Source organism: Xiphophorus maculatus, chromosome 21, assembly GCF_002775205.1.
Source record: "Xiphophorus maculatus strain JP 163 A chromosome 21, X_maculatus-5.0-male, whole genome shotgun sequence".
In the NCBI taxonomy this organism is placed as follows: domain Eukaryota; kingdom Metazoa; phylum Chordata; class Actinopteri; order Cyprinodontiformes; family Poeciliidae; genus Xiphophorus; species Xiphophorus maculatus.
This window is the reverse complement of record NC_036463.1, coordinates 3,706,911-3,761,327: the sequence shown is the minus strand read 5'-3', so window position 1 is coordinate 3,761,327 and position 54,417 is coordinate 3,706,911. Positions and strand designations below refer to the sequence as shown.

General features: G+C 38.5%; 1 protein-coding gene across 1 annotated transcript; it reads right to left on the bottom strand.

Moving 5' to 3' along the window:
• Positions 1–4,524: 4,524 nt before the first annotated feature.
• On the bottom strand, positions 4,525–34,402 carry LOC102225627 (enhancer of polycomb homolog 1-like). The gene is made up of 14 exons (XM_023326397.1): positions 33,929–34,402; positions 25,846–26,005; positions 24,975–25,120; positions 24,420–24,626; positions 24,176–24,324; positions 22,665–22,818; positions 20,143–20,301; positions 19,888–19,977; positions 19,133–19,281; positions 15,745–16,118; positions 10,119–10,273; positions 9,818–9,959; positions 8,668–9,082; positions 4,525–6,096 (listed from the first exon to the last, which is right to left on the bottom strand). Exons 1-14 carry the CDS (start codon positions 34,079–34,081, stop codon positions 6,024–6,026), a joined length of 2,526 nt encoding a protein of 841 aa, XP_023182165.1. The 5' UTR covers positions 34,082–34,402; the 3' UTR covers positions 4,525–6,023.
• Positions 34,403–54,417: the final 20,015 nt, after the last annotated feature.

Sequence of the window (54,417 nt, the reverse complement as noted above, 5' to 3'; positions counted from 1 at the left end):
AAAACCACCAGCAATTAAATTATATTACACAACAAAGTACTGGTGCAAAAATAAACAAGCAAAACCTAATCAAATGTAAATCAGATGGTCTAAACCTAACAAAAGTCTTCAAGCAAACATTTAACTGGTCCAGTTAAATGGACTGGACATTTGCTTAAGCTACAATATAAGAAAAGTTTCAGAGGTTTTTTTTCAAGCCTACCTTGTATTTTGAATGTTGTCCTCATGTTTTTCCTCCTCTGCATTCATTCAGCTCTGCAGAGGCCTGCTAAACAGTCATTCATTGGATTCAGGTGTGTAGGAAGAAGAACGTGTCTAAAAGTTGCACGACAGCAAATCTGAGAACTTTACTTCTGTTTTAGAGACGCATTTCTGACTGGTTCTATATCTCCTATAACAAAACACAAGAGTTCTGACCCATATTTTCACTATAAAATATTCATAAAGTACATAATTTTACATCATATTCAGACTTCAGTGCAAAAATAAGCAACAACAACAAAAACACCCCCAACCTTTAATCTGTTTCCAACCTGTGTGATTAAATTACAGGCTGCTGTAAGAACGTATTACAGATTTTTCACACCACATAATGAGTATTTTTAACTGTTTTTTTTAATTTCAACAGAAAAGTATTATAAAAAATAATGTGATGGAAATTGAAATGAAATGATATGCAATGTTGACTCTGCCGTGCTGGTTTAGACTGAGAGATGCTGTCAGCTGCACCGTGACGTCCATAATAAAATGAGAATGAGGATAATGGGTGGAGCATCACATGTTTATTTAGCTGATGGAGCTGAATACATTTACCGTGTCACAGCCCTGGGAGGGAGGATGTGACGTGACTGAATTTTCAAAGATCGGAGGCTGGCTTTCTGCTGTCCGAGGCGCTAATTGCCTCGTCAGAAATGATGAACATTGACTGTTTTATACCAGAAATGAATGTCTGCTGATGTTTGTTTTCTGTTAAAGGTCTTTATAACCATCATAAATAAGATTTTGATGTATGTTGTGGATCCCAGACTTCTAATTATTCATGAAAAAACGAGCTATTTGTGATTCAAAGAGCATATCTAAAATATTTTAAAGAAAATCCAGCTTTGGAAGATAAAATATACAGGAGTCATGCTACGTGACAGCCAATCCAGGAGCACTATTTAATTTCCTTGGTGCTGATTGGCTGAACCTCCAAGAAAAGAGACAAGGAGAACTGTACATATTACCCTCTGCGGTATATTATTAAGATATATTTGATGATTGACTTATTAAAGTGGGCAATTATTAGCGTTTTAGTCTCAAGTATTTGCGGATTTTTTTATTTGCTAGAAATACCTAAGATTTTCAGATTGATCTCAGAATTTCTTTGAAAAACATTGACATTTTTGAGTTTCAAAAGTTGAAAATGTTCAACTTTTGAACATTTTCAGCAATTCCCAGGTTTTTTTCTAGAATATTTCAGTGATTAATCTCAAAATTTCTGATTTTTTTTTGGCAGAAATGTACTTTTTTTTTCTATCTACAATGGCCCTAATACAGTGTCGTACAAATGTGCAAATCTTTTTGACAGTTAAAGTTTGGCACACATAGTTGTGAACATGGCAGAATTTCACACAAAGAGAATTAATTAATGTGTTCATGTGGCCTAGTTAAAGTTTGCACCTCAACATAATTGCCATTTTTGGTTAAACACAAAGGGAGTAGTGCAAGAATAAATCTATTTCCATCCAAATACTTTATGGTGAGACACTGATACTGTTATTGCTGCTGTAGATGAACTTATTATTATTATTATTAGTTACATTTTGCAACATATTTAGTTTTTTCCATGATTGAACTGAGATTCCTAGAAACTATACAAAGTAACTTCCTCAGCTGAGAGATCAAAAAGAAAAGCCAAGGTAAGCTGATCGTTAACGTCATTTTCCTTTTTTCTTCTACTTTTAATACTTGAAATACTTTCCAATATCATATATTTGCATTTACTTTGACTCATTCTGGGATATTTTTAGAGCGTTACAGTGAATCATTTATTCTAGGGACTTCTTCTGCTGTCTAAATATCAAGAACCCTCCAAACTCTCTTTGATGACCAGTTTTAATTTGACCAGCTCACCCTTTGTGCTGTTTCTGCCTCACTGCAAGGCACAGTGGGACTTTAAGGGTGAACATCCGCATGAAGATAAACTTTGAATACAAAGTTTGTCTTTTTGTTGGTAAAAGGTTATTTGATGATACTTTAATCACAGTTATCTGCCACCCCCCATCCTCAGATCCTCTCTCTGTGAAGAACAAAAACAGCCTCCATAGCCAACACCTCCTGATGCATAATAGAGGAGAACTAATAAGCGTGCACCTCATTAGCATTCCCCAACAGTTACATTTGCTCTGCTGCGAGTGGCAGCAGTCAGTGGGGAGACGGACTTCCTCTGTTCTCATGTCAGAATATTTTTTTTGAATGTGTAATCAAAGTGGCAGCTCATTTCTGGCTCAGAGAAACACTAAACCCGAGCAAACACAGGAACCAGAACTTTGCTTGAGGGGTATTAGCATAAACTACCCCTGTGGTTTGATCCAGAAAGCTATTCAGGCTTTATTGACTCTGCTGCTGCGTCAGTGGCGCAGTTATGGTGAAGCAACTGGCACTAAACACAGATAACATCACAGCCTGTGTGTGTTTCATTGTTAGCTTCCTTTCTTTAATTCAAGCAAAACAAAGAGCTTGGTTAGCTTATTCATGGTAGCTTACCAGGCTTTTGTTGCTGGAAATCAATAAGCAAAAGCTAATTTCAGCACATCGGCAAAACAACCTCTGAACTCCTCAAAAACAAAAGAAAAGGAAGGTTTAGATTTTACTGGTAGTTATAACAAATGCTTTATGTCAGTTGTCGCAGGCAAGGATGGCAGAACCAATTATTTAGGACTTTATTGTTAATAGATCCTGATAAAAGGATTTTTTTTGCCTTAGTCTGTTTAATTAAAGAACAATCTTTACAAAAGTTATCGTTCTATGAAAAAACTGTAAAAAAAGTTAGTTTTTCTTTATCAACAATGTTATTGTTTTGGTCGGAACTTTTGTATTTGCACGTTTCTGGTACGCCTATAAATCTGATACACAAGCGGCAAACGCAAACGACGACGGTTTATAAGAAAGCTGCTTTCTTTGTCCACCTGGGTTTATTTTTTGCTTCAAAAAACGATCTTAAGGGACACTGAATAGGACTATTGTTGTGTTCAAGTCATGCTAAAAGGAGTTGGGATATTACTGAAGCCTAAAATACCGTCTCAATGCTAACGTCCACATTATGTATTTAATCAAAAAGGTTTAATGACTGATCAATAGTTTGTAAGCTGTATGAGTACAATAGCACTTTGCACCAATTTTGATGGTTAAATGACCTGAATAAGACTAAAAACAATAAATACGTTATTCAATTTAGCAGTAAAAAGTTTTAAGATTAAAAAACATTTATTTTGCCGATATAGTTTTAGAAAATGTGATTAATTACAAGCTCTGAAATTAAATTAGGAATGTTTTATTTCCTCCTCAGAGCTTCTGTTGCCACCAAGAAGAGCTGATGAGGAAAAACGAGATTCTGTCGGATCTGCAGTGAAAAATGGCTCCGTAACGAGGGTGAGGAGCCCGGGTTAACGCCCACCCTGCAGACTGCTAGGTGGGCCAGCTGTCTCACCGACGACTGATTGCTCTTCTGCAGCATGAATAATGAGACTGAAACAACCTGGGAGTGCTCCGGAAAACACAAAAAGAGAAGTTGAAGCAATTACTGTTGAGAGAACAATGGTGTTGGGCATCAGCAAGGAGCTTGATGCGTTTTATGCATCCGTAAACAATCCTAGAACGAGTATGGAAGTTAGGTTTTGATTTGAACCAAAACTGAAGCAGGCAAAGGTAACAAATACAGAAATGTGTTCAGGTAAATGTCATAAGGCTCTTAATTTTTCATTTTGTTCAACAATATTGTTATAGTTTGGGGTACTTCAAACATATCAAATCTTAAAGGGAAAACAAATGCAACTCAAATCATCCAAGTATCTTCAAAGTTGCTGTGGGCAGGAAGGATTTCCAGTAGCAGTCAGTCTCGCAACATATCTGAAGACGCCTCTGACTGAAGATCATTACATGCCAACATCTCAATACCCAGGCAGCACAGACGATGCTACTCATATTTTAATCTGTCAGAGATATTCCAAATTAAATTCCCCTCCTACATCAATAAAATCTCAAACCTTGTTTTGTGTTCACATGGGTTTTCTTTGATATTAATGTTTTGTTTTTGATCTTAAGTCGCCTGGAGACAATCGGACAACTCTGAGCATCATTTTTAAACTAGAACACAAAAACAAGCCATCTTCAGTCAGAGGCTTCTTCAAAACCGCTGTAACACTGACCACTACAGGAGATCTTGTGTAAAATACAGGAGGCCAACTGAAGTAAATTTGACCAGAAAAACGACAATCTCAACACAAGCAGAGAACCAGGCACATAAAACATGAGTCCAAGCAGTTCACATTTAATGCCCTGGGCTTTATTTTCTTATTTTAGTGAGAGTTCCGTCACATTTTTTTAAGTCTTTTCAGCCTCCAGGTGGGACAAGTAAACCTCAAAGATATATTTTGCCATTGGACTGGGCATTCAGGTTCTGACAAAGACAAGAAGCACTACTAAGTAATGCTGCCTTTGTGCCTCTAACTCTTCACGGAAGAGACAACATACATTTTCCCCAAAAGGAAGGCACCAAATACTTGTGGTTTTTGGCCTCGCAGCCATCTGGAGATTCGTTTTACCAAGAAGAAATAAAAAGAAGAAAAAAATAGAAAGTAAATAGGAAGTGAGAAAAGAAATTCTCACAAACACCCCTCACTGGGTTTTTTTTTCCTCTTTCCGATATTAAAAACTGGAATGATGAAACAGCGATTACTGCCCGTTCACCTCCCTTATCACCTATGCAAGAACAAGTAACAAATGAACAAAAGAATGAAGTCTTAAAAAAATTTTACAATCAATTTAACCACAAGGAGAAAAACAAAATACAAAAATAGCTTTTTTTGTTTGTTTTGTAAAAAAAAAAAAAAAAGAAAAAAAAAAAGTCAGATAAAACAATTAAAGGAGACTCCACTTGCATGAAAATGACAGACGACTCCTTTAAAAAAATACAAAAGCAGCATTGATATTTATATAAAACAACAAAAAGTCACAAAACAATAGTGCTTAAATTAGAAGCAGAAGCTTCTGGGAAGAGACTTCATCCCTGTTTTGTTACTTGTGTTTGGGACATTATAGGAAGAGGAAGAGTTGCTCCTCCTCCTCTGATCTGTATCACAGCTCACTTTAATGTGATCCAGGGGGGAAAACAACGAAGCAAAACATAAATGATATGAGGGTGGTGGTGGTGGTGGGGGGGACCTGCTTTGTGTTCACAAAATACAAAAATACCCAGGAGTCCGTAGCTATCAAACATACACAACAGCACAGGAACCAACAAAGGTACAGTGTACAAATAAAAAAAAAAAACTGAAAGCAACAAACAAAAACAAAACAAATTGTAAACACAGCACAATAAATAGATAAAACCAGCAGGCTCCGCACCATGCACGTGATAAAACTCTTCTCTGTACATCTCCTCTCACACTCGCCACAAGTCAACTTGGCTTATTCTTTTTTTTTTCCTTTAAAGTTTGACTCCCAAGTGCAAAACATCACAAATGGACAGTTCTGTATTCAAGTAATATATATACATGTGAAGAGGGAGGGGGGTTATTACAAATATGTAGTTGCTGTACAGATACTAATTTATGTCATTTATATTTTACATGAGTCAATATTTTCTTGACGGTAACAAAACCAAAAAAAGAAAAAGGGTGTAAAAAGAGATGATTCTCCGCTCCGCCCGCTTCCAGTCCTGCCGTCCCTTTAGCGCCCCCCGATGCTACGATGCACAGCACCTACAGAGTGGAGCCGCCGCCGTCGTCATGCCAACGCCGCGCTGCGTCGACACGCCGACACTACGTCACCTCCATGGCCACTGTGTTGTCTGCTATACTGTTCAGCGCCGGCTTGTCCTCGTCGTGGTTGTCCCTGAGAGAGAAAAACAGAGACGTTACCCCCTGGTCGGGCTTGGGATGGGCAGTAGCCCAGGGCGACAAGTTTTTGGGGATGCCCAAAGATTTTGGATTTCTTTGTAATAAATGTGAGTTTTATAAACATTTTACTTTATAGAAAACTCAGGCTCATATAAATTGTATTTTACTATAGTTACATTTTACTAAGATATACAATTGTCAAATAATTGACATTTTTGGGGCCAACATGGAGCCATTTCACATGGGACGTTTTAACACCTGCTGATGTGTAGACCTATCTATTAATGTTTTGGAAGTTGCATGACTACAGTGTTTACTTTTATTTATTTATGTACATGTTTATTTTCATTTTCGGCACCAAAACTGGCTCTAAACCAGGGGCCCTTATCCTTCTGAACGCTTTTGGTTGTTTTGCTAATGTTAATGAATGTAACTGTATAGGAATCTTTTGTAGATAATAAGCATGGCGTGGACAAAGAGTTGAAATTGTGACATAAAATTTGTAAAATTTAGATGTGCAAATATTTCTTATGTGAGACATTCTAATTTAATGAGATCTGGCTTCTTCCTACTTCTTTTCAAACTGGATATGAAAATTTAGCTTTTTTTATTTTTAACTTTTTAAATGTTCAATCATTTCATCTTCTCAGTACAAAGCTCAACAGATCTGTTTGGGATTTGTTGTGGGTGACCAAGTAGTAAAATTCATTATTTTGACATATTTCCAAGTATATGTGAACACAGCAAAAATACAAAGAAAGTGGGATGTGTGTTGAAAAACTACATTACTACATCAGAGTGCTTTTCAATTGGCAGAAATGAGATGAAAAAACAGCCCACTATAAATTAATTTCAAACATTTTACAAAAAAAAAAAAGTTTAGAAACATCTTACACACTTCTGAGTCAGTGAGAAGAATGATTTATTGACTGCAACTTATATTGTTAACGTATACTGGCATACAGATTTATTTTGCAATTATTAAGGGACAGATTTATACAAGTTGAAACAGACAGCTTCACCTTCCAGAAGGATGACAGCCATAAATATATTGACTCAGAATAGCTGAATAATATTTTGGATTTTCAACTTGCAAAAAACTGATTTAATCATTTTTCTACCTGCTCCCACCTGGATGCAGATATCTGGTTGCCAAAATGTCAAACTTGGTTCTATAAAACCCGTTTTGTTCGTGTTATAAGTTCTTAAAATTTAATCTGGAATAGCTTTAACATTTTTCTTAATGTTTTTATTTTTTTTAAATCTTGTCCTAATGAATATGCCATATTTAAGTCAGTGTGTTTGCATTTTATTGTTTTTAATGTTAAAGAATTTAACATTTTAATTATATTTATTGTGTTTGTGTCAAATTTCCTGTTTGGCACAAAAGATGCCTCACCTCACTGTAACCAAATCTACCTAATGGTATAATTAAAGTTGATTAAAAGATGGCGTCTCTTCTCTGAACATCATTAAACTCTGGATGACCGGTTTACAAGGCTCTTCTTGGCTCGGTTCCTACTTATAAATTAACTTTCTTCAGCAAAATGCAGCCGTTCCTGTTTACGATCAAACAACATTCTTTGTCTCCTTGTTCCACATGTGGGAATGGGAAAGAAAGGTTTCAGTTCCTCTGCTCTTGGAGAGCCTTCCAATAGGAGCTCAAAGTGTCACAACTTGTTTCACTAAAAGCTTTCAGCTCCATCTTAAAGGGACAGTGTTATGTAAAATTGACTTTTTTGAGCTTTACATCATATTGTGTTATTCCTAATCATAAACCTTCCTGGATGCTGCTTTGATTCTTTCATGCATTTTTGAGAAATCCTTTAAATCTCCACGGCAACCATTCAGCTGTGTAAAACGCCTGGGTGGGCCTAACACTCCTCCTTGGAGCTCAGTTCCTTCAGACTAGCCAGCAGCAATTAGCAAACACCTGATGGAACTGCACATCTGCTGAGCTCATTATAGGAGCCACTTCTCAGTGAAATGCTGGTGAAATTGTTAGAGGGTTAACAGTGGAGCTACGTTGTGATGGCATCCTGAAGACGGAGTTTCAGAAAGAGCGGGAGTTTTTAAAGAGACAGAGGTGCAATTTTAAGGTGTTAAAATATAAAGTAAAATTTATTTTAAGTAAGCAGTTTTAAACAACTGAAGTTAACAGTTACTTGATCAATATATAAACCTGCACTGAAAAATACATAATACTGCCCCGTTAAGAAACCAAAAATGGGATTCAATCGAACAATGCCAATGTTTTATAATAACTCCTGTACTTTGCGTATTTTTGATGTTTATTTAGTTCTTATCCATTTGTTTTTTCCACTGTTGTGTGGTGCTGGCTTTCCTGGTCTGTTATAAAAAAAGGTTTTGATCTCAGTGGGTTTTATCTGGTTCAATAAACGTTTAATAATAATAATAATAATAATAAACAATGAGAGCTACTCTTGCAGGTTTATTCGCCTGGTTATGTGGCTTCTTCTGACTAGAACTGATGAGAGGAATTTAATCTGTTCATAAAATATGATTTCTCCAAAATACCCAACTTACTCTTGAGAAGTGTCCTCACCTGGAGCTCATGTCCATGGACGACGCTCCGGAGACTTTGGGTATCTGCAGGTTGGTGGAGGTGGACAGCTTTAAGGCAGAGGCTGGCACGTTGCCCCGGGGGATGTGGCGTCCCGCCAGGCTGGCGGCCGACTGCACGCTCAGGCAGATGTTGTTCCCAATGAGGACCTGAGTGGTTGTGGGGGTGGCCCCAGCGGCACCGCATCCCAGCAGGCCCAGAGCCGCAGCGGTGGCAGCCGTGTGGGTGCTGGGGGTGGCGTTGATGGAGGCGGGGACGACGGTGGCAGGCGCAGGGACGGCGGCGTTGATGGAGGGCTGCAGGAAGGTCGGGGCAGCGACCGTGGTAGTGTGTGTCGACTGGTTGGTGGTGTGGAGAGTGGAGGCGGCGCTGCTGAGGTGCAAGTTTTTATAAACGCCTGGTGAGGAAAAACAGAAGAAACGGTTAAAGATCCACAAGAGAAACACACACTTCCTGTTTATCTGCAAACTACCTCACTGAGTCATTAGCAGAAGAAGAGAAACACCTAAATAATCTAATGCAATCCACCTCCAGCAGTGCTGCAACACATCCAGTGTTTATCTCGCTTATTATTCAGTCTGGTTGACACTAAACGCTGATGTAACGACTAAATGATGAGCTGCCAGCAGTGCTGGAGGTGAAGGAGGATGGGTAGAGCTAGGAGACATCATCTTACATCTGTGGTGTAACCCACTGAAATCCACATTTATATCATGTCAAAAATCCAACATTATATTCCCAGAGCGCTCCATCCTTTTTGCCAACTTTTAAAATATAAAACTAATTATAAACAGCAAAAGAAGATTAGTTTAAATATTGAAATCTAGAAAAAGATGGCTTTAATGGAATAGGTGTAGAGATGATAAATGGATGCATGGGCGGATTGACAAATGAACAGTTGTTTGGCTGGAGAAACTGATAGTCCGGTTGGTTTGATGAATAAATTACTGATTTGATGGATAAACTAATGGATGGATGATCAGTTTGGTGGGTGAATGAATGATTTGGTGAATTTTTTCCCCCACGTTTGATGGATGAATGGTTTAGTTGGATGGGTGGTTGGATTAACAAATGGTTTTGCAGTTGGATGAGGGATGGATAGATGGCATCCTGCAGAAAGCCTGACACCCACCAGAACCGGTCAGAACCCCGTTGACTCCAGTTGCCAGCACCAACTCCTCTTTGGATTTGAAGCCGAGCAGCTGATCTGTGGTGATCAGGGCCGAGGCAGCAAACTGGGCGCTGGCCTGGTCCAGCGTTTTCGACACAAGGGTCTGAAACCAGCGACACACAGAGAGAAAACGTGTGATCAGAAAGAACTGAAACAGCTGCACTCAGAATCTCTGATACCAAACAGGCAATTCCCTCACCACCCCACAGTACAACTTTATCTGCTCAGAGGAGATGAGATCAGGTGGAGGCTTCCTACTGACCTGTGTGTTTGTGGTGGTGGTGGTGGTTGTCGGATTGTTGACCGGTTGTTGCTGCTGCTGCTGCTGCTGCTTCTGCTGCTGGCTCTGCTCCAGCTGCTGCTTCTGCATCAGAGCCAGCTGCTCCTGGTGCTTCTGGTACTGCTCAGCGGTGAACGCTGCAGACACACAGAAGCGGAGATCAGAACCAGATGATGGCAAGACAATGGCTTTACGGGAACATGTCGGTACAACGGATTCTAAAATCAATGCCACTGATTCAGAGAGAGCTGGTTTAGCAACTTAAAAATCAGTGAGCGATCAACAATCCATCTCAGAAGATGTGGTCACTTTCATCTGCATCTTGGAGAATAAATGCTGAAAAATATTCAAACTTTGCAGGTTAAAAATGGAATGAAGAGGCATCTGAGGTGATGCTGCAAATGGAAATTTGTGCTTCCTTTAATTAAAACTGTCTGCTGAAGATTGGTAGATTTTATAATGCATTTGATTCAAACTCTGTGAAAACATCTTTATTTATGAAGGGTAGCTGGGTCGAAATGTGTTTGCAAACAAAAATCCAGAACCAGAGAGAAATGTTTAGCATCTTCCAGAAAACTCCAGCTTTAATTCTAAATATGCAGAGGTAAGAAAAAGTACTGATTCCTGCAGAGGGAACCAAGCTTTGGAGGATCTGTCTGGAATAAGAGATTTGACTGCTTAAGAATCTGTTATGCAGATAAAAAAAACAATCCTGAATATTTTCCAGCAGTCTCCTTTAGCAGAGAGGAAATTAATCAGCTGGTTTTACTATTCAACAAGAAACTTTCAAACTGGAAAAGCTGAATTCAATACGACTCCAGAAAAAGGTCTCAGCTTTCTCTCTCTAACTGCATAAAAAAGCAAAACAGAAGGCACAACAAAGAGCAACGGGAACAGAGTATTCATTTTTGGTATCGATTATTTAAATCAAAATAGGTGAGAAAGCCCCAGGCAGGAATCAATGAAACTCAGAACAAGATTTCTGAAACAAAACTCTCAACTTAGACATTAAACTCTATACTCAAAGCTAATTCAACAGGTCAAAGTTCAACAGAAAAATCTACATTGAAACATTTAAACAAGACAAAAGCATACCTGTCCCATTCAACAATAGCAAAAACATATTTTTTAAATAATTCCACTCAAAACGCCGTCATGTTTTTAGTTGTGGTTTCAAACTTTAAATAAAAGTTTGATGTTTATAACTTGTACTTCAAGATACATGTGAAGCTTCCATCGCAATTGATATTCTTCCATATTTTGAATATTAAACTATAATAATTTTTACTGTGTAAAAATAATGTAAACAAAACACCTAATATATCATTCTGTTCTGCTGTTTTCAATGGTGATAAAGTAAAGCTTCAGTAATTAATGTGACCTTTTGGTTAGGAGTGCACTGATTGCAGTTTTATGGCCGATTACAGATCTTTAAAAAGCTGATTCAGATTTTTCTTGATGCCTATTTTGTCTGGAAAGTCACTAAATATACCAACAAAGTGGCTAAGTTGACTATTGCCAACAGCGCACATGCAGACATTACCTGGACAGGAGGTCAGTCAGTCAGCTCTTGTCAGAAAAAGGGGACAGAGTGATTCTTAGACATTTGCAGAGTTTGATAAGACCGGCTTCACATGCAAATATAGAATGATCACTGAACTCACAAAATTAAGGGAATCAGAGCAGATTTATCAGAACATCCCTACTTTCAGCCGAATAAAAGAATTGTAACAAGATGGCATTAAAAGTTTATTTGTTTATGGAAAAATATATATAAAAGCTTCTGAAGCTCAATATTTCTATGATTTCAGGTCACAATATACCAACAAAACTGTTGAAAACTGATGTGTGACTTCTATATTGAAAATCCATACTGGAAACGCAAGTAATTTTGCATATTATTATAACATACCATCTCAGATTAGGAAACCAGCTGGTTTATAAAACACACCAGAATATTTACTGGATGCTCATCATTCTCCTCCAAAAACAAGTTGGAAACAAAACCCCTAATTCATTTCCACAAAAAAAAAAAAAAAAAAAATAAACAGAGTTGACGCTCTTTAAAGGGTTTGGACATATGGAGGTAAAGCTGGTAGCTTTTGGCAACATCAATATGTTCTCGGCTTTTTAAACTGTTCCAACAGCTGCAAAGCCTTTGTGTTTTTTGTCACATACATCAGTAATATTCCTTGTTGCTTTAATCTGTGGTATGTCAATAAGTTGGTCTAGTCAAAGTTTCTTTAAATGCCACACTGCTCTGTAATTCAGGAAGAATCAAAGCCATTTTAACACAAGATCCACTTAAATAGTCGCATTACATCACTGTAGCTTTGTACATTTGAGAAAATCATTTAGAAAAACTTTAATTTCTCTACAGTTACAATTCTCAGATAAAATAAAGTTGTTTAAATATTTGATTGAACTGCTTTAAGCGTTATATTTTAGTTTAGAGCTGAAATTATGAATGAAATGAGACTGAAATGAATGAAACTTTCTTAACAAGTATGAAGCTCTTTTATGTGATTCAATCATAAGGTGTAAAACAAGCCTGTGAGCTCCATCTGTCCACCTCCAGCAGTTCAGGCTCAGCGCTTTCAAACAGAAACTCCCAAAAGGAAAATCTGGAATTCAGCTCATGAATTCATGTTTCTGCTTACATGTTTGTTATGAAGGACGGTGGAAGATAAAGTGGAGAAAACAGGAGGGAAAAAAAAAATGTTAAAGTTCAGGACAACTACTGCTACACAATTAGTATACAAACTGCAACAATTTTTATTTTTAAGCCTTTGTTTTTGATTGGCAGAAAGTGGATAAAATCTTTTTATCTAGGTGAAACACTTTTCAACACCTTTAAATCATCAAATAACTAAATGACCAGGTTTATGCTGAAATAAACCAGACAATCAACTGGATCCAAAGACATATCTTTGGAGTAAATTTGGATTTGCATGTTAGTGACACTGCTACATTTTAATCCAGAAATTCAAAGTTTCTTGATACATTTCTAACCCTGAAAGTAGAAGTTAGCTCAGCTCAGAGGAGAAGTTTGTCTATTTTCTATTTGACTTGGAAAGACGTTCAGGTTATCACAGAAAAATGTTTCGGAGGTCAAAGAGCTTCAGGTTAGGCTGGCATTCAGCTCTTCTGTAGAAACCTGCAGATGTCTGCACTACGTGATAAAACACAAACATTACAAGAGCAAAATCCTTTCTAAGGGTATATAAAAGATAAAGACTGAATATGTACTAGCAAAAGAATAAATATTTTTACGATGGATCGAGACGCAGATGAGGACGATTCTGACCATTAACCTCAATTATCTTAACAGCATAAAAGTAATCAGTGACCTGGGTCATAACATTTACACATGCAGTTAATAGCAAATATCACATGTGAAGAGAAGAAACACTCACATAAGATCTGTGTCATGCAGGACGTGTGAAAGTAGAAGGAAATCTTTTAAAATGCACGAAACAAGAGATATAATAACACAAAGACATCAATCAGACCATCAGACCATCAAGCTACCAATAAAGATCCCTTCCTGACTAATCTGATAATGAAGTTATTCCAAATTATTAAATAAGAGCACAACTTCTGATTGGCTAGCCATTGATTCCAAATATTAAAATACTAAACAGGACGGAACATGATAAACAAGTTAGTGATTCTGTGGAAACCCTGAATCTATTTGTGAAAACTGAGATAGATCGATGCTGAGAATCTGCAGTAGAAAACTGAATTATTCTACACTGGCAGACAAACACAGACCGGGATCTTAAGACACATTAGCTCTGGTTCTAACAGAAATACTGGTTAAATCTCGTATTTACAAACGCAACATAGCGGAGCTGAATGCATCGCTGGACTCTTAAGCTTATTGGGTTTAGAGTGTAGTGATAATGTCACAGTGTTTTGTCATATGTCAATATATATATATATATATATATATCAAAACTATCCATCTTGCTCTGTGGCTGAAAAACTGGCTTCTGGACGTTTCGTAGTTGGGACTGTTCACTACATAAACAAACACCAAATTCTGACCAATCACACAAAAGTTTCGATTGCAGGTGGAGGGAAAAAGTTCACTAAGGCCGTTGTTGTATGGAGGGTCGGACAACATGAGGCTGAGAAAAACAAGACGTGATTTTCTTCACCTCTGTGACAAAAAGAACTGATTTTAGTTCTTCTGCCCTTCACTCTGCTGCAGAAACAAGACACTTATTACACATCCTTCAGTTTTACCAGGAATGTGCTGCTATAGTTTAATTAATTTCCCTTTTCTTAGTGTATATGAAGCGTAAATTAAACATCCAAACTTTTTTTTAAAATATCTTTTCCCTTCTAAGCAGCAAAACCAATCCAGTTAGGAGCTGAATTATATGATCCAAGACTTTTAAGGTACTTTGTGAACTGATGTCAGGACGATAATACGAAGCAAATCTGCAAAGTCCACCTCTGATTGGCTCAAAAGAATAAACAAACCATTACAAATGGATGCGTTTCTGAGTCACCGCTTCGAAAACAAGATACCAATTCAGATCCTGTGGCCTTAAGTAGGCCGTTAGTGCTAGAAAACCCACCAATGAGGCTCATTAGGAAATGCACGAATATGTACATTACACACCAAAAGTTTGGACACACCTTTTAATTCAATGAGTTACCTTTATTTTCATGACTATTGACATTATAGATTCACACTGAAGGCATCAAAACTATGCACTAAACAAAAAGTGTAAAACAACTGAAAATACCCCTTATATTCTAGTTTCTTCAAAGTAGCAACCTTTTGCTGTGATTACTGCTTTGCACACACTCTGCATTTTCTTGATGAGCTTCAACAGGTTGTCACCTGAAATGGTTTTCACTTCATAGGTCAACCTGCCCTGTCAGGTTAATAAGTGGGATTTCTTGCCTTATAAATAGTCATGAAAATAAAGAAAACCCATTGAATTAGAAAGGTGTGTACAAACTTTTGGTCTGTACTGTATATGTTTGTCTCTTTGATATCAGAATGATACAAGAGTGAAAATAGAAGAAATCTACAGCTTACAATAATGCCACCATTTTTCTACACATTTCAGCAACTCTATAAAAAACAAATAAATTTACCCAAACTCCACACAAACAGTTTCTGACTAAATTACTACACCTTAAAAACCGAAACTGCAATCCTCTCCATCTACACAAAGCCTCCCTCATATTTACATTAAAGTATGAACTCAGAAAATATCCAAAAAAATAAAAAGCATCTTAAAAGCCAGAAACAGAAGAAACAGCAATTATTAAACCCGGCTATGGCAGCAGAAATATGAAATATTTAAAGCATTAACAAACAAAAGATCAGTCTGAAGTGTGAAGGCTGGAGAAACAAAGGATGTCCAAATTAATCCAAATTAACAGTCAATTATTTCTTAATGATCCTCAAACTAAAATCGGTTTTTAATTATCCCAGTAAGAACGAAGCTTTTGCACACAATCAGCAACATTCCTGTGTTCTAAGTGAGATTAAACGAGCTTCTTGTGAGGCCAACAAAACTTTCTTTACCAAAATAAAGTAACAAAATGTATTAAACAGAAAAAGAGGAACAAACAGACTCACCATTAACAGGAGTGGTGGCGGGTGCAGTGCGGTTCTGGGCTCCGGAGCCTCCTGATAGAGTCCGAGTTAATCCCGACACAGTTCGGCCAAAATCCCTAAATCCACTACGGGAAATATCCGCTCCCCCGGCGGGGTGCTGGGATAGCGTCCGTGGTCTGAAGTGCCTCCAGCGGCACGCCTTAATGTTCAAAAGAATCCGGCTGAGGTCCACAGGCGTCGCCGACAAGGGCCGGGGCCCGGTGGGGTCCGAGGTATTAGTTTCTGAGGTACTGGTGTTGGAGCTGCGAAGCGGCGAGGCGAGCGGTTCGGGCTCCGGGTCGGAGTCAGCGCTCTGGAGGATGCCCTGGTCGGTGTGAGCTCGGTCCATCAGAACCCTGGAACAAGACGCAGGAAAGTCAGTGGAAGGACAACCTGGGTGAAATCGCATGTCTACCCCACGAACCCAACAAATAATCCAATAATTGCCATGTGTCTTATTCAAGGTGAGGACAAAAGTTGTTTTAAGCCTCTACTTCTTTCACATGACATGTAACGGTGCATTTGAAAAGTTTTCATACCCCATAAGTATAGTAAAAAGGGGAAACGGCTAACACTGAAGAAGTTCATCTTGTCGATGAAAAATGCAACCTACTGTATGAGGTGGAAACACCAACATTCTCATGGTGAAACACGGTGGTGGCAGCTTCATGCCGTGTAAGGCTTCTCACTACATGCTTATTTAGTAAGGTAAGCATGCTAACATATGAGAGCGTCTATCTGAAGTTTATGTAAATAACAGCTCTCAATAGGAGGTTAGGAACCAGTTAACATCACAGTAGTAACGGCCCAGTCAAAGTCCAGAAATGTCAGTGGCAATCAGTAATGGTTTCACATAAATCGATCCAGTATAGGATTTTTTCTGACGATTAATCGGAAAAAATGCCATATTGTGCACATTTTTCACCATTTTAGCAGTTTTTATAAATTAGAAATATGTTGAGATGCAAATGACTCAATTCCCTTTTTAAATAAGAAAATAAATAGTTAATTGCCTAAAATAAACAACAAAACATTCCCTTAATGGATACTTAAAAAGTACTTCTAACATCAACACTTGAAAAGTTCAGCCTTTTTTGCTCAAATTATCTATTGCTTATTTTTTGATTAACCAAATTAATAATTAAATGGCAAGAAGTGTTTAACAGAACATTTATTTATTTGACAAAATTTGAACTAAAACTGCCACTGCAGGAATTCTGGGTAAACAAAAGCTTTTCTGTAATCTTAAATGAAAAATATATAAATGTTTGTACAGTTTTGATTTATTGCTGTAAATATGAGATCCTTTCAGCAAATGGTATTTTTTTAGTCTGAATACTCTACTGACGATAAATCAATTGCTAAATTAGCTATCATTTCAATAATTGATTAATCACGATTAACGGTTTAATTCCTAATCCAGCATTTCTGACTTGAATGGAGAATTTCATTTCAACTCTCCAAATCAATTAATAAAAAAAATTACTTCTGCACAGTTATGCTTTTTATTGTTTCAACATAAAACTCAAACAACCTACAATAAAGTCTAAGGTTGGATGTGAAAATATGGGACATCTGAAGCACCTGAGTGTATAAGCAAACAGACAGGAAAGAAATGTCAGGATAAAATATTCCATAGACGTTGATGGAGAGATCAGGAACAAAATCGTTCAACAGCTTTGAAAGTTAACGCCAAACACAGCAAGATGGTTATTTTTCTAATAAATCAAGAGCAAATATCTCCTTTCACCAAGAAGAACGTTTTAATTGAGAGACTGCAGGATCACTCAGTCTCTGGGGTCGGCTGATAAGGCCGCTGTAAACAGAAACGGAACCCCGCCTGAGAACAAGATAATAAATAACCCAGATGCTCTCGTTAACAACACCTGGCACCGAGACAGAGCTCACTAAAGCTGCACTAGACCCAAACAGACCAAGCTGCAGCATGCGTCTCAGCTGCAGCTACGATCTGGTACCAGCCCACAGCAGAACCCAGCATTAGGACCATCACCTCAGTTGCAAACGGCCAGCTGGGGCTGCTGGGAGGATGGTAAAGAGATGCTACGCTAAACCTCAGCTCATCTTCCCTGCTGAAAACAGAAAGCGGCTCAATATTTGGTATTCTAATCACAACTTACAGTTCTCTGCTCTACAGTATGCCCTTTTCATATAATGCTGCTTTACAAACAGTCTTCATTCTATTTCAGTTGGTTTTTATGGATAACACCAACACAAAGCAGCGAATTAACTATCAATAGCATCTTATTTCACTGCAACTACAGCTACAAGTTCCCTGTAGCCCCTCTATGGGCTAAAACTGCATCTTTCTTCTACAAAAAAATTGCTCAGTTTGGACCAATATCGTCTGCAAGCACATTTTGTTAAGCATTGCTGCAAATTCCATACATTTAAGTAGGGATGGACAATATATCAGCACTAATACTGGTATCAGTACAATAAATACAACCGGGCTGATATCAACAACCGACATTTGTTTCCATCTTGTGGTTTGTTTCTGGAGGCAGCAGGGAGAAACATATAATCAGTTATTAGCAATCACAGCAGCATTAATATTGGATATTGATTAGGGCTGAAAGGATTAATCAGAAGTATTGTGATTAATCAAATTAAAATAACTGTCAATTGTTTTAGTAATAGTTTATTTGAGAATACAGACTCAGAAAGAGCCAATTGTTGAAAGAGTAGTGATTAAGTCAAAACCGTATAAAAAATATGTATATTTTACATATATATATCTAAACTGACATTTTACAAAAAAAATAAATAATTTGATTTATTTATTTGAAACCTTTAATGTACTTCTAATATTGTATAGAAAGGTTTAAATGAAAAATCTTCAGCATATAATATTATTTTGATCCAATTAATCGATTCATCTTAAGAATAACTGCTAGACTAATTGATTTCTAAAATAAAGCTAAAATTGATAGTTGCTGCCCAAATATTCTTTTCTGTGCATCTGTAGATTTAAGGCATTCTAGCATGAAAATGTTGATGGTCTGCCTCTAATAATCAGATTGTATTTAGCTGAATCTTTTGCTTCTTTGTCTCGGCCAAACAGCATCCCCACAGCATGATTTTGCCACCACCATGTTTACCATGTATTATGACAATGTGCAAAGCGAGTCTTCCACCATATTTGTTTTGGTCTCAATTGAGCAACTTCTTCCACATGTTTAAGGTATATGAATCCCACATTCTGGTCACAGCACCATTTTTCTTATTCTGAATGCAACAAATAAGTTAGAATGCTAAGATTAGCTAATTTCATTTAGGTAAAGGTCATCATATCTGTGTGTTTCTTTGCAGCCATTAAGCAAGGAAGCTCAGGATGGAGTGGTGAACCCACCTGCCCCCTCTGCCCACGCGGCGCCGTGCCAAACCAATGCAGCGCCACGGCGTGTTGAGGGAGGTCAGACAGTAGCGGTAGCGCGGGTCACCGAGCCCACCCTCTGACGGGCTGACCCAGGGCCAGCTGCCAGTCTTATCTGGACGACACTGGAGAAGAAGAAGAACAGAAGATTAAAAATGGGAAGAAATCAAATCTACACTTCTACAGGCGATTAGAATCCACTGGTTTGAAACTTTCTTCACAATCTATAAAGCTGGAGAAACTCGAAATAACCTTTTGGGAATTAATTTAGTCTTTTAGCTAAACAGGCCTTAAATTAGAAGAATTTAAATCAATATGCTTAATGATAGGGTCCTTTAAATGTGAACTACCATTTACAATCAGAAACTTGGATCATTTTAACAAGTAGATTTCCACTGATTTTTGAAATAAACAACAAATATATATATATATATATATATATATATATATATATATATATATATATTTTTTTTTTTTTTTATTTTTTATTCTACAATAAAACGTTTGTGAAGATGGTAAAAATGTGATTATCTCAAGGGCAGAAAAATGTCAAAATATTTTTTAGCCTAACCCTTTATCACCATAGAAGTCAGAAATTAGCTAAAGAATCTCAGTTTGTGCATCTCTAGTTCCGTTCATTCTTGTTTTGTTGTGTGGGAGCCCAGCAAGCGGGCAGTCTGTTGTTAGCGCTATAAATAGAAACAAGCCAGGAGTCACAGGAGGGCACTTACAGCGTAATACTGACAGCCAGCCTTTCTCCTGAACGCGTAGCAGCCATCTGGGTCATTCTCCTCCTCTGCCTCCGAGGAACCTGAATGGATCTATAAAAAATAATAATAATCAAGTCAGTAACGAGAAAAAGACTTCAAATGGTAATATTTCATACCAAAAACAACATGAATAGGAATTGTTTATATGAAAGCAATCACAGCTTCTTATTTATTTTTTAATGCTAAATAGAGACTGTACTTGACTGTCTTAAGTACCTGTGAGAACGGCTCTTCGTCTGAGCTGGGGAAATCATACTGGTTGAGGTCCTTGGGATTGAACACAGAGGGTCCTGAATGTTGAGGCGCCAACATCGGAGCCATTTTGGGTTTCTTCTCATATTTCCTTTTGGTTCGAACTGCCTCTGCCTTCTCAGGCTAGAAAAAAAACAAACACAGACAGACACAGAAATGACTCGTTTATCCTCCGGACTGAGCAAACCCTGTGACATTTTCAAACCAGAATCAATAATAGCTGCTAGCTCAGAGGGGAGAGTCTCTGCACAGCCTATTAATAGTCAGCAGGAACAACAGTGAGCCAAGCAGGCATTGATATGCAGATTGAGGCACGTGGCAGATGCCGCCGCCGAGCCAGATGGCAGCTATTCGCCCCGTGCCACCTTTCACCCAGACTCCCCCAGCGGGAAAACACTTCCCCGTCTGAACAGACTCTACCGTGATTAGTCGGATTCCTGTCAGCCTTCGGAGTTTGGAGACAAAGCAAACAGAGCGGGGAGAGGTTCTGTGATGGAGAACGAATCAACAGAGGGGAGAAAAATTTTTTTTGTAGATATAACTCGAAATGATAGTTGTATCACCAGACGTCAGGCATCTGGTAGAGAGGAAATGTTGCTCTCTGGCAATAATGAGCTCACAGAGGTTCTGACTAACGAGACGGTAAAGAACCAGAGCATTTATCAACAGCGTTTTATGAGAAAACATCTAGAAATTCAGCAAATTTAGAGTTAATTAGCAGAGAAATGTGTTTGTTGTCGTTTATACCATCAGCTCCAATAATAACATATTACTTTGACTCTCTAAGAATGTCAGAGGGCAAATATTTAACCATAATTCACGGTTTCCTCTAAAAGAACCACAAGTTGCTAGTTAAAGTTGCCTTTAACAACATTCTGGGTCTGGTGTTGGACAAAATCTCATCAGAGAAAAGTTTGTGAGTTAAGTCAATCACCAGAGACAAATGCCCTGATGTCTGCACTCTGAAACCATTTTACATGTTTATTTTGGCAAATAAAAGTAGATTTGCTCTCATTTATTTCGTTGCATCTATGGAAAAGGCAGTAATGAACACTAACTTAAAAGCTTCTGTGGAACATCAAAATCATTTCTAGAGGTTTTCATTGAAAGCCTCAAGAACGTGCAAGTGACACATTGACTTACTTTTGTAATAACACTTACAGAAATGAGGCCAAAACTGTTTCAATTAACTACTATAATCGTATATATTTACTAGCAGGTCAAGTTTCAAATGAGGAATAAAGTTAGAAAAATATTTTACTCTCTGATAAGTCTCAAATAGTGTTCAATATCACCAAATGTGTTAATTTTGATTAATTATATTAATTTTAACATGTAAAAAAAATAAATAAATAAAAAAATATATATATATATTTTATACACAAAAGAGACAGGAGCCAGAAATGTTGTTCTGGTATGTGTGTAAATTTGAAGTACAAGTGGCAGTAACAGCGATGGAGGACAAAGCCGCTTCTCTTGTCCCACTGGGGTTAATTTTTGCTTCAAAAATCGATCTGACAGAACAATGGAAAACACTATTGTTGTGTGCAAGTTGTGCTAACAGGAGTTAGCCTATCAGCAAAGAAACTCAAGCCTAAAATAGCATCTCAAAGCTAAAAATGCAGGAGCACAGATGAAGTATTATAATAAACTAATCACATTCAATAAAATGCGGGCATTCACATGCAGCTCGTCCGATCCTGAGGTAAACTGGGGTTAAGTGCTTTGCCCATGGGCGCACTGAGAATTTAACAAGAGGAAACTGAACCCCCAACAGGAGGCCTGCAGTTATTAGGCAGCAAATAATCCCTAGGTACTCATGCTGCTGCTCCACCCTGTTCTATCATCATCGCTCTTCAAGGAGGAATGATGGAACTTGCATCTTTAGAGTAAAAATAAACGGAAACTGAAATGATTGTTCTGAAATAAAGTGTTTACTGAACGCTGATGATTCATACTTGGCTGCCATTTAGAAATGCCAAAATGTGGGACTGAGTCAGCGCAAACCAAAACAGCGACCAGTAGGTACTGTTGTGTGAAGTGATGAGTAAAAACCAAAGAGTTAACATTTGTTATGCAGCGACTTCATGTACTAGAATATGGTGGAAACTACTAGAATATGCCACTTTAGCTCTTTATTTTTTTCCTTAATTATAAGGAAAAAAACAAGTGAAGTTTTTTTCACTTGTTTTTGGCTGACTTCACTTCTCAGTGAAGTCAGCCATCTTTCCTTCTCCCAACAAACTAGGTCTTTACAGAGACGACCAACTACTGACTCAGGTCTGTTGGAACTCTCCTCAGCTCAAATGTAGGTCATAAAAATCATATTTCTGGATTTATTGCTCTAATTTTCTATGACTAATAATCAAAATCAGCTGAAAATAAGCTAAAGATATATAGCTAAAGATAAAGATAAAAGCTAAAGATATACAATTATTCAATTCAGTAGAATTGAAGTTAAGAGCGGTGAAGGTGGACTGGCTTACTTTCTTATAGTCCTTCATGTCCATGTGGTGGTCCTGGTGTCGGTACTGGTTGCTGTTGGACAGGGGGATGATGGGGATGGTGTAGACGGGCTTCACCAGTGCCCGCTGCTGAGCTTCTGCCATCACCTCTGAGCCAAAGTCAGGCATCACATTCCTGACGAGAGAGACAAACCAAGGACATTAGGAGGAGGAGGACTTCCTGTTCCTAGTGGTGCCAACAACAAGAACACGGCGCTCTACAAGCATCCCATAATGAAGTGGTGGGCAGAGCGGGCGTCTAATGGGAGCAGAGTGCTGCGGTCAGGGAGGGAACACTAGCTGTGATGCACAGACAGGAAGCGGATCGGGGGAACAGCAGGAAATTGAAATGTCACTACGAATCAGAGCCACTTCAAGGAGACGGCTCCAATTTACGCTGCGCCTGACAGCTGCTTTCAGAGGACATTCATTCTGGTTTCACGTGTGGACGGATCGCAGCAGAGGGAGGAAAAATATATACGACTTAAATGGAAGTCAGGGGAAGAATATTGTTTTTATACAAAGTAAACATTTTATGATAGAGCCTTGGAGACGAGGGAGAGGAGAAATCTTCCCCAGGAGGAGAGAGGAAATGAGCTCAGAGACCTGAACGTAAGGCTCAATAAACAAACTCTAAATTGATTATACTGAAACAAGATTCCAGAAGTAAACCAACAATTAACAGGAGCAGTGAAGCAGGAGTTAAGAGTCAGCACTGATTCCCAAACTTCCACAAACTTGTAACAGATCCTGATTAAAGCTGCTAATGTAAAACAATTAACCTGTTAGGAGCCATTAGGGCAAAAACCAACAACCTAATCATCCATTAATACACAGCTTCATCCATCTACCACTGGGAATCAAAAATCCTTTGAAAGTAATATTTAGATTCAAGTAGCATTTTTATATGAAATTATGAGAACTTATGAATGTTTCTACATACTGAAGTTCACTGAGAATTTATGGCAGAAACTTCTGCAGTTGGCGGGATTTTAATAAGAAAGCTGCAAAAGTTTTAAAAAATATATAAACATGGATTGAAGGACAAAGACAAACCTACAAATTATAAATCGGATAGACTGATAGATGGGAATACGATGGGAAAACAAATAAATGGATAAACAAATACATGGAAAAATTGATGGATGTAAAGGTTGTGGTACTGATGAACAGAGGTGGAAAAATCAAAAGAAGTTTGGATTGGAAAATGGAAGAAAAGATAAAAACAGACTGATGAGATGATAGATAAATGGACAAACCATGGATGGAAAGATGGAAACAAACTGATTGACAGAAAAACTAATATCTAAAAAAAACATAGCAGCTGAAAGCCAGAAGGAAATAACCTGACTGCTTTCCTGACGGGAAAGATTCCTAAGCCAACTTGTTCTTCTACATTTTTCTCAGAAAAATAAGGTGTTTAGTTTCACATACAACTGACTGAGGGCAGCTATGCGACGTATAAATAAAGCAGGCTCTGATGCCAGTCGGACCTTTTCTCCACCACCTCCAGGGTGAGGTGGAGCAGCTCCCTCTTAACCTTCTCCCTCTTCTTGATCATCTCCAGGATGGTGACGGCGCGGCTCAGATCCCTGCGCAGCTTCAGCATCTTCTCGTACGACGCCTCGTCGTTCTTCCGATTCTGACAACAGAGTAGTCAACAAGCCTATCCGTCAATCCCAGCACGTTACCACAGTAACAAAAACCCAGAAGAGCAACTAGATTCTTTTGTACAACCTTCCTGGTCTGCATCTTCTCAGTCCGTCGGCGGAAGGCCACATAGGGGTCGCTGGTGCTGGAGCCGTCCCTCTTCTCCTGCTTGACGGTGGGGATGAGCGAACCGCTCTTGCAGGTTTTCCTCTTGCGGCTCCAGTAGTCAAACACCTCCTTGATCAGATCGTCGTCCTCCTTCAGCAGCAGCTTGGCCTCCTGCAGACTGACGAGCTGCAGAGGAAGAGGAGAGATCTGCCCTGTTACACTTTTCAGGTAAATTATGTTAAAAACAATCAGATTACAGTCAAATTACCACAAAACATTTTTCTTTTCAGTCACACCGACCAATCAACTGCTCAGGATTGCTATAAGAGGCCACATTGCACCAATAATGCTTGGGTTTAATAATGTTTCATACTCCTGTGCTGCGTTCAATGACTTCCAATTATAACAAAACAAAACTTTTGTCATAATTTTTTGGGTACACTTTTTTGGTACCAGGTTGACACCCCTAATTAACCCGTTAAAGTGATTGTAATAATCCAGGTCAGGGTGCTACCAGCAGTGTTGTGTTTTTACCTGCTGTCCGCTGCCTTTCTCCAGTCGATCGATCATTTCCTCAAACTGCAGCGGCGTGATTTCCATTTTCTTCTTCAGCTTATTCACAAACGTCTCATCCTCTGTGTCCAGGTCGTAGTCCGGAAGCTCCGTATCCAAACTGAAAGCTGGAGAAACACAGGGAACATTATTACCTCCCTTTAGAAACGATTAAGAGCATCTGAAATTAAAAACAGATGTATTAGTCACCTTAAAGAAAAAAAATCTAAATATTTGAAACAGATGGATGTGACTCAACATGTCTGCACTTGCAGTTCTCAAAATGTCAGATTCATGCTGTTAAATTTAAAAACTTTTCCAGGCCTGACGTTCCAAATTTCCCAGTCCGTCTTTTTTTAAATGATATTTTTAAGCACAAAATGCTCATTTTACTGTGAAATTACGGCAGATATTTCTAGTTTCCACAAACTTTAAATATGAAACCAAACAGAAGATGGGTGACAGATGTGTGCAAAGGACGCATGAAAGGATGCACAGACTGGTTAAGGATGAACAGAGGAAAACCAGTGGATGGACCGGAAGACATGAATGAATGGAGGACAGATAGGTGAGGGACAAATGCACACTGGAAGCCAGAGAAAGATTGGAATAAGACGAATGAAGGGCAGACAGTTGAGGGATAAATAGATGAGACAGATGTAACTTCTAAACTATGGTATAAAACCTGGAAATATTAATATTTTCCCACATTTCTGAACTTTACTGGCAGTCTGTCAAACCTTCATAATTACTTAATCAGTCCCCATCTATCAGTAAACAACTACTGAACGTCTGAACCAAAGTCTTGATTCAGAGCTGAACTTTGACCCCGGGCCCTCCTCCTGCTACTCACGCTGTATGTGAATAAGCTGCTTTGGCATTTTGAAGTCCCCGGGGTAGAGCAGCTCGTAGTGCGGGATGTTGCGCTCCGCCTCGGGGACCGGGATGACCATGCTGTCCCGCTTCTCTCCGTAGACCTGCTGCGCAGAGATGGCTCTCTGGAGATGGTGCTCCTGGAAGGGAACAGAGGGTTAAAACACAAACTTCCTGGTTTACTTTCATAATGTTTAACAGACCACCTTTCATAAATATAACTCACATAGATAGATAAACATTGAGAAGGCACTCTTAATGCCTTGGGAAAGTGAAAAGCAGCTTTTTAAGTTGTAGTTTGGAGTCTTTTGGGGCTTTTCTGAGCTTTATGCAACAGATGGCCGACGCAGCCGCCGTGATTTCGGGCCAATCTTGCACCAACAAATCTTCTCGCAAAGCTCCTACTCATTTTACACGTCGCACGCTGTTCACAACCAGTTCCCTGGCTTGATTCGCAAATGTGGGTCAGCATTAAGTAAGTAAATGTGGGTCAGCATTTAGCCAAGTAGTTTTCTATCGATTGGAAAGTGGTTAAAAATCCAATGTTTCACCTCAGCAGCAAAATTAAGCAGCTTCTTGAGTCAAATTGAAAAAGATTAGACGAGAATCATCGAATCCATTAGTAACATGGTAGGAACCTGATGCATATAAGTGTTTAGATGTGACAGAGAGGAAATGTGGCCAAAGTGCAGCGTGGGGGCCGTTTGTGGCCCTCTGAATGGCTTTATTAAACCCCAGTCACAGTTTTAAGAATGGAGCCAATCTGGCCTGCAAACAAAGATGCTGATGGACAGTTTTGTTTTTTAATGAGATTTTTCCCAGACAAATAAAATCTTGATATTAACAAGAAAAAACAGTATGGCACAAGAAGCATCTTATCTTTTAATCTCACCCTGTTCTTGTTGCCAAGAAGAGATGCCCAAAAATGAAAACAATTGACCTCAAAAATGTAAAAAATTATACACTAGACTTTTAATAAAACCATAACTCAAGATCAGCAATTAACAGTTGTCCACAAAAATGTAACTCTGTTTCATCTAATACATTATTGGGAAAATAAAAGAAAAAAAGGCCATTCTTATGTTAAAACTATTGCATTGGCTTTTAGCTTAGGGATTTTGGGCCCTACAACAAAAATGTACATGGCATAGGAATACTTCATAAAACAGCTGATCCATCTTCGTCCACAAACCATCTTTCAGCTTTATAGAGAAAGTGGTTTGGAAGAAATCTAAATAAAACTGAATGAGGGGCAGTTGAGAGGGGAATAGGCAACTGGAACTGGAAATATAATCACCTACTGCATTAAAATGCAATGTCACATGCTACAGTGGTGATTTTAGCGAGTCAATATATTGCAAAGCTCAATCTTGGATCAGCAGAACAATTATAAAAATTAAACTCAAATCATTTGATCCCAAAGTGCAATTTTACACTTCAGGCACTCAGTATGTGTAACATCTGGCTGAGGAACAAGCCAAAGACAGATTCATCTGCTGCTCCATCAGTTTGTCAATATTCACTGCAGTTTCAGAAATACACAAACACATTAACCAAACATGATTATTCAGGCTAAAACTCTAAAAGATCAGGTGGAAAATTACAGGTTAAGACAAACATGTTTGTATCATCCTGATGTGTTAAAGGAGACAAACCATCCAAGTAGTCCCCTGGCCCCCCCAAAAAGCCCACTGTTTTTACTCCCCCAAACCTGTAAGTGGTACTAAACATTGAGTTTGGGACCTGATGTGCATGAAGCCTCCATATCGGGTTACTAGTAAACAACAAGAAACGCAAACAACAAAACTTAGGTAGAGTCTTTGATGTGAAGTGATGAAGTTGAGTTTTTTTGTGTCATATTTGATTCTAAAACTAGTAAACTATTAGTCAAACGTGTGGTACGCCATTGTTGTCACTATTTATGCCGTGTTCGGGGTTATTAGTAAGGGTAGAGATTGGGTTTTCATCTGCATTTTCACAAAACAGGCATGAATACTCTATGATAAACATTTTCCCTCTGGAACCCTAAAACGCTGTTTCCGTTTTAGATAAAGACATCATTTTAGGTTCATTCTACAGAAAAAACACTAAATTTCCCATTTGTCAGACCATAAACACATCAACCAGTACTATGTTCCCTCATGTATTTTACTTTTCTTTCAGATAAAGGTTAGAGATATGGGATTTAACATTTATGTGGAGAAAATCTGGGAAAGGCTTCATTTTCTATTGGAATAAAAAAACAGTACAAACAATAAAAATCAACACAACCAGCTTTAAAGAAATTTAAGAAAATATAAAGGGAAGGAAGAGATGAATAAACCACCAGGTTTCAACCAACACATCTGAGAGTTTGTGTTTTTATCTTTTAATTAAACAACATTTATTCCAACCTCACAAATCAACATGCAGGTAAACCATGTGGTTTCAGACCAGCGTTACCAGCATAAATAGTGCATGTAAAAAGACAATGAAGCTTAAGTTGCCGTGGCGAGTATCAGCCAGGCACTGTAACCTTCCTTTGACCTGAAACACATCCTGATCTTTCTCAGCTTTGATTCTCACCACGCTTCACAGCCCAGGGATTTCCTCTGCCGAGTGTAGATTAGGGGCTTTTGTGAATGGAATACGGAGGAAAACTCAAGTGGTTAATTTTAGTAGCAACAGCTACAGTTTCATCGTTTGGATTTACATCCAAGAGTGACACATCCCAACTGATCTGCACTGCAGTCTGAAAACGGGAGAAAACGAGCGAGACGTTTATAGGCTGCTTCAGTGAAAACAAACGCATTTAAACTAACAGCTCTCATACTTCGGCAGCCGAATTCAAATGCATCTTTTCAAAAAACAACCACAATATTTTGAATTCATGGAAGCTTTCTAGTATAGAGTTGCAATTTAGTAGATGACAAGAATGAAAATTCAGAGATTAAATTGGATCTTCCCTTCAGTTATGCAACAATGTTACCCAGCAGAGCAAGTTATTAGCAACAATGACTACACGACAAGGGAGCTAACAAGGCAAACATGTTTCCATCAATTCATCCAGAGATTTTTAAACTATCAGAAATTAGAGACTCGTCTCAAAACACAGCTGATTAGATTTTCCAATATCCAAACTAACACACCTCTGGCTATATTTTACATGTATTCCAATAATAATGTTGGTTTGAGCGTACATAATATAAAGGTGACCTTGAGAATCTATAAAGGGCACTTACAAATAAACAGCTATTTTTTTTCCCTCCACACATCCCACCTCCCATCTGTGAGCTTTGTCATCTTAGCCTTTAAAGATAAACATCAAGTTTAGCTATGGAGGGAAAATCCATCAAACAGACAAAAACTAGTATTGATATGCAGAACTTGAACTCATAGAAAATGAAATATAACGTATAAAATATTGTGTCCACACTCCTTATGACTGATATTGCAAATACTGATCGCAATTAGCCTTAAAAGTGCAAATTAAGCCAATGCCAATGACTGATTTAGAATATAGCGTTAATGTAAGGCCTTAGAGAAAGTTCTGTGGTTTCAAAGGAAATTTTCCTTTAATCCTTGCATCATGTGAAACTGTTGCTGTGAAAACTCCTTGAAGTTAGTATTGCATCAAGTGTTTCCACTGGAACACAGGCCTGAAAAGCAAACAGCCCAGTTTTTCTAATTATACTGCCTGAAGCAACAATCTACTAGGACAAATACTTTCTTGCATTCTTCAAAAACACGTAAATATCACATGTTTTGGTATCATTGGTCTTTTCACAGATGTACATATTAAACAGAAAAAAGAATATTCAAGGTTTCCCTTGACAGAAGTGTCGCACCAACAGGTTCAATATGTTTTCCACGTAAACATCCTGGAACAGCAGCAGCGACATCATTTTTCTCTTCAGTCATAAATGCAGATAGGCTGGAAGTACAATCTATTTTTCACATCACACCTTCCTAGTAATAAATATACCCAAGAAAAATGGTTGAGGCTTGTAAAGGGTGCCATGGCAACAGAAATGTGGCCTCCTGCCGGTGTTTCCAGTGCATGCCAGCCAGGAGAAGCCAAGGAAGTCTTGGGGACAGTGATATATTTCAGCATTTAAAGTACAGAAAGCTTCATTTATGGAGGTTTGTTGCTTCCTGACTGAAATAAAACAGGCAGCATCACTGGCTGAACACAAACACGGTCCAACTGATACCAGACTCTGTTCCCTCAGGCTGGAGCCGAGTTTCTCTGGTACCAAACAGGAAATACCACGGTTACATAACTCACCATGGAAGCATGCTTCCACTTCATCACCAACTTGCATGAGCAATTTTTCCTTAAGACGTCCAGTTTTGACTGTAACAGGCAAATATCACAGAGCAGGACATAAATGGGAAAATGTTGTATGTAATTTGTGTGCGAAAATGTATTTTAAGGACTAGTTTCATTGTTGGGTTCACGTCCCTTTTCCCTTCATCCATACATGGATAAAATATAAAACTATAAATGGAAACTGGAAACATTAAAATGGGTTGACGGAAAGATGCCTGAATGATGGCCAAACGAATAGATGAAAGATGATGTGATGGACAGAAACTGATGAATGGATGAACGGACACAGATGGATGGGTGAAGGGACAGAAGGATGAATGGATAGATGATAAACGGAGGAGCAGACAGACCAAGGATGGATGGCAGAGTTGGAAATATGGACAAACAGCTGGATTGGTCAATAAATAAGGTAATAGTGACAGGAAAATAGAACATTTTCCATAAAATACACTGAATTTACTTTTGATTCAGTATAACTGGGACCTACAATCTTTAAAAAAATAAAGTCTTAACCCTAGGATATTCTCGTTTAATGCTTCATCATCTAACACCTTTAAATTAGTTGCTGAAGTGCCTAAGAAGTCTAACTAGTATCAAAGTAACTCAGCTCCACGTGCGGTCATTTAGCTGACTGAGAATAGAAACAACCCCGCTGCTGCTGGAGAGGATGTGGGTCAGGGAGCCAAGCCGTGGCTGCCTTGTAGTAAAACTGCCCTCTTTATCTCTTCTGTCACACTGTTATGTAATGACACCGTGTGGATGTGTACAGTAGGTGGGAGAGGGCCAGCGTGGGGGTGAGACGGGGTTTCTGCTGACTTTGCACTGTGTCAGTGTTTTCCTTGTGTTTCTGTCTGCTGTGGCATCCCAAAGGAGAAGTCTCCGAGCTCCGAGCGGAAATGAAACTGAAGAAACAAACGTTTCCCAGCTGTTAAAGTGACAACAAGGTTCCTACAAACCATACTGGATCAAAATGCTGTTATTTTCATGTCAGAAAGTTCCACATTTTTTTCCTTTAACATTTAGCTTGTTAAATTTTCTGTTTTTCCACATCACATAAAACACAGCTGAAGTTGACTAATGAATAGCCTAATAGTAAGAGGGCTGTTTCATTCCTTTTGTGGCATTCGGATGAATTCAATTTAGCCATAAAATGCTATAAGACCTCCAAAATACAGATAAAATTAGATCACAAATGCAGATTCTTGAAAGCAGTTTGGAGTCTACTATTCTTTTCCTGAAAAAATGAATAAACTAAATGTTTGTAACCACAAATCTATCTTGAAAAAAATTGTTTTTTTTTCATTTTTATGCATTTATTCTCTGAATAAAATATATTGGTCTGAAATGACCAATATATTTTGGTCAGTAACCAAAATATATTGACTTGGGGGAAAAACTGAAGTGTGATGCTATGAAATATTTATATAGAAAACATAGGTTATATAAAAACTAGCATAGAGATAAAAACATCTGGAAAACTGCTTTTCCAGTTATTCTAACTTGGAAAAAATAAAATAAAATTTTAATACCAATAAAGACCTCATAAATGGGCAACATGTGGCTATGGGATGTAGTTCAATAATCTCGTTTAAAATTTGACGCCTGTACTAGGGCTGGGCGATGTATCGAGTATACTCGATGTATCGTGACATTTTCTGTTTACAATAATTAAAATGGCTACATCGCAACTATCGAGTATAAATTGTCCTTCAAATAATAAACTTTTGCCATCAAATTCACTGCGAGTATGGTTTATCCTACAACCTATGAATGTATCAATAGTCCCTCCCCACTCCCAACCTGAAAATTTTCTACCAATCACGTTGCACGGAGAAAACAAACATGGTGACAGCGAGAGTTTGAGGCGAGTCGTGAATGAGACGGTAACTGAAGACAAATCAGATGAACTAATCTAGTTCCAAAGAGAAACAGTTTGGATTTTATATGGAGGATGTCAAACAAAATTAGGTAATTTGTAAAACATGTTTTAAAACGATTGCCACGAGAGGTTGTATCACAAATGTATTTCACCACCTAACCAGACTATTCTTTTACTTGCCGTTCATAGCCGCGCTGCAGCGGTAGAACTAGTCCGTTAAAGTGAAACCTGGAGATGTAGATATGATTCATTTAGTGCTATGCAATGGGATAATAACTCAAAACTACTCATTCTTTTGCTCTCTGTAAGCTTTATACTATACGTAGACTCGTTACCATAGCAACTGACAACAACGCAACTTGTATCAGGATTCAGCCCCAAAAGTAATTAAAATAATAATTAAAGTAATTAAATAACTGTAAAGGACTAACATTGCAAAACTGTGACGGTTGTCATGACGACACGTTTTGCCTGGCATTTCAGATTGTCAGTCTGTTTGAGTATCACTTCAATAAATGGCCCTACTTGACACAGATGAAGCAATTATATTTTTAAGTGCCATGTATTCACAGACTGTCTGCCAATAACCTGTTTGGCCAGTTAGATAAACTCCAACTGCTTTCGATTTTCATATCCAGCGTTTGTTTTAGTAGCTGACATGCTAAAACCCAGAGGCTAATTATAACAGTGATGCACATTGTGCAATATTATTGCATTTTTTTAATATACTAATAATCAATCCCAGAACTACCTATTTTTATCCAATTTCCTAACAGTCTACTATCATACATTACACATTTAGAAGAATACCGGTACTATTTTCTTTCCCTTTTACAAATTGTTTTTCATGACATGTAAATCATGTCATGCATATAACCCATTATACTAACTTAATCAGTTATAATTTTGGGTGAAAATTAGTTTAGCCAATAATCGGAGTCAGCCAATACTAGTTTATATGAAAGAATATTCTGCAGGCTTTGACTAAGTTTAAGCATCAAACGTAAATAACTTTCAAAGTTTTACAATAAGAAATTTAGATATATGAAATTAGCAAAATCCCCAAGCATAGATCAACTATTTTACTTGAAGCTGAAAATGGGTAACAGCCAGTTTAAGCCAATATTCCTACCACCACTTAAAAATATATCCATCTATAACCACAATTATAAATATAAATGAAATACATGAATGGAAACTTCAAATAAACGTTTTTAAAAAATATATTGTGCAAAATTACCATCACAAATTACAATCGCTATAAACAACACCCTACACGTTGGTTTTACTAAGTCCAAGACACTATATGTAAGCTTAAATTCCGCTTTTATAAGTCGATAAATAAACGCTGAATAAAGTTTTGCAGCACGTTAACATTAAATGTGAGATTTCAAGACGTTTCTGCCAGCATTTTCCACCAAGTCACCCAGTACAGCACACATGGCACGGCTGCAACTGTCAACACACCAATTCCTAGATGTCAAACCGAGGCGGAGGCCCGCTGTCTCCCCCTGCTGTTCAAGCAGCGGAATTGCACACAAACCAAGGCCTCTGCCCGCCTTTAGCAAAAAGTCAACAAAATGGTGGCGCCGACACAAGTCACGTGACTTCTTTGTGCCTTCGTGCGCCCTTTGCAGCGTAGCAGACCGCTAAAACACTACTTTTAAGTAAAACACCACAATATAGCGATATTATGATTCCCCTGGTGTAGGTAAAGTTTAGTAAATTAAAGCCTTCGTCGAGATCTGTCGTGCGCACAAAACGGCAGCAATGGCGGCCATTTTGCACAAGCTTGCGCAGGTAACATTGTGGCGCCGAAAAACACTGTCAAAGAAATCCAGCGGCGGCAGATCGCCTTTTAGAATAACATACCGATTCCTCCTCCTTTTCCATCCCAGTTGGCATCTGCGGCACCGCCCGGTTGATGGAGGCATATTCGTGCAGGTCGGGCAAATCCTCGCAGCGGAAGACGGGCAGGGGCTTACAAGCATCCAACGCCCGCGCCCGAAACGACAGTTTACTCATTTCTTATAATAAAAGATGCAGCATAAATCTCTGGGAACTGCCTGGAGTAACAACACGTCTGCTTCGAGTTCTCATTGAGGAATCTGTCGCGGTCTCTTTTAGAGTCGGTTCTGAGGGCAGTCGTTCAGGTCCGGTTAGCAGCGCGAACAGAGCCGGGCAGGCCCGGGTCTCAGTCGCCGTCTGTCGGTCTCTCTCGCTCCTGCGCTCCGCTGTTCCTGCCCGGTTCAATACGCCATGGCCAACATGGCGGACATTACAAACTCATGCAGCTCAGTGCTCGCTCCGAGCGGCCCAGCCCCCTCGGTCACACAAACAGCCATTCCCACGCAGCTTCGCACGCGTGCGCGCTCGAGAAACGCTTGGGGTGCGAGGGAAACAGGAGGAGGAGGGGAAATGATGCTGGTGATGGGATCGGAACTTCCAGCTTTCCAGACTTGGGATGTTATGCTGTTATTTACCAGGGTGCTACTAGAGTTTGATTTTAAAAATAAATACATATTTAAAGCAAAACCAGGGTAAATCTCCCACCATATTATTGTACAAAAACTAACAATGATTAAAAACTATACACACGGTCAGAAAAAAATCAAAAATAAACCCATAAAAACCTGGCATAATAAACTACTATATCTATTAGCAATTTTACATTATGAAAGTTAGACAACACCTATATTATTACCCAACTGATTCAAATGTCCATCATATATCGCCACCAAGTGGCACAAAAACAACGGGACACAAACGGATTAAAAGAAAAATGCCTGCTGGAAATTAAAATTCACTAATTCATCATATTCCATATTTAGAAAGAGGAATTTTTAGAAATACATTAAGTCATTCCCACATTTCCAAAACTTGAATTTCTAAAGTTTGTTGTTGTTTTGCCCCATTTTTTAAAAAGAATAAACAAACTTCTCTAGGAATATATGGCCAATATTTCTGCAGTAGCAACACTTTAAATGTGAAATATTATTCAAATACTAAATCAAAAAAGTTACCTGCTGCAGTGCAACTAGTTAATGAAATATTGCAATAAAATTACCTTTCATATTTACCTGGAATTTTCATTGAGGCACAACATTTCTAGGAAAGCAAAGGTTATCAACAACAGAATCCTTACAGAAAGTTATTTAAAATCATGAAGCAAAATCTTACAGAATGCAAACAGGAAGCTACATGGATGGATGAACATAGGTCCCAATGTGTGCCCTTCCCAAAAATGAAAACATTTATTAAAAAGCAACAAACATTACTTAGTATTCTGCTACTGGAGAATTAATCTGGAATACAAACATGTCAATAAGCAAGACAAATGTGTGAATGCTTCTTGAATTGATGTTGCAGCAGCTGAACCATTGAGTGAGGAGTTGAAAGATGTTAGTTGGAACCAGAATGAAGCTCAATTCTAAATCAGCAACCGGTTTTCTATTGTGTATTGTAAACAATTCTGTCATTGGACAGCAACTAAATATTAATTTGGTTGGTAACTTTCAAATTAGTACATTAGTCAAAAGCTTTTCTTTCTGTGTCTGAATTTTCACCTGTACAGTCTCAAAATCTAAATTTTCACTGATGGCAGAACATCATTATCTTACATTCCTGCAGAATATAAAAAACCCCACCTGAACCATAAAATTCAGAGTACTTTCTCTTCTTCAATTCAAAATATCATACTTAGAAAGGTTGAAGCTAAATTAATCAGTCTTCATTAATTACACATTCTTTAAAACCTGCTTTACTTGGCATGGAGATCACGTTAGGTCTGTTTAAACCTGAAAAACTCAGTCCTTTCTTGTGTCCCTTTAATGTTTAGTTTGAATCCAACTCCAGCTCGTTTGCACAGAAAGTCCGGCTCTGATGCGAATGTGCCATCGAACAAAGGTGGAGATCAAAGAAACGACCCGGGTCCGCCTAAAACCACAGGCCACTTAAAGTGAACCAAATACACCGCAGGGTATTGTGGGTCAACACAACCAAGATAAACTCGTACGTAGCAAAATTACCAGGAAAAACAAATCACAGTTATGTGTGGACGAAGAAATGAAACAAAAGCTCTGGTTGGAAGGTCTATCCTACCTGCTGTAAGTACTCACTAGATCGATTTTAAGGTATTTAACAAGAAAATGGAGATCATGCCAACTCTGCAAATACTTTCAGAAAAGATTTAAAGTTGGTGTGAATGGTGGTAAAATGGATCATTGTTCTGTGTAATGCGGTGCAGTCCTGGGTTGAAACTAGGAGCTGGTTAATGATACCGATGATTAAATTTGCAAAGCAGCCAATTCTGGAGAGCCATTCATTCCAATTTTTATCATTACACATTAGCAACTGCTGTAGTGGTAAGATGGTTTCCAATGTGAATATCAAAGCATATTGAGGTAAATTTTGGTGTTTGAACAATTAACATAAGCAGTTATAAGTGTTTCAGATGAGTTTACTGTATTCTTGGATTTAAGCTGCTGGATTTAAGCAAGAGTTAGTGGTCCCTAACTCTTGTGAATGCCAGGGGTTCACTGACAGCTCTTTATTGTCTTCACAATAGTCTGGGTTTTAAGAGGTAAACAAAAATGATGCCCAAACTGGGAATACATTAACCAGTTATTGATTTTTGGAGAGCTTTGTTCAAACATATGTACTTTATGTCAAAAAACATTGATTAAAAATGCAAATAACCTGCAGGAGTGGTTGACGATTGCCATAGAAACCATCATGATCCAGATGTAAGAGGCGACATCATCATCCGTTTGGAAGCAACACGATTTCTTCTAAAGTCCATAGTAGAGGCCTTTTAACAAAAAAAGGATAGGGGTGACTAGACAAAACCACAAAACTGAAAATATAAGATTACAAATTCATTAAAATTAAAATACAAATTTGTTCAGTAGGTCAAGAAATTTTTATTCATTTTCCAAAATCTTATTCAATCCTTGTATATAAGTTTAAACAATCATGATTATAAGTTTTTGAATTGGGCTATGTAATAAGTTTTGCTGCAACAATACAAAGAACATTCCAACACAACGCCATATACGGAGAACTGATGTGAATTTGAGGACAATACAGCAAAAAGTGAACCAACATTCGCATTATCAAATCCATATGTGTGATATGTATCACTAGAAGTTCGATTGAGAGGCATTTATATTGGAATTAGGGACAGTTTGACCAACAAAGATTCCCTACGGCTGTGTTTGCACAAGGAACATCGACACCGCAGTTAGCTGACACACAGCTGCTAGCAGCATTAGCTCACTTACCCTGACCCTGAACTCTAAAATTATTTTATCCACCGTTGAAATACATTACATAAAGCCGACGCACGGCTGAAATCACCCCAAGTGTTAGTTTTAACTTACCCGCTGCAATGAAAATCAGAAGGAAACATACTGACGATGGTAATTCCACTGGTTGTCATGCTAGCCCAAATGCTAACGCTGGTTAGCTCCCACTGGGACGACTAAATACAAGACACTTTCAGCTTCTTTCCATCTCTAAAAGTGCCATTAACTTAGCCTGACAGGGCAATGGAAAAGAAACATTTTGGTAAGTAAAAGTATATCGTGCTTCTAAAGGTAAGTTAGGGTAGTTATTTATGATTTTTGTTTCGAGGAGGTGAAAAAAAAGATCCAAACTGACCAAGAAGCCACTTTCAAGACGAATTGTGATTGGATGACAGCTTCCACCAATCACCTGTGGAGAACTGTAGTGGAACATGAGCTTATTGGTTGTCCCCTGCTTGGTATAGTAATAACAATAACAACAGCAACAACAATAAAGATAAAAATAAAAAATAAAATAATAATAATCATAATAATTATAAAACAAAACTAAGAGAAATATTTGTTAACTAGAAACAAAAATAACAATTACTAATAATAAGCATACAAATATTAGTGAGAACAATGACAATAATATAAATAATAACATTAATTGACAATGTTATTTTTGACAGTTATTTTAATTATGGTGATGATTGTTATATAAAAAAGCAACATAATAATGAAAACATTATTATTATGACCAGCATGGAAGGATGCTGATCAGTATTGTAATTAGAAACAAGAAACTATGGCTAATACAAAATAAATTTATTAATACTAAATAAATTTATATTATTACACAATAATATAAATTTAAATAAAACTACATTGAACAAGGAATTCCAACTGTAAATGCTCATTTTTTGCAACATAGGGTTCAATAAGCAACACTATTCTTGTAAAGAAAAGATGCAGTTTTTGTTATGTAACCCTCACTACCCTTCATGCCTCATTGTGCCCCTTCAGATGAGTCCTGTTGCAGGGCAGGGTTGCCCCTGCTGCCTCCTCTGATGCTGTTCTGACTGCATCACATGATCCTTTTTCCTGTTTTTTTCATGCTCACACACAGTTGAAACAGAATGCTGCATAGTGGAGGCATACAAAAGCTGCAAAGCTTTACCCTCTCCTTCTGTCAGCCCCTTGATGTTAAAGCTGCATGCACACCTCACACAAAGAAAGATTTCTGGATCAGATGTATTATAGAGGGAGATTTGCTCAGCCCTCCCAGCGAGGTCATCAGCAGCCATCTCTTGACTGAAGAAAATATTAATACAACCTTTATGTTGAGGCCACTGCATTGGAAATGTGCCAGTGCACAACCAGGTTGACTATGTTTGGATTTTGCAATGCATTAGTTTTAGAATGAGCAAATGTGTCTAACAGCTTTATGCAAGAGTATCTGTTTCTTGCATTAGTGTCAAAAATAGCAGATTCTGCGGCTGCAGTGAACTGTAAAGGAATAGCAAGATGCTTCATGCTACTAGATATGACACTTCCCTCTGCAAACATCCAGAGGGCAGTGCAGACCCATGGAAAAAACTTGTGCTTCCACTTGAATTACAATGCATAAAGCAGATTGCTCACTTCACTATCTCTTACCTTCTGAGACTGAAGTTACACATCTGAGCCAGCCGGCAGCGTTCAAGCAAGATTTTTCTTAAAACATATCAAACAATATTTAATTAACCTTATTGAATCTTTTTTTAATGTCAAGACATTAACATTGAATGTGTCCCGCAGATAAGTAGCCTTTTATCAGAAGGCAGCTTATGAGGGGTTTGAGTTTGTGCACGTGAGGGGAATGCATTGAGGGGACGAGTTCAAGACTGCCAGTCTGGGCTGAGATCAAAGGAGAGTAAGACAGACATTTGCCCCTTTGCCATACAATTTGGATCCATCTGCTGACAGCATTTCAGATGAAGGATGCTGCTTTAGTGTTCTTCACAACAGGGGTCTCAATTGAAAGGCATGCCTCGTTTCAAGGATGCTATCATCATTCTTTACATTGGGTTGACTGCTGTCAAGATTGTACTCTTCTAGATGGAACTGCAAGAAGAAACAGGTGCCATCCCTTAATGCCGTTAGCGCCCAACCCTACCTCTGTGCACCAGTCTTAATCATTTACTATATACAAACATTTACTAACATATCATGTCTTTCCTTTCATATTGACTCTCTGTCAGCTTGCTTTAATGTCTTAGTTGTCAGTGTGTCCATGTAGAAGTGTCACCAAGACAAATTCCGACATTTATTGCACAGTCTCCTTTGACAGACAGCCCCTGACAGATGGATTTGTTTGGGCTCACCCTGTTCTTGTGTCTCGGCTCCAGCTCTTACTGGAATTACACAGACTCCCTCCGGTCATATTTGCTGTTGAGCAGTTTCCATAGCAGCAACATAAGCCAAACCCAGCATCACAACAGAGCCCGAGACCTGTGCGGCGATCAGGATTACATCTGGACCTGTGAGCATTTTCGACAGACAAAACAAGTCATGGCTCTTTATCAGGCGGTTCTCATCTTTTCAAGACAGTAAATATGTTCTAATTCAGGTGACTGACAGATAGTAGGTTGGGGGAATGTGCAGACCACTTGAAGTGATATGTGTCCACTTTACTATTGTTTTAAAGGGGAACACCTCTTAACCTGTTTCTAGTTCTGGTTGAACTCTGCTAGGGCTGCTCTTCGTGACTCACTATGTTTGCTGTGTTCATGGACAGGATCTCAAATTAGTCACTAAAAGGGGGTGTCTAGTTGAGATCCTCAGGATTTCACTCCTCCATGCTTTTTACAAAAAATGTGGTTCTGTTGAGTGGACTGGCAATGTCTCGAGGGTGTACCCCGCCTCTTATCCGTTGACCGAAGAAGATAGTCACTATCCCACACTAAGTCCCTACAGGGGTAAAGAGGGCACAGGAAATAAATGGATGGATGTGGTTTAGTTGTCACTTTAGTCCATGACCTTCAGTGAGTTTGCAGTCGAGTGTAAAGTGATCGGGATGAGAGTCTGAGCTCAAAGTCTGAGGTCATGGTTCTCAACTGGAAAAAGGTGGGCTGCCCCCTTCAGATTGGGGCCTTGTCTGCAGTAACGGGGGTACTAGTCCAGTCTATCACAGTTAAGAAGGAGCTGAACCAAAAAGCAAAGCTCTCGATTTACCGGTGTGGAGCTCTGTCTTCCCAGGGGATCTTGGAAAAGGGTTGCTGCTCCACTGCATCAAAAAGAGTCAGCTGTGTTGGTTCGGGCATCTGAGCCTGATGCCCCCCTGGGGACCTCTGTAAAAAAGTTTTTCTGTATGATCCACTTGAGACCAAGGACTTGCTGGAGTTCCTTAGTGACTTGTTCATAACTGGGCATAGGATGGATAGATGAACTGGGGCCTGCTGCCGGTCACTGAGAGGAGAGATTTACAGGTCCCCATTACCACAGGCCTTATCAGGAAGCAAAATCAGCTGGGTCCATACTTCTGCAATGACCTAGTGAGGACCATACAGGTTCCCCTCCATGTATGCATCGCTGTAATCAGGAGAAGCCTTTAGCAAAAAAGTTAATGGAACACAACAACATTTAGCAACAATTTAATCATTAAAAACTACAATATGTAGTTGTATATTCTGCTGGAGATTTGTTTAATTCAAATTAAGTCTTTACCCTGTTCTTGCTCAAGCTGAGTGAGTATTTAAGTGAAAATTTAATCCCATACACTATTTTTTTATATGGACAATTTTTCACTAATTTGCCTGATTGTAATTGTTAGGAACTGGATTTTAAATTTGTTTCATTTATTGTTAATATTAATTTTCTGTTCTCTCTTCCTTTCTTTCAGTAGAAGGTGTGCCTGTCCCTCTACATCTGAGTTAGGCTCCGTGAACACTCTGATGGATCTGTTGCTTGTATTAACTCTATATAATTCTTTTGTGGTTTTTTCCATAGAAAATAAACCTGGCGTATCGTTTTCTGAGTTTAACTGTCTCTATTTACAGTAGGGATTCAAATTCCCTGATAGAGCTATTGCTGCCATGTGTGTTTGTGTTTTTCTCCCAGAGAACCTACAGTACTCTTTGTCTTTCAGTATTCACAGATTCACCTATTTGCGGATGTTTTAGTGGAACACATCTAAAAAACAGAAAATGCAGCCTGGGAAGCTGAAATAACTGGGTGTAATGCTACTTTATGTTATTGACTGGTGTCTGCAAAGCAGCCGATCCAGGTGAACCATTCATTTCCCTTGGTACTGATTGGCTGTAACCCCAGAAGCAGAGATAATTAAGACTGTGTATTTATGCATATTAATGTCTAATGGTGTTTAAACTATTAAAATAATTATAAGCACTTTTAGAGTGCTTATAAAAGGTCTGGGGTATTTGTGGATTCCATCTGTTAGTGAGCAGTTGTATTCCCTAAACCCCATGAATACTGGGGTTTTGCTGTATTCTCTAGTGCTTTTCTGCACTTCTTTCCTAGACAAATTAAATGACAGTTGATACTGTCTTTTAGTTTTTTTGTTCTTTTTCATAGAAAGAACTCCTGGTCCAGTGTGCTTGTGTCTTTCTTCTTCTTGTCCTCTCAACCTCCAGCCAGCTACAACAAATGGACATGCATAGTAAACCAGTTTATTCTCATTCCTTTCCACTGTCACCACAAAGACGTTCAAGATGAGGGATTGCTGCAAAGTCAATTTCTCATTGCAAGAAGATGAGATTCCTTAAATGGAAACCTTTTTTTTTTTTTTTTTTTTTACCAATTGCAAGGTGAGGTATATCCTGGACAGGTCACCTGTACACCAATTGGCATTCACATTTGAACCAAATTGGACCTGTACTAGGTGTAGTGCCAAGATATTACTTGGGATTACTGGGAATTTGTGTCATAAAAGAAATAAATTTTGCTGAAGTGAAGAAAGTCACAAAATACACATGACAGAAAAGATCCAGGTTCCAAGAAGAGCTCATAAAGCACATGCCATAACAAGTAGAAGTGCTACAGTCACATCTGTTTTTTCTAAAAAAGAACTAGACTCCATGCTGTGAGGACACTGTTCAGCCACAAAATTCAGAGTCTTAGTCACATCACACACCTTTTCATCAAACCCAGCAGTCCTAGTGTTTACCTATAGCACCACACACCCAGTGCCCCTCAGGATGCTTGGCTTTTATGCTGCTTGTTTGACACAGATACCCTTCACCAGCGTTCCATGTCACCTCCAAGCGTTTTGCACATTATCACAGCAGCATATGTGCAAATTAACCTTCCCGCACATCCTGATGGCATTCACAAAATGTTAAACTCTGCCTTCTTTACATTTGCAACACAGATACAAACATCTGCTGCTTGCTTCCTCTATTTAATAAGCTGAAAATTGAAGTTGTTAGCCAAAACTGGAGCTACTTCACCTGCCTGCATGTGCCCCACTTCAGAAGGCTGTTTCCATAGCTACATGACGGTCTATGTAGGGACCACGTCCTTTTGACACAAGCTCTCACGTATATAAGAGGGCTCAATGAATCCTCAGCCTCCTTTCTGCAGCCTTAGAGCCTAATAATAAACCGGGTTGGTCTTTGTGAAGCAGGCCCACACTGTGAGGCTGCATTGCTTACATGAAAGCTCACCTTGAGGGGAGGTGAGAATTCCTTTGGCAGATTTAGAATGCTCCACTAATGAGCTAATCATAATTAGCATTACCACCGCCTCAGCTGCAAATGGCCGCATGCTAACAGCAGCAGTTACAAAATTTGCCACACGCAGAGCCTTTCACGGTGCACGTCTCGTCAACCAACAACATGTGGGAGTACCTGTGTCCCCTCCCTTTTCCATTACTCTGTGCCGTGCCCTGGCCTTTGGACCCAGACGTGTGAAATATAGTAAATGCGACAGCAGCAGCAGGTTTTTGCTCGCCATAACTAACTCAGGGGTCAGTGTCTGCAGTCAATACAGCAGTTAACCTCCTAAATTCGAGTAATGTCAGCAGGCCACACGTATGGGGCTAATGACGATTTGTTGGAAGGGAGTTTAGCCCTGCTAACAACATACGCTACACCAATTACCTGCAGGGCATTGCGGAAATTGAAGAAAAACGATCTAATTGGACATGTAGGGGACATTTTTCTTTTGACCTGTGAATAAAGCAACTATATATCTTTGGCACATATTAAATGTTCTTATTCTAACAGCTACTGTTTTCAGCAGGCCTTCCATTAGACCAGCAGCAGAAGATAAATGTAATTTTAAATCATGGGGACTGGTAAATGCATGTCTATGTATTCCAGAAATCCTTTACATCATGCTAGTTCTAAAAAAAACATATTTAATAATTGCTTAACCCTATTCATCTATCCATCCTCCCAGTCCAAAGAAAATGATGGCAAAATATTTTAAAAACTGCTTTAAGCCTAAATCTGCTGGGGCTAAGAATAATTTTACACTTAACTGAAGATGTTGATTTGACGTGTTTGTTGTTCTTCCTCATTTTTGATTGTCAACGTGCTTCATGGTGGCAGGGAAACAGCGCCTCAGCATGATGCTGCCAACACCATAGCAACAGGTAATTGTCTTACAGATAAAAGTCTGACTTGAACTCTGACTTTCTATCTTTGTGGGCAAATACAGCGTACCACATCGCTTCAATCTTCCTTATTTTGGGGCCACAGCCAATCAGTTTAAAGGAAAAGGAATGTTGTTCCTGGATTGGCTGCTTTGCAAACGCCAGCCAATAGCATGCCAAGCAGCATAGTGGCGAAGTATTTCAGCTTCCCAGGCTGTATTTTCTTTCAAATATTTTTAAGAAAAAAAGATCAGTGAATGTGCAGATGTCCCACAAATAATTTGGATTTAAGTTCCTCAGAAATATCCACGGATAATGAACTGGTGGGGGTTCACTGTACATCCGCATCTCATCTGGCCTTGTAAGAAAGACTAAGAAGTTTAATCCACCCATCCACCAATCATTAGGCACCCAAATCAGCATCTTCCACTCATCTTGTCTGGCATAACATAAGGAGAGCAACCAATAATCAAATGTAGTCTCCCTTTGAGTTCTAGATTATCCCTGGTACTGGTTCCTGTTGGAACACTTTCCAACATGAACTTTGATCCCTTCTTCCATAGCTGAGCTCCTCACCCAGCCAACTTTCAAAAAGAATCTCAGATCAACCCTCTGTACTCATCATCCCAATCTTTTGGTGGACAGCCATTGGTGAGAGCTGGAACATAGAAAAAAAGGTAAAGTTTCACCGAAACTCTGAGCATTGTGTTTTTTTTTTTTTAATTGTGAATATTATCGTGAAGGAAAACAAACACATGAATAACAATAATTTGGTCTATTTGACAGATTATCTGATTCATGGCATGAATCTCTGAGATGACATAGATGATCTGGAGCGTCTCCTGTATCAGCATGGTGCCAGTATAAACCACTGACAGGCAGCTCTGACAGAGGGGAGTCAAACCAACCGCAAAATGCGACGCCTAACATTCAGCCATGAATATATATGAGTAATCAGCACTTAAGCATGCTTTTCCTCTTTCTTCTACCGCTGCCGTCACCTTTCCCGCCCATCTAACGACTCTTTCTGTTGCTCATTTGATTGAATCTCCCTGACAGACCTTCCATTCCCTAAATAGATAAACAAGTACCGTTCAGAGAGGAGCGGCGCCTGCATTTTACGCGTCCATTTTCAGTCTTGAGCGGCAGTTTATCTGGACAGAAACAGATTAATAATGCATCCATATTCACTCCATCTGACAACGGCCTGGACTAAAACGAGGTCAAGACACTCTGCTGAGTGTAATGAGAGGGAGAGGTGGATGTCTAACACTTTGGGTTAAATATATACACTCACAAACAGAACAGGCTTGGTGCTCTTTATGCCACCCCCACACCCACTAAAGTGCACCTGCACGCGCCCATGATGATGTTAAGAGATGAAAGCTTTGGTTTGAATCACTCCATAAACACTCCAGCTGTTTCCCACAGGGGAATGCCGGTCAGCGTCTTCTTCACTCAGAAAAGCTGACCTTTAAATCTCAGGTTTTTTTACTTCTTTCTGCAGCAGAACGGACCTCTATTACATCGCCAGAGCTGCAGACAGGAATCAATTTAACACGCGCCTCAATATCTGGCTCATGGACACTGCGTACTCCGTACACAGCGCATACAGTGACTTAGAAAAGTGCTTCCTCCTTGAAATAATTTGCATGTTGTCAAGTTTTTTGTGTTGTAGAGATTTTATGTGAGAGACCAACACAAACTAGTGCACAACTGAGGACACAAAGGAAAATAATAGATGGTTTTTGGATTCTTTTTTTACAGATAAAAACCTAACAAGTATAGCATGTGTTTGTATTTAGCCAAATAGAATTATAAAACTATTGTAAAAACATCATTTGTTTCAATTATAGCTGGAAATCTTTTGGAGTATGCCTCTGGTAGTTTAGCACCTCTAGAGATTGACATTTTTGTCTTTTGCTCCTTGAAAAATTACTCAATTAAGGAATTTCCAAGTCAGTAGCAGCAACAGTTGCTTGTCTAACCTAATTTCTGTTATCTTTTTCACTTGGCATTGTGTTAACACACTTTTATGCTAACTGCTAAGACTCATTCTCTTAGGGTGTACTTTTTTTATTTTTTATTGACACAAATAGCCTTTTTATTTTGGTCTTTGTGTTTAATAGTTAATTATAATGTGTAATCTGTTGGGTTTTTACAACAGTTAGAGGCTTCTTTAAAACCGCTGTAACACAGACTGCCACAGGAGATCTTTCCTGCCCACAGTGTCTACAACAACTCTTTTATTTTTCTTTTTTTAAGAAAATTGCATTATGCAAGTTACAACATCTCATTTCCATCTGGGATTAATGAAGTATTTTTGAACTGAATTGACTTTTTGTACATCTTAGTTCAAGAAGTCAGTTCAGATACAAATCAATTTAAAACCTGGTGTAAATGGCTGAACCCTGCAGTTAGGTTTATATTAGTAAGTGTGTCTAATGCACTGAGGTGTCATGTTGGGAGAGCTGCTGCCGTATGAAAGTACACGTGAGCAGGAGCAAAGTGAGCTCTGTCAGAGTGGAGTGACAGTTACAGCACAAAATGTACCTCTATCAAAGGAAGCATGTGGTTTCTGTTTGTGCGTTTGGAACCGTAGAAATAAAATGAGTGGATAGACTTCCATAAAATCTCTTTGGGAAGGTTTGGGGGGGCAAGGACACTGTGATCCTGTTAGTTGGGCTTCAAAAGAATACTGATACTATCATCTGTGCACTGGGACTTGCAAACCATTTATTTTGTGGAAAATATTTTGATTTTGTAAAGCATACAACCAGAGAAGCTGAGGGAACAAAACAGAGAGACCGACTGCCGACTCGGTGGAAGTCATTTTATTTGTTAAAGTTCATCTCCCCTTCCTTTTTGCCGATTCGTTCTCTCCCACTTCTCTCCGCAATTTTTCTGAGCTCTGCTTCTGCAAACCTTAGCTCAAACAAAAATGCCCTAAAACTCAGAAGTTCTGTCCAAATAGAGGAAAATCTGAAAAACATTCAAGCCTGGCATTTGGAAATAAATGAATGCCAGCAGATTCATCACATCTGCAGCTGGGATTACTGAAATACTCAGGTCTGACTGCATGTGAATTCCCCTTTTTTGAATGTCACATAACAGGTCAGAGAAACAAATATGCATAAGCTGTGAAAAAGTTTGGCCCCTTAGAGATTTCTTTTGATTTTGTTTTTATTTGTCACTCTTAAATGTTTTAGATCACAAAAACAGTTTTAAATGTGAATACAGTTTAGCGCAAATACGGTGCAATGAGATGCACCGTATTTGAACCTTGAGGAATTCCATATTTTAGGCAAGTTGTATTTTAGAGGGAAATGACCTGCCAAATTATAAACCCTAATGTTTAATATGCTGTAATCAAGTATGCTAGGGACTGAGTTAAAGGAACAGAAACTCTGATTTAGTGTTAGTTTTCTTTAAAAATAAAAAAACAAAACCTACATTTATTCACAAAGCATCTTTAAAAAGTTAACATGTTTTCTGCTTAGAGGAGTCTGCAGAGTTTGGAAGCTGAATTCTCCCCTCGGTTGGAGACTCCAGCAAACACACCTGTTGACAAGAAACTACCAAACAAACAAAAGCATATCATTTCACTCGTCACCTTTCCGGCTGCACACATGAGTAACACTAAATGTGCTTCGGGGCTTTTCTGAAACCTTGTTGTATGAAATGATTACAGGCAAAATTCCATATTTGAAAAGTCATAATGATTTGAAAATACTCCCCAAAAACTGGAGCAGCATCCCTGGAGGAAGCTTAGTGTTCTGAAAAGCCCTCTCATCTATTGTCTGCAGTCTTTCCACTTCCTCCACACTACGCCCACTTGAATGAAAGCAACAATCTCCGTATTGCAGAGCCGCTCCCTGCTGAGCTTCCTTACAGTACCTCACACATGCCTGGTTGCATCGGAGCATCCAGCCCACTGCTCTGCTGAATCCAGGTTACTGGGATCGCTGCCCCTCTCCTGCCGGCTCTGTGAAAAGGTTTCTGTTAGGGCTCAGAATGGAGTGGCAGGTGAGGGGAGGGCTGCTGGGACGGGTCTTGGCCCTATTATAGAGATTTCTCAGCTTTTCCTGTTTTGTGGGGATGATGTACGGCATCACCTTCATCCTCGCAGGATGCGGCAAAGCCTATTGAAGTGGAAATAAATGCAGGGGAGTGTGAAGCAGCCTAAAGTTTTGATAAGTGATTATCTTGCTGACAGGAAAGTGAATAACTAATGCCCTTGCTTATTTTACTGGCTACCAGTTGTCCTTGAGCGAAACACTTAATCCTTGGCTTGCTCCATTTGTGCCGGTAGTAATAGTAAAGATTATGATGGCGCTGGGCTGCTGCTCCCAGGTGTGTGACTGTGAATGGGACACAAGGGGCTTCAATGAAAGGAGGGTGCAGCCATGAAAAGTAGGGAGAAAATCGAGCTGAAATTTTATTTCAAAAGAGATTTTCTTTAGGCAGACAGTGGAAGAAAGTGTGGAATGCAAATGTATTTAGTCCCCTTTAAATATGCTGATATACACACGTGTTTCTACAGCAGAGAGTGTTTGTTTTAAAGTTTAAAACCACTACTGTTTGGTTCTTGGTTGCCATGACTTCAGCAAAGATGGTGGTGGATGTCACATTTTTGTTTCCAGACAAACAAAAATGTGACCTTTTACACAGCCATAAATATCCACAGTTATATTGCTATGACACAGTTTTATGTCAGTTTCAAGTGTGGGTAAAAGCAAATGTCGACATGCCAATATTTTGGTCAGCATACAGCTGGAAGCAGTGATGTCAGGAATGAATTTGTAATCAAGTTCACTTTGCTTCTTTCCTTCCAATCGTTTATGTTTTTGCTGTTTTAGGTCAAAGGTGATGGTCTTTTAGAAGGACACTGGTTCCTCTGGGCTCTTCCAGGACGGCTTCTGCTCGGCTGTCTGACTCACATCGCTCCCAAAAGCCCTGGCCCACTTCTAGAAATCTCTTTCAACACACACAGACGTTCAATTTGTCACTTTAACAAACATTCTTCTGAAAGAGGGCAAAAATAATTGAAAAATCATTTTCTATTAGACAGCTTTTCCTAAATTAGGCTTTAGCTTTCTGCAAAACAGTAATTTCTGACAAGAAGTAGCAGCAAAGCAGCTATTGACAGAGCTAGAGAGAGGATCTGAATACCACAATGAAAAGCAGCTGGTCTGTGTGTTTGTTTTCACACAACACAGCTGTAAGAGTAAATATGCAAATTTATCGAATTAAAAATGCCTCGTACGTCCAGCACTGGCAGGCGGCTAAATTCTGTACTTCCTTTAGCGTTTTATGTTGTGTTTACATGACGGTTCAACATTAAGCATGCAAATGACAGCAGAGGATGTTCCATGTAATTCAAATCTTTGTCAATAGTTTGGTGGATTGTACAATGTTAATGGCTTTTCGGTGTTGCCACTGCTTAGAAAACACAAATTAGGATTCAAGTCAAATGCGTGTTTGCAAAAGCCTGATGAGGATTTCTTTAGCATATTTATCAAGTTCTTAGCTTTTGGAATATAATGACAAATGACAATTAGCAAATGAAGCATCATCCTGATTAAACAGATTGGGGCTACTGAAAAATCTCTTCCCAGGTCTAAATTAAACAGAGCTAAGAGAAACATGGGAGTAATTTTCAAGGCCACTCACCTCGTTAGCATACTGAGCTTTTCCTCATCCCCTGACTGACTTTTGTTGAAAAACTGAAAGTGTTTTTGTCTAAGCAGAGATGGTTCTGCCACCACCCTTTGCTGTTTTTGTCTCTGTATTTGATATGTACTACTAAAATAATGTTGAATGTCATTTCATTGATTTAATTTGGGAATATATAAATAAAAACTGGTTTGATTTGATTGATAAAATAGCATTTTAAAAGCACACAAGTGTTATCTTGAAGGCTCTCTAGAGTCCAGAGGGCCACATAAAAAACTATGATGGGCCGGCAGTGAAACCCTAACCATGAATTTGACTATCCACTGTGGGTCTTAATAATATTAGCTAAAAATACAAAAATAAAATTGTTTTAGAATATAAAAGTGCTAAAAAATTCTATCTGTAAATCATGTCGCCAAATAATGACATTTATAGTGTAAGGAATGCGCTTTTTCATGAAATAAATTTTTTTGTCTTTTGGTTAGAACATTTTTTTTTATCAAAATTTTGAACTAAATTGAAAAGATGTGTTAAATCTTTTTGTGTAAAATTTGCCTTTATTTTAAAAATGAAATACAAAATATTTTTCTACAAAACAAATTTGTTTCATGAAGTTTTTGAAACTCTAAAAAAAAATTTTGTTTATCTGGACCAGGGGCAGAAATGTTACTCAGGGTTGTGAAAGTTACTGACTCTTTGATGAATGGATTTATGAACAAGAAATTAATTCACTGTCTATTATTTTAAAGGTTTGTAGAATCATGTTCATGTTTTGCTTCTACTTTGCTAGATTCTTGAAAGGAATTGACCTTAGCGTGAATAATAGTCAATATTTTTGATTATATATTGTTTGAGACTATTTATATCCAAACATTATGAAGCTTTGAAGGAATCAAATCAAATCCTACATACACATAAGATGAAGAAGTGAAGCTGCATCCACCATCTGTCTGTCTGTGCTGCATTTTAGAGCAGCGGTGCTCAGCCCCCGATGAGGGGAGCCGTGCAAATCTTCAACGGCAAACACAACCGCTAGGATCTCGGCTACAATCTAAATAAGAATTTCTGAAAAGGAAGAATAATGAGACAGTTTGCTTTCATTGCATCCACAATGAGAAAAGTATTGACCCACCTTGGGTTCCTGTGGCTTTGTATCTGCAGCACAATAACAAGGGAACAGCAAACAGCGGGCTTGCCTATAAGGAGGGGGGAGCAGGAAAGCAATTTACGGACTAAAACGTGAACCTCTCTTCCCGCTCCAATCATTAAGGCAGAGTGGAGTTGTAATTGCTGTTTAAGGAAAATAATCTCTACACTGAGAAGCACACAAAAGAGCGCAGGTTTGAGCCACTAGGTGTTTAGTTTATACAGCAGACTGGAGAGGCACTTGCCTTGACTGATTCAATTGTGCAAGGAAAAACATGACGGAGAATAGGGTAGTCTTTCTTACTGCAGCCACAAGCGGATCTGCTGGCTTATGTTTCTGGGTTCTGAGCAGCAAATGATCTTTTCAGGCAAGGCCAGAGATAAAAAGAGTAAGTCTCTGGCTTTCTGCTGAGAGAAGGCGAAAAAACAGAAAGCCACTTTCGGCCAAACTTTTCCTCATGTACAAGTGGCCGGGTGTTATTAGAAAAGGCTATCAGCTATCTTCGCTTTGCTTTGCTTTCTCGATTGTTTTGCCCTGCTGACCCTGCATGAGACTAAAGCTGGGAGAAAGACCCAGCTGCACAGAGGCTAATTCCCTTTGCTTGGACAGTGTTTTTTTTTTTTTATTACACACTGTTTATTAGGGTCTACTTCAAAGTGAAAACAATAAATAAATATCATGAATGTTCTTTTTGTTGCTGGAAAATCATTTCTAATCAACAAGTAATGTTAAAATTATCTGTTTTAAAAATAGAAGCAACCATTAAAAAATAATTACCGGTACTCAAGCCCAAGTAGCTTTCAGTCATTGGCTCTACAACAACTTAATTAACAGGGATATAAAATGAATGAATTAAAGTTGGATCACTCCACAGCAATGTGAGTTCACTGGTAAACAAGAAGGAAAAGGGATGATGCAACAGATGGTTCAGAGGATTCAGGTTCACACAGGAATAGAACAGAATAATTCTATATTTTTACAAGAAGCTGGGAAGTAAACACTCTTTCAGAAGTGATGGTTATAAAGTCTAACAGTTGCTGAGAGGAAGGATCTCTGATGGTGCTATTTTGTTCAGTTTATCACTGAAGAAACTCTCCAGCTGCAACCGTTTCAGACCCCCCATTAACTCTTTGGCTAAACCTGCATCCAGGTAGACTTCAGCCAAATGTATAACACACAACACTGCAAACACACAAAATCTAACCAAGTATTTTTGTCTACTTTCTAGTGCAAATATCTCAGTACACTTGAATATTGATATTGATGAAAATGTACTAGCAGATTATTTCACTTATAACAAGACATTTTTCCATGTTACAAATGAAATAATCCAATGGAACAAATTTTTTCATCAATATTAAGGAATTATTGACTGAAAACAAGCTCATATTTCTTGTTGAAAAATTACTTGTAAGTTAGTTTTCTCTTATTTGAAGTGTACTAAGATATTTCCACTAGAAACTGGACCAAAAATACTTTGTAAGATTTTGTGTTTTTGCAGTGCATCCATCGCTGCATATGACGCTTTGAGTTAAAATCCAAAAATTGACTGTTCACCAAGCAAGCTGTGTCTGTCGCAGAAAACAAATCAGTTTTCGAATGTAAAGTAGTTCATTTTTGTTTTGCTCTGCTATCCATGTGTGAATGCAATAAAATTTTGCTTCGTATTCAACAAGTCATAACAACAAACATTTGAAAACACTTTCAAGAGCAAAAATATTTGTGTTGTACATTTAAATTCACTTGCTTGTTGAACTTGTACTTTAATTCTTAGCAGGACAAATGCCAAAACAACAACCATTATCGCTATTTTGGATGTCGCAGTTTCGACAAAGAGGCTCAAGTCGATGACATAACCTGTATTAACACAATTTCCAATTTTTCCATGCTTGTAATTTGCGCACCTGAAACCTTAAGTGTACTGTGGCAGAGTATACACTTCATAGAGAGGCGTAGAGTGTAGTGAGAGGACTGGGACAGGGCCATTGTCCAACATGAATGTTATTTGAGACACACAGTAAAGGAGACTCCCCAGGAAATCCCCTGGTTTGGTCTAGTTTGGACCCTCTCAAAGGTACCTTAGGAGAAAAAAAAATCAATAAATTGAATGAATGTTATTAGAAATGAGGAAACACTAAGTAATATGATTAATTAAGCTTAGTTTTATGGTGAATATCTGCTTTGGATGTTTTTTGTAAAGTGCAATCACAAATAAACATATTTCTAGTTGTTGAAATTGAATACAATATATTAAGGATGAGGTTGGATGGGAAACATAGAGGTCAGAAGATGGAAAAAGGGGGATGAAAAGGCAGATTAAAGAAGGATGAGGGATAAAATAGATGTAAAATGGAGGAGGAGGATGGGTGGGATGAAGACTCCTGGAGGGGGAGCATGAAAAGGTTATTCCCCTTTTGAGAGATAAAGCACAACGAGACAAACAGAAAAAAAGACCAGACTTCTTTATCATTTCACTTTGGTTTAATTTAATTCAGATTTACTCTGTCACTTGAATTCTGCAGCAGGAGTTTGGAAAATGGATGCAGAACAAATCACATCCTCCCCTAGCCTGCAGACAAACGTCTGATAACTTTCGATACTGAGTCAGTTGCACCACAGGATGAAAACCTTTCAGGCTTTATGTTTCTGCTTGACTACAAACTTGTTTTAAAGCAGTGTATTGAACCTATTTATCAAAGCATCGGAGACCACATAGTGTTAGCTCAAGCCTTTAAGTAGATTTTCCTTGCTTACACTATCATCCTACTGGTTTGCAGCTCCTCTTGCTGACACAGTGCTTTCAGCAGACACCATCAGCGCTGGGGTTCTTCCTAGAAGGAAGGAGGTCTTGGGTCACTGATTATGGGCACCAATGAGAAGGATTAACTTTTCAACTTCACATAGTGCTTAAAACTTTGAGAATGTTTTCTCTGAGTCAACTTCAAATAGCAACATCATGCACGTTAAAGATCCCTTATTCAGCTTTTATCTTCTAGGAAGATTGCTAATCACGACAGCAAAACAGTTTCTGTTTTGTTGATGTTCAGTTGATCCAACAGCTTAAATATTGAGGTCAAAGAGACATCAGTGTTTCCTTCTTATACTTGTTACCACTCTGGAGTGAATCAAACTCAGATAAGTCAAGACAACTTTGGAATATTCAGGATATCAAGCTGGAAAATCTGATGTGATATTTGAAATACAGGTGATATTTCTTAAATATCAGGTTAAGAAACCTGATTTTTCTTAGATACCATGTTCCATTGGTTTTGGGTTTTTCAACGGAGTATTAGGGACATTGAAGATATAAAAAAGTAGGAATAAATTTCTGCAAATAAAGAACAACTTTTGAGATAATCTAAAAAAAACTGAGTTTGAAAAGTGAATTTTCAATTGACAAATTTGGAAATGAATCTCAGAAATTTAAACTGCTCTGCTTAGTTTTATTTTTCTTTCATTCTCTTTTACACAGTGCAATGAATAAGTGATCATCTGTGATTTTTTTAAATCTTATTGCATGAACGTGATTGTTTTCAGTTTCAATACACTCTTACATCCATTCAACAGTGTTAAGTTTTTAATTAACTACATGTTGCTAATAACTTCTAAACTTGTTTTTTTTTCTTGTATTTTCTGTATTTTTTACTTGTAGTTT

Excerpts from the sequence above, each read along its gene's own strand:
- LOC102225627 (XM_023326397.1), bottom strand. The coding sequence starts at position 34,081 with ATGAGTAAACTGTCGTTTCGGGCGCGGGCGTTGGATGCTTGTAAGCCC. Across the intron at positions 25,121-25,845 it reads GCAGCTTATTCACATACAGC|CTTTCAGTTTGGATACGGAG; the intron begins GTGAGTAGCAGG and ends GTGTTTCTCCAG. Across the intron at positions 16,119-19,132 it reads CGCGTGGGCAGAGGGGGCAG|GGTTCTGATGGACCGAGCTC; the intron begins GTGGGTTCACCA and ends GTCTTGTTCCAG.